This window comes from Balaenoptera musculus, chromosome 10 (assembly GCF_009873245.2).
Source record: "Balaenoptera musculus isolate JJ_BM4_2016_0621 chromosome 10, mBalMus1.pri.v3, whole genome shotgun sequence".
NCBI lineage: Eukaryota > Metazoa > Chordata > Mammalia > Artiodactyla > Balaenopteridae > Balaenoptera > Balaenoptera musculus.
In genome coordinates this window covers 44,141,403-44,213,491 of record NC_045794.1, presented here as the reverse complement: position 1 = coordinate 44,213,491, position 72,089 = coordinate 44,141,403, and the positions used below count along the sequence as shown (strand labels likewise).

Below are 72,089 nucleotides of genomic sequence, written 5' to 3'. Positions count from 1 at the left end.
GTCAAAAAATAATTGTGAAACAGGTTGGAGCAAAGTGATTTGTGACATGACTCTCTACTGAATAAAGACTGGGGTAAAACAGAGGTGTCAGTTGAGTTTCTGAACAGTCTAGAAACTGGGAAATTGAATAACCCTCCCTTACAACTGCAAAGTTCTTCATTCTTTCACACTGTGATGCAGTGGGGTGAAAAAAGCTTGGGAGTAAGGAAACCTGCGTTCTTAAACCTTGTTCTGCCTCTAATTGTGTAGCCATGATGAGTGATCTAAGCTCTCTGGGCCTCATGTCACTAGTCAATAACCAGGTTGGATTATGATCTCTTGGCTTCCGTCCAGCTCTTCCATTCAGCGATGATGACAGTTAAATGTTACAATTCCCCTTCGAGGGTGAATAACACTAGCCCATTCAAAAGTGTGCAGTCTGTGTCCCCAAGTTTTAATAAGGTAACAAATGAAGTTAGTGACAAAAGTGGATCTAGACGACTTCCCTGGTTGTCCAGTGGCTAAGACTCCATGCTCCCAATGTAGGGGGCGTGGGTTTGATCCCTGGTCAGGGAACTAGATCCCACATGCCCCAACTAAGAGTTCACATGCCGCAACTAAAGACCCCGCACACTGCAACTAAAAGATCCTGTATGCCACAATGAAGATCCTGCATGCCACAGCTAAGACCCGGCACAGCCAAATAAATAAATTGTAAAAATTTTAAAAAAAGTGGATCTAGAAACCAAGTAATAGTCTTGGGTGTACCCTATTCTTGGGACTCCCCAGATTCCTTGTCTCTTTTGGGAAGAACACTTGACTCAACCTTCTCCCACACATTCGTTCAAGGCCTGTAGCATCCACAGGGCATACAGAGTGACTCATTCCAACTACAGAAAAGTACTTCCATTCGTTGTAATCTGTTGGGAAATTTCTGCACCTTTGAAAGCTCTGTACCATCTGCCTCCCATATCCTTTTCTCCACATCCTCGCCAACATTTGTTATGTGTAGACCTTTTTGGTAATATCTTATTGTGGTTTTGATTTGCATTTCCTTAATAGTTAGTGATGCTGAACAGCTTTTCATGTACCTATTGGCCATCTGTATGTCTTCTTTGGAAAAATGTCTATTCTGCCCTCCACCCATTTTTAATCTTTTTTTTTTTTTTTTGCTGTTGTTGAGTTGTATAAGTTCTTTATGTATTTTGGATATTAACCCCTTATCAGATATATCATTTGCAAATATCTTCTCCCATTCAGTAGATTGTCTTTTCATTTTGTTGATGGTTTCCTTTGCTGTGCAAAAGTTTTTTTGTTTGACTTAGCCCCATTTGTTTCTTTTTTATTTTGTTTCCCGTGCCTTAGGAGACATATCAGTTATGTTATTGCTAAGACTGATGTCAAAGGGCATACTGCCTATGTTTCCTGGTGTTTTATGGTGTCAGGTCTTACATTCAAGTCTTTAATCCATTTTGAGTTAATTTTTGTGTATGGTGTGAGATAGTGGTCTATTTTCTTTTTCTTTTCTTTTCTTTTTTTTTTTTTGCATGTGGCTGTCTATTTTTCCCAACACCATTTATTGAAGAGACTATCATTTCTCCATTGTATGTTCATTGCTCCTTTATCATAAATTAGTTGTCCATATATGCATGGGTTTATTTCTGGGCTCTCATTTCTGAAATAAAATTTCTCATTCTTAACCAACTTTCAGTATAGTGGCAGAGGTAGAAAATCAAATTATATAAATATATATTTCAAAAACTCTACTTCTCCATGTCTTCCTTTTTTTATATAGTCTACTTTTATTTATTTTGATTTTTTTATTATTTTGGGGGGCCACACTGCGTGGCTTGTGGGATTTTAATTCTCCAACTAGGGATTGAACCCAGGCCCTCAGCAGTGAGAGCACGGAGTCCTAACGACTGGACCACCAGGGAATCCCTCTCCATGTCCAACATAATTACATATGTGCCCAAGGAACCGTGTATGGACTAGAGATGTTCATTGTAGTATTGTTTTGTTGTTTTTTTAAAAATTATTTATTTATTTATTTATGGCTGTGTTGGGTCTTCATTTCTGTGTGAGGGCTTTCTCTAGTTGCGGCAAGTGGGGACCACTCTTCATCGCGGTGCGCGGGCCTCTCACTATCGCGGCCTCTCTTGTTGCGGAGCACAGGCTCCAGACGCGCAGGCTCAGTAATTGTGGTTCACGGGCCCAGTTGCTCCGCGGCATATGGGATCTTCCCAGACCAGGGCTCGAACCCGTGTCCCCTGCATTGGCAGGCAGATTCTCAACCACTGCGCCACCAGGGAAGCCCCTGTAGTATTGTTTTTAATAGCGAAAAAGTACTTTATGAATATGTTACATAACCAATGGTTTAGCCAAATAACGGAATACTATTTAATTTGCATGAGCTGGTGTATATATACTAAAAAGAAATGTACTTTATGTATTAACATGCTGTGGGGGAAAGTGTAAAATGATTTTTAGAAATACAGGTTCAACATGATACACTTAACTTTTTTTTTTATAAACCACTTTATTGAGATAATATATCACACAATTCTCCCATTTAAAGTACACAATTCAATGGTTTTTAGTATATTCACAGACTTGTGCAACCAACACCAGAACCAGTTTTAGAACATTTTCATCAACACAAGAGATAATCCCATCCCCCCATAAGCAGTCATTCCTCATTCCTGTCACCCCAGTCCCTGGTCACCACTGCTCTGCTTTCTGTCTCCATGGATTTACCTCTTTGGGTCATTTCATAGAAATAGAATCATTCAATACGTGGCCTGTCGTGTCTGGCTTCTTTCAGTGAGACCATGCTTTCAAGGTTCAGCCATGCTGTAGTTACACTTAACTTTTAATATGTACACACATACATTAAATAATTGATATACACAAACTGGTAACAGTGAGTCTTCTTTTCAGAATATCTCAGGACTGAGATAAAATAGATTGAGGTCAGGCAGGTATCAAAAAAAGATTTTCTTTTTAGACAAGTATAATGTATTCATATATAACTTGTGAAAGTAAAATTGATGTTAAAACATGCTATCTTTAAAATCCCATTCCCCACTAATAGCCAAACTTATTTTTCTGAAGGATCTTATAGCCGCCCCCCAACCCCAGACTCTGGAGTATATGGTGGTATGACTATTCCATGAAAAGATTGCTTCACTAGTTCCCATCAACTCTGCCCTCATACACTCAGCCCCAGGAACATTTGCCTGGTCTTAGCAGCAAACTTTAAGTTGCATTTAAGAGGCTTCAATCAAGCCCTGAGAAATATCTGGTGGGGGCAGTGGAGGTTTCCTAAGAATCCAACCTTAATTTATACTACTGGAAGAAAACTAGGGTAATGAGATGAATAACACCAAGTCTTCTGGGAGGACCAAGGAAAGCATTGCCCTTGGCAGTCTCAGATCACAGCCAAAGCTCAGTTACTCTAAGTGGACACTGCACCATTACGGAGACAGTCCCCTTGCATCCACAGTAGCTTTCAGTGGTCTGCTCCACTAGGCCAGTGCTCCAATCATGTCACCTCTCCTAAGCATCCATCAATTGAGTGGTGGAAGTCAATGAGAAGAAACTAATTACTAACTGTAGTAATTATAGCTAGTCCCTATGAAACATTTAGCATGTGTTAGAGGCTAAGTGCTTTGCATGTATTATTTTTATCATCACAACAGCTTTATGAGGTATTATTATTATTACTGTTATCTCTGTTTTATAAATAAACTGATCAAATACATAAAGGTTAAATCACTTGCCCAAGGTCACACCGGAAGTGATGGCGTACTAAATGATGGTACTGGGATTTGGATACAAATAGTCCACTACACCATATTGCCTTCCTGAAGCAGATAACTGATAGTTCACTAAGCATCCAGAATCTATCCCCTGGATGCTCCAGGAGGGACACAAAGTAAAATGATTAACAGTGACCTCTCTGCTGTCTCAGACTGAAGCACCTGGCAGAAAGACATTCTCATCTTGTTCCCCATTGTTCAGGACGTGTTCAGAAGAATCATGTTTTGCCCACAATACACTTGCCTGAGATTCAATTTCAGGAGAGACTTTTTAGCGCTACAGCTGATAATGCAATATGAGGAGATGGTTGCATCTTGGTCCCTAGAAGCTCCTACAATAGAAAGGATACTCCTCACTCATCTGGCCTTCTCTGAGCCCCACTCTGTCCCAGATCTCATGCTCTCAGACAGTATTTTATGAATTCAGAGCAGAGAGAATAACCTGTCTTATGAAAATAAAACATAAAACCTTTGAGCCAACCAGAGTGTTGAAAGAAGGCCATTGTGGAAGCTAGCTGTAGAAGCAGGCTGTATACTCACCAGCCGGGAACTCATCTTCCAGGTGGAATTTTCTCTTTCTCCCACTAATTTTAAGGGAAAATACCAAAAGAATACAGGAAACAGACACATAGCCCAGTTCCCAAACTCTGGCATTCTGTTTCTACAATAAATGGTTTGCAACCACAAAAGTCTATCTGAACTTCTCAGACATTTTTCCCTTCCTCCTGCTCTCCTATTCTCTCCTCTAAAATGACCTTTATTTCTTGACACTTCAATTCCTGGTATGAGCTGGGAAGGCAGGGAATCAGGTAACACAGAGAATACATAACTACAGAAGCCCTTTGGGGGTTCAAAGGTGAGTATTTTAAGATACCAGAATTATAGTGTGGGGAAAGGGTAGGAATAAAGGGGGAAACACATTTGCAAAGTGTCTGTACCATACCGTTGTTGCATCAGTAGTCTGCATATATTATCTCCTTTAGAAATACTTACAGCCAGCATTTTCTGAATGTTCACCTTGAATTGAGAGTTTTACCTACATTACTTCATTTAATTGCCACAACTCTTTGGCATGGGAGCTATTGTTATCACTTTTTTTTTAACAGATGAGGAAAATGAGATCCCTTAATTCATGCCTTCAATAAGTATTTGACTGCTTCTTACATGCAATAGACACTGGGGATATAGCAGCAAACAAAACAGAAAGGACAAGTAGCTTGCCCAAGATCACACAGCCAGGAAATGAATGCTGTACTTTGAAAGCCTGCTTATTGCTATGTCCCTTTTGTTTATTTTTATTATTATTTTATCCTTTTAATCCTTAAACACCAGGAGGATGATTTGAATAAAAATGGAATAAGTTAATACTCCACCTCCTCCAAGGAGTCATTTTGGTTAGATAAAGGGAAGTAACAGTCCTAGGTAGTTACCACAAAAGAGGGATTCTCTGTGACAAGTTAAACATCCCACCCTTGCCCTCCCCTCAGACACATACATGTGCACACACACACTCACACAGAGGCAAAACACAACTATAGAGTTACATGCCAATTTATTCCTATCCAGGGTGACCATAAATTCTAGTTTGCTAGTATAGTCGCCATTTGCACCTGATGTAGAACAATTAATACCAGTTAATTATTTTTAGCACTCTTTTCACATTTAAAAATATCCCAGCTTTAATGTACACTGTTTGGTCACCCTACACACACTCTACATTGAAGCTCCAAACTTGCTCATTCCTGGACTTGAGGACCTTAATTCTCCCTGTTCGTTTTAGTTTACTCCACCATCAAAGAGGTAAAGACTCCCACACCTTCCCCAGGCTCAAAAGGATCATGATGAGGGGAGTTGGAGGGGTGTGGAGATATTGGCGGGTGGGGGCTTTATAAATAAAAGATGATGAAAATGAGAATTGAGAAAGGGGAGGTGAGAGAGGAGAGGATAAAAAGCAAAGACAAAGACGAAACCTCTCTCTACCCCATCCAGTGACCCCATGAAAAAATATCCCCAGGCTCAGCCTCTTGATAGCCAGCCCCCACTCCTCCCACCAGATGAATCTAGGAGTTAGAAGCCCAAATCCAGCTTTAAGGGTGGGAGCTGTTTATTCCCCTAGGCTAGAAGGGATTTAACATCTTTAAAGGCTAAATTAAGGCTCTGAATATTTTCCGTGGGTACCAGCTGAGGCCAGGCTAAAACCAACCACTGTGCTTTCCTCTAGGAACCTCCCACAATAATTCATGGGGACAGTTACCACCTATTATTTAGGATGCTGATGGAGTCCTTCTCTAGATATTGCTTCCCCTCTCCCCACCCCAGTTACCCATTGGTGGTCTTGAAAATTTAGTCTTACGTAAATTTGAGAATAATTGAAATGCCCATCCGAGTTCCCTGAGGTCTTGGGATAGTGTGGCTGTATGACCCTCCCTGTCTGTATCTTACCCCTTACCCCCCAACTGTTCCAGATAAACAGTAGCCTCCCAAGACTTGGCTTCCTTTTCCTTTTTCTCTCCCTAACCAGCTCTGCTCCCTCTTCTTCAGGCTCTGAGAGGGTCTCCATTTCACTCTCTCAGCCCCCTCTCTACTGTGTGCCCTCTTCCCCCTCCCATCTTTCCCCTTCTTTAGTGCACATGTTCCTCAATTTGATTTACTTCTGTACATTGTGTAGCTTTGCAACGGTTGGTCCTTAGAGAGCCCTCAAAGGGAGCACTCCATCTGTCAGCCTTTCACCATCCCCTCCCTGGCTTCCAGCCATCACCCCCTCCCCTCCCCCTTCCCCTTCCCAGGGGCAATTTCTAAGGGAGCTGCGGAAGATTTAGGCAAACTTCCCTTACCCCACCTCTTCCCATCTCAGCCCTCACTTGAGGGTTTTCTTTTCCCTGCTTTCCCCCACCCTCACTCAACCTGATTCCCACCATCCCCTCAAGGAAAGCCTTTGAAGTCACAGAAATCAGTGAGAAAGTATGGTCCAGTGAAGTTGCTTTGCCCCCTCTCTCCTACTGGGATGCCTGATGCTGTATAATTAAGACTTGCTGATCTAACACTATCTTGGGTTATCTGTAAATTCAGGATTAGGAACATTGACAGTAGGGAGCAATGGTGTGGAAAATCCCAAACGGCAGATAATCCAAAATTATATCTCATTCAACAAATATCTCTTTGTTCAAATCCTATAAGGTGCTGGAGACACAAATGTGAACGAAATAGGAACACTCCAGGGACTCCAGGGATTCATAGTCTAACGGAGGCTCTTCACACATATGGGTAACTTTAATCAAGGAGAAAGATGTTGAGTGCAAAATGGGCTCTAGGCCTCTAGACGGTGTCTTGTGGCTCAGGGGAATGCTTCCAGTAGGAGGTGGAATTTGAGCTGTGCCTTTAGGCGGACAGACAGACATGGCTTTCATTTGTATTCCCATTAACGCAGCACCAACTGGGAACTGGGCATTTATGTGCATTTTTCTCTGAAGCGCCACATAACCTATTTTATATACTGTGTATAAGTAAACTCACAGGGGTTTATTTTTATTTTTTTAAGTGAAACCCTAAGATGTTTTGTTTTGTTTTGTTTGTGATTGCTGAGGAAAATCAGCAGATTTACTTATTTTACCATTTTTGATGAGGGTTGATAATTCAATAACTTGTTCCTGGTAAATGTGTCGCATGATTGCACTAGCTTTTAAAATTCTGACAGTTTGGAGCCATAGAGAATAAAGAGCAAGCTCATATATACAGAGAGCTCTAAATATCTGCCTCATTTTTTTTCTCCCTTGGCAGAAAATCTAAACTATTTTGTGCATGGGGGAAAAAGAGATAAAATACCCATAGGCAGAGTGAACTTGAATGAGGTTGCCCACTGAGATGGCTTGACCGACGTGATTGGAGCTTATCTGGAAAGAACCACAACAAAACCAAAAAGCCACATTCGTGTTAAGATGCGACTACGATTCTTTGATCTTCCATAATTTCACCTAAAATGATCTATCTAAAGGAAACAATCTCAAATCAGAAATATCTCTGTGTATAAGTAAATTCATCCCTGTGCTATTTATATAAGTTAAAACAGGAAATAACTCAGTTGGGCTCAGCAGAATAACTAATTCAATTTAGGTAAATTTGTGAAATAAAACTAAGCAGCTTTTACCTGGTGTTTACAGCAGATTTTGAAGACATAGAAAAATGGCAGAAAGTAAATAAAAAGAACATAATATACAAAATTTTCTACACAATGTGATCTCAGTTACCTGCAACGTATGCTAAGAACTGAAGACTTTCTACACCCATACGGCTTACTGTAAACATTAACCTGACTTCCCTGTTCAGGAAGCTTTTGCCCAGGAGGGAAATAGTTTCAAATACTTTACTGTTTATTTCAGGAATTCTGCTCAAAAAAAACCCCAAACTTTTAAATGTACATTGAATGATAGTATCAAATGACTGTTTACCATCCAAGACTTCAAAATTCTCACCTCATAATCCTTGCCTTGCTTTCTTTCTCAATCCTAAACTATTATATCATTATCTTTATCTGATCATCTGCACACCTCACATTGAAACTTCCTTCTTTTTTTTTTTCCTTTTTTTTTTTTTTTTTATTTCTGAGATATACATTTTAAAGTAATAACTAGGATTATTACATATAACATTATACCAGAACATATAAGATTTTTAGAAATTTCATGTAATGTCTGAAACATTTATATTAACGTATTTCCATACATATTTCCATACACATACAAATATAAGATTTTTAGAAATTTCATGTAATGTCCGAAACATTTATGAAACTTCCTTCTTAAACTACATCTCCACATTATACGTCGACACCCACCCCCGTCCCTCTATAAAAACAAAACAAAACAAAAAAACTTTCTTAAGACTCTGACAAGATAGTGATCTCCCTTGCCATGGAAAGCAAAAAATTAAGCTTTGCTTTATATAAACAGGCTATTTTGATAGAATTTTGGTGGAATCCAGCATTTTCAAATATTCTAGGAAAAAAAGTCAAGAAAGAAATACAACAGATTTTGGTTATCCCTTAGGCAGTGAGCTGTGTTTGATTTTTATTTTCTTTATTTTTTATAGTAAAAATGTTATGTTTTACCAGTTTAAGATAAGTTATTAGTCAATTGTATAATTTTAATACAGTCCCTTCAGGTTACTTGAGATACATTCCACATCATTAGGGCACAGAGAACATATAATCATTTTGAAAGCAATTCAACATTGTGGTTCAAAACACAGACTTTGAAATCCCAATGCTTTGTAACTTGCATCTATAATTTACTTTTCTGAGTCTATACTAACTCAACTAATACTAATGTCCTGCATCTAACTCTATATGATTATACTCTAAAGCCATCTTTGCAATAAGTGATGATGCCTGAGTATGTATCTTCAGCCCAGACCACCCCCTGGACGCCGGACCCATATACCCGACTGCCAGCTTGATATCACCAAGAGATGACTCAGAGACATCTCAAGCTTAACTTGTCTGAAGCTGAGTGCTTCTCTCTCCCTAAACCTTCTCCTCCAGGCTTCTACATCTCAGTTGCCACTGGCAAAAAATAACCCTCTCTCTGAGGGCTCTGGCCAAAGAACTTAAGGTCATTCCTATGCAGTCTCTTTTTCTTACTTTTCCAATTAATCAACAAAGTTTCGTTGGTCCAACCTTCCAAGTGTATCCAGAATCCCACCAGTTCTTTAAATTGTTAAAAACTCTTTGCAAAACTTTTTGGCAGAATTTACTAAAGCCAAACCCTCTGACTGAGCAATTCCTCTTTTAGGTAAAAACCCAACAGAAATGCCAACATAGTGCGCACTAAAGGACAGGTATACAAATGTTCACAGCAGCATTATTCATAATATCTCCATGGTAAAACAACCCAAATGTCTACCTACGATAGAGTAAAATAAAATGAATAAATGAAGTGCTATACAGTACTGCTACACGTAAAACATGGATGCTTGTCACAAGTATAATGAATGAAAGATTCCAGACACGCAAGCGTGTATACTGTGTGATTCTGTTCATATGAAGTTCACATAGAGTCAAATTAATCTCATGATAGAAGTCAGAGTAGGAGTTACTTTGGGGGAGATAATACTTGGGAAGGGGCACAGAGAGATGCTTCCGAGGTGCTGGTAATGTTTTATATCTTGATCTGGGTGGGTATTACACAAGTAAGTTCACTTTGTTAAAAAAAAAAATCCTTGAGTTCTACATTTACTATGTGTGCATTTTTCTGTATGTATGATACACCACAAATAAAAAGCCTTACAAAAAAAAAAAACAACAAGAATCCCACCAGTTCTGCTGCTACCCTGGTCTGAGTCATCATCATCTCTATCTGGGTTATTGTCATAGTCTCCTGACTGGTCCCCCTGTTCACATCCCTGATCCCTGAGAGTCTGTTCTCAGCATAGCAGTGAAGTGAGAATTATCTCCAGTATTTGCGCAAAAGCGTCTAACAGCTTCACACTTTCCTCATAAAGTCCTTCCAGTGACTTACACATCCTTCCCTCCTCCCTGTCCTATTACCTCTCTGACCTGACCTTGGATCCTCTTTACCTTGCACACGCTCCTCTCCTCCAGGATCCCTGGCTTCTTTGCTTTTCCTCAAATACCCTGATCTTCCCATGCTCCCTCCTTCATCTCCTACAACCCTTATTCATATCCAAATTATATTCAGATTAGATTATTCTACCACCCAACAAATAATTTTCACTCTCTGTTAAAAACCCATTCATTTTTCTAGTGCATGCCACTTCCTTAATGATTTTCCTTCCAAGACTGAATCAGCCTGTCCTTCCAGTAAGTGAAAGAAGCCTTTTTTTTTAAACCTCTATCATAACACTATTGTCATATGCTGCATTATCGCAATCCATGCTGTTTGTTCATTTCTTCTGCACAATGTGTGCTCTCCTCATGTCGACACTTATCTTACTTTCTATGTCTTCTCTGTAGCACAAAACGTAGTACATTTATTACACGTGTTGGGCCGAACTGTGAGCGTTTATCTAAAGAATCCCGCATTATTGGCAGGACGACCTGACATCATTTCATAAACTTTTACTAAGCAGCTAGGATGGTCAGACACTGTTGCAGGCACTAAGGATCTAGTGGAGAATTGGACTGACAAGTTTCTTTCCAATTACATGATATTATTGTTTACATAAAAATGAGAAAATTGTTTAAAAACTAGAAAATTTAATTTCACAAGTGTTCTCAGGAATAATCTCCTGAAGTTTAAAGTCAGGATGTTCTACCTTGGTTGCAACCTGTCCTAGATTCCTCCTGCTATGACAGAAATCCTATTTTTCTCTTCCAGTGAGAGGTTCTTGTTGAAGATTCTTCACTCAAAACAAATATCTTTGTTCCAGGCCTCAAGGAGCTTATGCCTTTAAAATGCTTATAACACTGTACAAGCAATTGAATTAAATATGTTGCAAAGTGTATATGTTCATGGCAAGAGGAAAGAGTGAAGTGAGATGTTAAAGAATGCACCCAGGGAGTTTGTTTAGAATTCAGAAAGGAGAAAGAAGAATGGCTCAAAATAGGGAAAAAGAGGTGGTGAAGTTAGTCCTTCCCTCTCTGTCTTTATCCAGAACCACTCTATCTAGTTCCCCTTGCTTATCTGGGGTGTTTTCCTGTCTTCTGCACCAAATTAGTCTAAGATGTAGGTATCTTTCTGGTGCCCAAGGTGTGTTCCACAGCAGGCGTGTGCGTGTGTGTGTATGTGTAAGAGAGAGACAGGGACAGAGACAGAAAGAGACAGAGAGAGATAGAGAAAGAGCAAATGTGGGTTTACAGAAGGACTTTGGTCTGAAAGAGCTCCTATCCCTGTTCCCTGGGGTTATGGTGACTGGGAACAGAAGCTCCTTGAAGGGCAGGAACACCCTAGAAAAATTTATAAAAGAAAAACAGAACTTCAGTAAAATAAAGCTCATTCACCAGTATGCATCATGCTTAATTATTAGCAATACCTCCTTTTCATTCTCAAAAGTGTCTCAATTTGGACTATACACATATGATTGTCCTACTTTTTGTAGAACATTAGCGGAATAACAGAAAAAGAACAGAGAGAGGCAATATTTGCTTTCAGAGGGGTCCCAAACAAACATAGGCAAAACATGTCAACAAAGTTTAATTAAGAAAAAAAACACTGGCTGGAAGCCAAAGGACTTGGGTTTCAGTTCCGAATTTGTCAATAACTCACCCCGTGGCCTCTAGCAAATCACAGCACCTCTCTGGGCCTCATCTGTGAGTTAAGGGCTATGAACTTTATGATCACTCTTCTCCCATTTCTGATTTAACTTGCTAAGATCACATCAAAAGGACACTGAATAAAGACAAATATCATATGATATCACTTATATGTGGAATCTAAAAATATGATACACATGAACTTATTTACAAAACAGAAATAGACTCACACACATAGAAAACAAACTTATGGTTACCAAAGGGGAAAGGGGGGCAGGGATAAATTAGGAGTTTGGGATTAAAATATACACACTACTATATATAAAATAGATAAACAACAAGGACCTACTGTATAGCACAGGGAACTATGTTCAATATCTTATAATAACCTATGATGGAAAGAAATCTGAAAAAGAATATATATATGTATATATGTATTTCTTCAGTTATATATATATAACTGAATCACTTTGCTGTACACCTGAAACATTGTAAATCAACCGTACTTCAATTAAAAAAAATATGAGCTGCATTATGAAGCCAGGCTTCCTAGAAGAGGTGATGTGGCAGGTTTAATAGCCAGGACTGAGATTAACTTCCTTCTAGACTCTCTCCTCCTCCACACACCTTGCTGTTGGATAACTCATCCTTTGGCTGGGGGATATGTGTGGGGGGGAAGTGGCTGAGAAGATCAGTGGAGGGAGAAGAAGGGCCCTGACAAAGCAGCTGGTCTAGTAAACTGCAGAGGCCTGCAGCATTTTCAGAGTTAGGAAGAAACTAATTATGTGTTCCTCTCCCATATTCTGAAGGCAGTGCCAGTTTATTGAACACTTAACAATTTGTACTGCTTTGCATTTGTTTCTCAGTGTTGTTGTGCTGTAATATTCATTAGCACTTTGTAAGATATTCTCTTGTGGAAATGTATCTGAATTGCTTTTAGTTCATTATAAGCAGACTGTGGGTGTCTGCTCTGATGCCGGTTCTGGGAAAGTGGTTGCAAAGAACTCTTGTGAATCATCTATGCTCTTAAGGAAATGAGAAAGAAAATGATCATGTCCCTAGCCTTTCACGCCATTTTCTAATTTAATGTTTGTGATGATACATTTTATGTGTCAACTTGACTGGGTTAAGGGATGCCCAGATAACCTGTAAAACATTTCTGGGCGTGTCTGTGAGGGTGTTTCTGGGAGATATTAGCATTTGGATCAGTAGACTGAGTAAAGAATATCGTCCTCACCAATGCAGGTGGACATCATCCAGTGTGCTGAGCACCTGAATAGAACAAAAAGGTGCAGGATGGGCCACTTTGCTCTCTCTGCCTGAGCTGGGACATCCATCTTCTCCTGCCCTCAGTTATCGGTGCTCCTGGTTCCTGGGCCTTTAGACTAGGACTCAGATTCATACCATCAGCCTCCTGGTCCTCAGGCCTTTAGACTTGGACTGAATTACACTATCTTCCTTCTTGGTCTCCAGTGTGCAGTCAGTAGATCATGGGACTTCTCGGCCTCCAAAATCAAGTGAGCCAATCGCTGTAATAAATAAATATATATAATTGGTTTTGTTTCTCCAGAGAACCTTGACTGATACAATATTTCCCCAAAAAAGTGGAAAGAAACATGATTTCGTCTTCTGCAGATGAGGACTGAGCAATTAAGAAGAAAGTGAATAACTAAACAATGTACACGTCTGTAAAGTGCCATGGAGGGACTCTTACTCACACTTACCTGACTGCAAGGTTCATAACCTTTTGATCACCCAGTGTGGTTGGGGAGATAGATGAGGCCCATGTGTGAGGAAAAGTATGAAAGGCAGTCTATAAAATATGCATAAGCCCATACAAGGCAATGCTGAAGAAATGGCAGGATCCTCAAGGGCCATGGAATTTCTGACCCAGACCATCTCATTCTGATACAGTCAATTGCTTATTCTGAAGAAGGGTCTTAAAAACAAGTGTCTGGCAGTCCAATCGTTGCCTTGGCCCAAGGTGGACATGCAACTCGCTGACAGCTCAGACTTGTCCTTTGACAAACACTACAAGTACCAGTACGTCACATTACCTAGAGAACTTTCCAAAAAATACCCACTACCCATCTGATGTCTGAAGTAGAGAAGAGTGGAGGAGACTTGGTATCTGAAGAGTTCAGGCTGGGGTCATTACATGATTCATGGGTGAGGACCACCTGTTCTTCTCTTCAGACCACCCCTCCAAAAGATCAACAAAAAAGAAGTATATCTAGGGATCGGCAGTTAAATCTTTCTCAAATTAATGTACATGTATATATAAGATAGTATTCAGTGAATGCTTGAAAGATGTACAAATTATTCATCCATACCTGTGTGTGAGCTATATTCTTCACAGCAACAGGGCTCAGTTAAATGCAAGTAGGTTACTGTAAGGTGTTTAAGATAAATTTTCTTCTAGTCAGTTTTTCTCTTCACATAAGTTTGACTTGATATAAAGCCTGTTTGACTTTACCTGTTACTTTTGTAAAATAAAGTTTGTACATTGCATTTATTTAAGGGTCTGCTTGGCCCACTGTCCCTTTTTGATGATGGTGGTTCATTCCCCCTAAAGTTATAATTAAGGCTTTATCTAAAAACTATAGCTCAACAGTGGAGTTGATTGTGCCAATGGTCAGAGGAGACCTTGTATAGGTTATGTGTGAAGGACATCAGTCCCCTCTAAAGGGCCTGGGACACAACCCCAGTGGGGGACTTCCTTGGTGGCACAGTGGTTAAGAATCTGCCTGCCAATGCAGGGGACACGGGTTCGAGCCCTGGTCTGGGAAGATCCCACATGCTGCGGATCAACTAAGCCCATGCGCCACAACTACTGAGCTTGTGCTCTTGAGCCCTCGAGCCACAACTACCGAGCCCGCGAGCCACAACTACTGAAGCCCTTGCGCCTAGAGCCCATGCTCCTCAACAAGAGAAGCCACCGCAATGAGACGCCCGCGCACCACAACGAAGAGTAGCCCCCGCTCGCCACAACTAGAGAAAGCCTGCATGCAGCAGCAAAGACTCAACGCAGCCAAAAAAAAAAAAAAAAACAAAACCCAGTGGGATGCTTCATTTCAGATGTTGGTGAAGAGACCTAATCAGATCCTTTCTTGGGAAATGCAAACTTAGGGACACGCAGACACTGAGTTAGGAGAGCTCAACTTGTTTCCTTAATTATCCCTTTCTCCCTCTCTGGGCATCACAGTCCTGGCATTCCTGGACTCAGAATAATTGAGCTGCTGCTACCATGTGCTCTCCTGTTACTTTACTTCCCCACATAACCTTATAGTAAACCTGGACTACTAAAGGAGATTTCTGTGAGTCTTCCCTTATTACCTGCCAAGGACCAGTAAATGGCATGAGTCTAGGTATATTACTTGGCCAACAGGGCCTACTCAAAGTCTTCATGCCCTAAACATACCTTACTATCTATCCATTCACTCAGCCCATCTAAGTTCAGCATGCACTGTGTTGCACCAACTGTTGTGCAGAGAACTGGGAACATAGAGATGAATAAGACAGAGTCTGTTTCCTTTGGGATTTGTATCTTATTGGGAAGTCCAGAGATGATGTCCAGGCCCACTCTACTGAAGGAGGGCCATAGGAGTCCATTTCAGCCACAGAGAAAGAGCCATCTGCCACTTGCCTCTTCCTGTATCACACTTACTAACAGCCAAGGGCCCCATTTTTCTGTGGTCAGAGCGGTAAGTCACAAGTCCTTAAGTAAAACACAGCATCTCATTGACACTAGGAAAAAGTCTACACATCTTAGTGCCTGTCACTATCTGATGCAAGCACTTCTCATGTCCATAATTACTACTTTATTTCTGAATATTCTATTCTATAGCTGCAGGAAACTCTTCGCACTTCCCTGGTCTGTTCATGCCCCTTCTATACTTTTATGCCCCTTCTAACGTTATTTCCTCTGGAAGAACATCTTCCCCTAAATCACCATTTTGGCTCACTCTTACTTGATTTTCTGGAATCAAAACTTAGTTCAATCGCACCTCTAGGAAACTTCATGATATACCTAGGAATAGTTAGGTACCTGATGCAAGATGAATTGTGTTCCCTCCAAAAAGGATGTGTTGACATCTTAACCCCTAGTACCTTAGAATGCTACCTTATTAGGAAATTAGGGTCACTGAAGATGTAATTAGTTAAGTTAAAATGAGGTCTTACTGGAGGAGGGTGGGACCCCATCCTGTATGACTGGTGTCCTTATAAGAAGACGGTCGTGTGAAGACAGAGATACACAGGGAGTATGCCATGTGAACACAGAGCATTGGAGTGATGCATATACTGGCTAAGGAATGCCAAAGATTGCTAGCAAAGCACCAGAAGGTAGGAGGAGAAAAAGAAGGATTTTCCCCCACTGGCTTCAAGGGAGCATGGCTTGGCTAACACCTTGATTCTGGACCTCTAGCCTCCAGAACTGTGAGACAATAAATTTCTGCTGTGTTAAGCGGCCCAGCTTTCAGTACTTGGCTGCAGCAGCCTTAGGAAATGAATACAGTGTTCTTCTTCTGTGCTCTCACCACACTCTCCTTTTAAGTATCTGTGTGTCAGTCTATCTTCCTCTAGACTAAATTTCTCAAGGGGAAGGGCTGTCTTATTCACCGATGCTGGATCATTTCTAGAATAGTGCTTGATATAGAAAAGAGCCTGGGAAAATGTGTGCTAAATGAACAAATGAAGGAAGGACGAGGTACAGGAGATTGGTGACTATATGGGAAAGCATCCACGAGCCAGTCAGAGGTTTTTGTTTTGTTTTTTTCTGGTTTTATTTTATTTTTAACAATTCTACCGCCAGAATGTTTGCCTTCAGTTCTTTGGAAATCATAGCTTCCTTCTTAAATGTGCCTCCAAAGGAAATAGTCCCGTATAAGAATAGGACATTCTTTTGTAGGCGGGATTATTACAAGCAAACTTGAAGAGGAAAGTTGATAACAAAGGAAGGGACCCTAACTGAGGGAGCTCAGGTCTTGGAGAGGCAGAGTTGTTCTCCCTGAGCTAAGAAGACATGAATTAGGGGCCCCCAAAGATCTAGAAATAAAACATTATTATACTTCTCAAGACTCATCCTTCTGGCTAATTTTCTTGTCTTACTCCTTATGCTTCCAGGTCCTGAATGTCTGTGCCGTTCTTGCCTCTATATCTCTGATCTCTTCTCTCAGAATTCCTGTCCTAACTGTAATGGTTTTCTTTTATTTTTTTAATAGATTTATTTATTTATCTTTGGCTGCGTTGGGTCTTCGTTGCTGTGCGCGGGCTTTCTCTAGTTGCAGCGAGCGTGGGCTACTCTTCGTTGCGGTGTGCATACTTCTCATTGTGGTGGCTTCTCTTGTTGCAGAGCACAGGCTCTAGGCGTGCGGGCTTCAGTAGTTGTGGTACGCGGGCTTCAGTAGCTGTGGCTCGCGGGCTCTTGAGCGCAGGCTCAGTAGTTGTGGCGCACAGGCTTAGTTGCTCCAGGGCATGTGGGATCTTCCCGGACCAGGGCTCAAACCTGTGTCCCCTGCATTGGCAGGCAGATTCTTAACCACTGCGCCACCAGAGAAGTCCTTTAATGGTTTTCTGAACAACTTTTCAAAACTTCACACAAGGGTCACCTCTTCAATAATGCCTTTGCTGATCCCTATCCCAAGCCTCTGTGCCAGCACTGCATGAGGCACAGATTTCTCAAAGGATCTATCTACCTGCACATGTATACATAGTTAGACCAATCATGAGCCCCTGCTCTTCTTCAAAGCAGGAGTTACGCCTTTCCATACTTTCACATCCATCTCATTATGGGGCGTATGGTAAGTGCACAACAAATGTTAATGGAATGAAGAAATGAAGGACTGGCAAATCTTGTCTCCAGGCAATTTGAAATACTTATTATGTTCCAGCCACGAAGACAAAAGTTGGCGGATAAGCTGTAAAACAGTATTCTGTTAAGGAAAGTAACCTTCTTTTCCACTTGAGACAGAGGTAGAAGAACTCAGCAACAATCATTGCAGGATAAGTGGCAATGAATATTTGGAGAAGAGACTTCGGAGTTGGGAAGAGGGGAAGGACTCATAAAGGTAGGAGTAGAATCTCATTCTTGAGAAGTAGTTCCGTGCCATTCTTTCGTCGTTGGCCTGATGTTGGTGGCCAGGCACAGCTGAGCTAGCCGGCAGGAGGATGGATGGGATTTAGGAAGGTCCTTTGAGTAAAACTCTGTTCTCTCTTTCTGATCTAATCTAATTCCAGGGGCCCAGATTGGATGGGGAAGACAAAACCACCCAGGCAAGAAGAGTCAAATATCCTCAGCAAATATTGGCAGCGCTCATTTACTCCTCATTGGCCCCATACCCCAAAGGTGGGGGAAGAGAATTCCAGGCTGAAAATATAATTAGTCAGCCTGCTGGTTTGGGCTCTAATTTAATCTGGGCAGCTGTGCCAGGAGCCTGTATTAGCATGACACTGGGAGGCGGAGAATATAATTACTGAGCAATAGAGTAGGGGAGGAGAAGTGAGATGGTGTCCAGTTTGTGCCTGTGTTAGAGGATGGGGGGTGCAGGGTGATGTCAGTGGAAAGTGAGGATTCCCCTGGGAGAAGGGACGAGGAAAGAGACTTCTGTCCGTGGATGGACAGTGACTTTAATTTGGCTTTTGAGAAATTATGTGTGTGGAGCACAGAATGTGTGCACGTGTGTTGGTGTGTTTTTTTTTGTGGGGGGGGTGGTGAGCTTGGTAGCTAGCAGCTCGTCCACTCTGCATGACAAAGGTGAGCTTGAGAGTTGATGGATGGGCCTTGTTAGCTAGTGTGGAGGAGAAGGGGACAGGGGACGGGAGTGTTGGAGCAGGTTGTGGTTGAATTCTGGACTGATATTCTCAGATACCTTTTCAGTGGGTCTGTCTAAAAGGGGAAAGCAGAAGGATTTTAAATTTGTACACTGATTATCTCCTCCTTGTCTTAGGCAAAAGAAATGTGATTGAAAAAAATACTTCGTAGGCAATTTCATTTAGACCAAAAATCTACCAGCTACTCATTTTACTTTGAGGATGCCTACTTTGTGCAGAGCTCTGGGTTAAGCAGCTTATACTTTAATGTCTTAAATTGTCCTTTGAAAGCTCAACAAGTTATTTGGTATTATAATTCCCACTTAACAATGGAGGAAACTGAGGCTCAGAGATGTTAATTGCAATACTCACAGTCAGACAGCTAGTAAGTGTTAAAGGTATAATTTAAATCCAGGCCTGTCTGACTCAAAACACTATGCTATTAACCAGCAACCCAAAATAGGTGTTATCCTCTCCATATATATTTGGGGAAACTGAGGCTCGGAGTAGTGACGTAATTTGCATTAGCTCAAAACGTGAGTTAGTATCACAACTGGAAACAGATCTTGGATCTCACACTATGCAGCCTTTTTTGCATAAAGGACATATAAAGGAAAGAAGATATTATTTACCAGGAAAAGAACTGGATGTCTTGAAAAATGTAGAAATAAAAGAACGGTTTTCCTCACCCTCAGCCCAACGTTCTTTTCATCATAAGTAAAAAGTGTGAGAACAAACAGCTAAATTCTTTGCTCACTTACTATGTACTGGGTGATATACTAAGCTTTATATACCCTCTCATTTCACTCCCACTACACCAGAGATGTGCACTATTATTGTCCCACGTTACATGAGAAGACTGAGGCTTCAGGGCTGTGCAGCTCGTCCAAACTCACATCGCTGGTTAATGATGGCAGGGCAGGGATTCAAATCCTGACAGCCCCCCACTCGCTTCATCACTGTCTTCCTGTGAAACACACTTTTCCTTCAAGCATCATCCCGCCCTTCCCTCGGTGTCCAAGCTGGACCTGCCAGGTTTATCTACCCCCATACGGTGACATAAAACTTCAAAACTCCACAGAAATCTTCCTTTATTTCAGTCCTAAGCCAGTTCCCACTCACATTTCAGCTTGTTATTTGGGGGAGTGGGAAGACATATAGATATTTTGGGGGGATCTTTTTCTTTACTCTCAGAGTTAACTTTCCCTGTGGCTTTTAACTTTTCCCCTCCCCTGCAACGTCCTGCAAATTTGTCCTCTGTTCTATATCCTAGGGGCCTCTTGTCTTTTAAGCAAAAATCAGAGGAGAAACCTGGTTCTTCCTTTGCTTTTGTACTTTGAGGTTCTATCACTCCTTCGGCTCTCTTGTTCCCAGGCAAAGATCTCCCCTGGGGGCCTTGAGAGCCACTGGGAGTAAGAAGGGAGAGAAGTCAGCTCTTGCCTCCCGAGGGACGGAAAGAGGGAGGGAGGGAGGGAGGAAGGACAGAGGGAAGCTATGCTCCAGGGACTCTGGACAACCGATTAGCTGGAGGAGATGGCCCTGCCTGCCTGCCCAGTCCTGCTTGCTCAGCTGCTCAGCGTCGGCCCTGCCCCCGAGAGAAGAGTGGTTCTTCTCTAGGGTCCCTGCCAATCTCGTGGGCTCTGGCAAAGGAGCCAAGAAGGACTCAGATGTGTCCTGCATCCCAAAGCCCACAGGCACCACTGGGCAGCTCCACAGCCCACGTCCAGGAAGCCAGAAGAGGCATCTTGATTTCACAGGTCTCCCTACCCCTGAAATCCTCCATCCCGACAGCTTTTACGCCCTATGTTTTCCCCCCTCAGCCCCCCATATCCTCTCCTCCCTCCTCAGAAGAAGGAGGGATGAGCTATAATTAGAAAAATCTTCTGACTGAAAGTCAAAAAGGTTAGTTTTGTCACTAGCTGTGTGAGCAATATCTTCCTCTATAAAATAAGACAAATGGCGTCTGCTCCTTATTGCCCACCATGCTGGGAGGAAAATGCATGTTAAGAATCTGGTTATATCAGTTACTGAGACAATGACAAGTGTTGCTCTTAGTATGGCCATCACAATGAGTGGAGCAGAAGTGACACAGGTTTCATAATCAGACAGACTAGGGATGAAATCCTGGCCTTCTACTGAGACTGCTGGAACTCATTTTCTTCATCTGTACATTAGGAATAATAATGCCTGCCTTGAAGGGTGGCTGTGAGATTTAAGTGAGTAGATGCATAGTGAAACATCTAGAAGAGAGGTAGGTGGATAGTGAGAGCTTAAGAAATGTTTGTCCTCTCCCAGATTCTAATGGCCCCCAAATCCAGCCCAGAGCTGTAGGCTCCTGCAGTTACCACTGTGCTGGTTGTGCCTTGCACAGGGCTGTCTGCCCAAGCGAGCAAATACAACCAAGGTGGGTGCTCTGAGATCAGGCAGCATTGACCTGGAAGAAGGGTATTTTTTCCCCCTGTAATCTGTCAAGGTTGTCATATGCTAGACTCAAGGTTAAAAGGTTTCTTGAAGCAGGTTAGGACTCCAATACCAGAGTTCTAGGCAGAAGAAGGACAACGTACAGGAGTTAAAGATAGTAAAATCACTCTCTCTCTCTCACACACACACATACGCACACACCACACACAACGCGTAATGCACAGACACAGCTCCCAGATTATTTCTAAACATGGTTCTAATTATATCCTACCCTACTCCATATATTTGATATATTTTTGACTCTCCACCTTAAGAAAATATAATACTAAAACTAGTAAGTGAAAGTTGAAAGTTTGATAAGGAATAGGATGTTTACATACTTTCAAAATATTTAAAAGCACTTATTAATTAAATAGGAAAATTATAACTTTACAATAAAAGACAAAACAAAAGGAGAATACTGCCTCGTGTTACCAATAATGGGAAAATTTATGCCACGTGCTTCCTGATGTGATGCACTGAGAAGGATGTTACGTCACTTACGTCATCCTGACCCATGAAAGTTGTCTAACCCAAAGTTAATCACATGCAACTGCAAAAAAACCAACTTGGGGGACACTCTACAGGATAGAAGGACTATACTCTTCCCAAACGTCAAGGTCATGAGAGAGAAATGGAAGTTGAAGAGCAGTTCCAGACAAAAGGAGATGAAAGAGACGTGAAATCTATGTGCCGTGTGTGATTCTGCACATTATGGGGGAAGAAATGAAATTTGAATAAGATCTGTATTAGATAATAGTATTGTATCACTGTCAGATTTCCTGATTTTGATCATTGTACTAGACGTGTAAAAATCAGTAGCTTTGTTTTTAGGTAAAGGGTAAAGGGGCATAACATCTGCAAATTATTCTCACATGGTTCAGAAAAAAAAAGAAACTGTGTGATAAAGAAAAATATTAACCGTTGTCAGTCAGGGTGACAGATGTCCTGGAGTTCTCTTTATTCTTCTTACTCTTCCATAAGTTCGAAATTATTACAAAAGAAAAATTTACGAAATAAAACAAAGTTCAAACCCTGAACCATGACATCCAAGGATTTCTTAGATCTAGCCTCAAACTGTCTTAACAATCTTATGTTCCTCTCGTTCTTCGTCATACAACTCACCTTGCGCTACTTGAGTTTTCCCAAACATAACCTGTATTTTCCACCTTGGTACTTAATGCTCACTCAGATCTGCCAGCATAACCTTCATTTTTTTTCCTCAACCTTTTGAAATCCTATTGAACTTTGACCCAAATAAAAATTTACCCAATCTGAAGAAGAAACCCGCATTTACCCACTTTAGCCCCTAATTCCAGCCAATCTCCTGGGTTAATTCATCATTTTGGGTTAGGTCAACCTTCTGAGCTGTGGGCTAGCTGCTGATGCCACCTAGTAAGTAACCACAACCGGAACTCAGAGAATTGGTATAGGCTGCCACCTGGTGGTCTTTAGGGAAAAAAATTATTTGAAGAATTCATCTGTGAGTACAGAGGTTTGCGGGATGGGAAACGTCAGGACACACAGATTCTGCTTCAAGTCTCATTTAATTCATCTGTGGGTTATCAAATCCACTCTACAGAAGTGGATTTTGAAGACTAGAGTTAATATACATTCATTGTTTTTCCCAGAGTATTTACTCAACAAATGGTAACTAGTATTATTAGAAACAGAAGCTATTATACTGGAAAGAACCTTAAAGACCATTTATTTCTATCTGATCATGTTGTAGTGAAGAATCCTGAAATCCAGGAGAGATGCAGAGCAAAGCCTAAAGGACAGGCTTTTGGACTCCTCATTCTTTTACCAAATGTAGGTCAAAAGAAACAAGTTCAACCTGAGTGCAGCAAAAATGATAGTATGTGATTGTAGAACACTTTGGTTTAAATCTCATTCACACCCACCCTCTCATTTACTCCTACCTTCTAAGCTGGGCCCGGCCAGCTGCTAGGTCCGGGCTTCTAAGGGCAGGAGGGGCTCCAGAGGAGGGAACTGCTTCTCCAGGGAAGGAGGAGGGCAGTTGTGACAGGAGCAGGTGCCTGCGAAAGATGAGATGTTTCCTCCAAGAGGTCTGTTCGAGCAACTCGCCTTTCAAAACTGGGGTGGTTACGCTCCAGTTTTACTTTCTCTTGTGTGTGAATCACTTCCTTTCAGATTTTCTCTCTGTGCTTCTCCCTGGTTCGGCTTCTCTTCTTTCTTCTCCTCACTTCTTCCTCTTTGTTTCTCTCTAACCCTAACAAAGAGAACTCTCCTTGGAGCCGAGACTCCTGCCCAGACCAAGGGCTGGGGTGGATGCTATACGATCTCCCTCTCTGCAGCTCTCCCTCTGATCAGAGGCTGACAGTTGTCCCACTTCCTCTTATCAACTGACACAACGCAGATGAAGCATTTTGACATCTTTCCAGCAATCCTGGTGTGTTGTTCTACCCCCGTCACTGGTGCTGCCCCACCCCCTCCCGTGCCTGCCTGCCCACTCCACCCACCGGGTCTCTGGTCCACTGTGTCTGGGGAGAGCAGTCTCGCTTTGGGGGAATGGACTCAGGGCTTCAGAGCTTCCCTTCCGTAGAGATGAGCGAAGGACGTAGGCTTAGAAAAGAGCCCCCCGCTTCCTCCAATCTGTTTAACTCCTGCCCCGTCCTCACCGGAACCCAAGTTCTTGTGTTCTGCCTCTAAACCCTAACCCCACACTCAAACCCTACATTTTTTCCCCTTATACTAAATCTACAGCAGCCTCCAAATTCTACCTGCTGTTGTGATTTTTCATGCCTATCCTTTTAAGGTTTTAGAGTGCTGGACCTAAAGACCCCAGCTTAAAATGTTTCCCGAATCTGTGAGGTCACTAGCCTGCTGGCATTTGCTCCATCGTTTCTCGAAGGTTCAACCCACCTTAAATGCTCTTTCACCCAAACATTTTGATTGCATTTCAGTCATCCCCCTCGTTCGTTTCCTACCACCAGTTTTACCATTGCTATGAGTGTTGACTTTGTACCAGGTTCCTGGTAGAGAGAGGAACCCTCCTAGAAGCCCTCTTTTCTTCTAGGTAGGGAGACCAAGCTGAAAATTATTCCACATTTCTCATTCCTTAAGTCCACAGGGCTGTCCTAGCCCCCAAAGTCCTCTGACTCCCATCCTGTGAAATCCCCAGATCCCTCGTCCTCCACTGCACTTACACTCACATCCTGTGGACCCCAGGCTCTGTCCTCCTCAAAGAGGTTGTAAAACACTGAGCTTACTACGTGAATCACACTTGAGACCCCAGTGAAATTAAACAACGTGCTTCTAAATTAAACAGCCTTGATCAGATGAAAGCTAGGACATAGGCTTACCAGATAGTCAAACAATCTGTGTTCAGATCATCTGAGTATGATAAAGACAGGAACATCATTATTTAATCTAGAGAAGGCAGAACTGAAATGGCTGTAGTGGAGGACAACTTCCCCATAAGTAATTTTCTTGGGATGCTCCTCCAAAAAAAACCAAAACAAAACAGACTAAGACATTTGGGAAATAGAAACTCCTAAGAGAGTCACAATTCATATCAGCTTGTTAAAAGCTTCGAGAAGTTGTGCCTTAAAGAATCAGGTTTTTCTTTTGTTAACCATGTATTTTCCCAAATAATTTGATCACACAAGAGAGTAAGCCCTCTAGGAGATAGCATTTCATATTGTCTCTCTTTGTATCCCCCTGGATCTAGCTTATCTCTGGAACTTAGAAGGTACCCAATTAAATACAATTTAAATAGAATTGTCATTTCAGATCTCTACAGGAATACCTTCTGCAGAGGCCTGTGACATATCTTTAGTTCTGCTGGACTTGCAACTAGGGAAGAGATAGCAAAACAGAATTAAGAACTTTCCTGCAATTAAGTTGAGTGATTCAGGGGAACGGGTGCGATAGAAAAGTTAGCAAATCGCATTTCTTGGAATCCTGTACTCACAGAGCACAGAAGCAGAGAAAAGGACAAGATGATCTCAGAGGACATTTTCTGGTGTGGAGAAAGTTCAGAAAACTTTCAACTCCTTGACGAGTTGAACCCTCACCTTCTCCCCTAGGGTTCCATCCACGCCCTCTCCCCACTTTTGAGCCTTTGGCACAGGAAGGAGACAAACTCACTCAAACTCCCACGTTGGTAATTTGAAGAGACAGACTCAGTAGAAAACGACTGTTTGCAAACCCGAGGGTGTGGAAAAGAGAAAGCTGAGAACTGAAATGGAAGCATGTCGCTTGCATCTGGGCCTGGGCAGGGGGGCCCAGCTGCTCGGCCCAGAGCAGCGGCTGTGAGCAGCAGCTTCTCCATCCTGGGACAGCCTCGCTGGGCAGCTGTCCTGGCTCTGCCCCAGGTCTGGCTGGGCAGCCTGCCAACTAGCTCTCAATTCTATAGCTTCAGAACTCATGCCCAGCCCCAGCTCATCTGTTTGATGACACCTCAGTGCTCAGAAACTGTTCTAACTTATCAGTGTTATCAGGTTACATGTCTGGAGGATAACATCATTCAAAAGCAATTTTTACTTAGCTTTGCAAAGGCCAACAGGTTGTTTTTCTTTTTCCCTAACGCATTCTCTCTTATCTTCCTAGTGATTTCTTACCAAAGATCTGTCACTTAATATTTTCGTTTCCCGTAATAAACCACACGTGGGTACATGAAAGAAGAGAAAAACAGTGTATGTACATATTATAGGTTTCTAGAACCAAGAGAATCTTAGAAAATATTCCTCTGTTTGTCAGAAGAGGAAACTGATAGCCAGGGAAATTAAGTAATTGTCATATAGCTAGTGTTAAAGCCAGATGGCTTTTTTACTCCCAGTTCAGTGTTTTTACTAAATTTCATAAAGCACTGAGGGAGGCCACCCTAAAATGACAAGCTGGCCATGTGATAAAGTGTTGAACTGAAGAATTGCATGGACAGCAGAGAGCTAACTCAACATCTCAGATGGTTTAAGGGTTTTTATTTTTAACCAGGGAAAAAAAATGAACAAAATCTCCTAAAAACCTCCTGAAATCCTGAACTGCATCTAGCAGAAAAAGGACAATTGGTCAAGGTTTCAGGAAGCCTGTGGAATATACGATCAGAGAACTTGACAGTGTCAACTGAGGCTCTTAACGTTATTAAGGGACAGGGGAAGAGTAGCTGAGGGAGAAATACTCTACAACTGAGGAAGAAGACAGACATAGAAGAATATTCTGGCCTTCTTTGTCCTCCTGGAAATCATATAGCCTTCATCCTAATCTTTCAGCAACAGCTTATAAAGAAGCAAACATTTCTTTAACAAACAAAATCTCTAGAAATTTCCTTGTGAAATGGCTTCTTTAACCAGTAAGGTCACTTTGATGGATACAGGGATATAGCATTTCAATTTATAGATAAATTGAAAACGTTGTATTAAAGAGCCTTAAGAAAATAGCCGCAATTTGTTGAGCATTTGCCGTGAGTTAAGCCCTGGACTAAATACTCTACATTCCTTTTTTCCTAGAGCTTTGCAACCAGTCCTTTAAGAAGATTATGGCCAGGACAGTCATTCCTGTTGCTGACCAGTCCTGTGCCTTCAGAGACGTTCAGCATCTTTGGTCCTTAGGCACTAAATACCAGGAGCAGCTTCCTATCACTCTAAAAATTAAAATGCGCTATAGAGGTGGTATTTCCCTGTCCCCAGCATGTTGAAAATAACTGTTAAGGAAATTAATGAATTTCAGAAACTTAAGGTTAAAAATAATTTTAAGAGTTCCATTAGTTAGTTTTTGTAGTTAATTTGTACAGAAAAAAATAATGTTAAAGAGACCAAGGGAGTGCTAGCACTGGCTTTTTTACTTGTTGATTTTGAGTTAATTCTCAGAAAAGCATATGTTTAGCACCTACTATGTACTGGGAAAATATGTTAGACATTTTTATCCCTACATATAAATGAATGTATTGTGTGTGTCTCTGTGTATTAGAGAGAGACATCAAGAATTATTATTTTAATACTAATCTTTGAAGAAAATAACGTTTAGAGAACCTAATTTGCTGAGCAGAAATTTTATTTAGGCTTCTTTCCACGATACTATAACTATATTGTGAATATCCAATGAAGTTGTCCTACTGGCAATTGGAAATGGAATTTGGGAACATGGTAAAAAGAGATCCAGCTGTAGTTATAGCCATAAATTTGGGGGGGAAAAAGAATGAATATGCGAAAGTCAGTCACAGTTAGCACATCAGAGCTGTGTCTTGTACAATAAATATTATGATAAATATTTATAAGTAAATGACACAGGGAAGGAACCATAATTAGGACCAGGAAAGAAAGATAGGAAATAACTTGAATGGTGCAACATCAAAGAAGAAAAAGTATTAGGAAATATTGGAGAGATAAGGAGAGGTATCGTCAAGGATGCTGAATGCTGGTCAGAGGTGAAAGTGATAGAGGAATGGGAAAAAATTCTAGAGTCTAGTAAGTCTTCTTGGAACTGAAAGCCAATAAATTGAAGACATCTCCAGGGTGTGACAGATTTTGGAAAATCTTTGGAAAGCAATCATTTATTTAAAAAAAGAAATACTTTGAACTGGTTTGAGCATGAAAACAAAACATTAAGAAGTCAACACAGAGAAACAGTTGCTTACAATGGTGCAGTATTTGAAAACAAGCTTCTGGGGAATTTACCAGAGTGTGAAAGAGTTACCAAAACAGATCCACTCTGGCTTAGAGCCCTTTCAAGTGTGTGATGGGGCTGTAAGCATCTTCTCTGAGATAAATGTGAGATAATTTTTGGGAGAGAGCCTTACCATTTTTAGACACCTCTCCTCCTGGAGACAGAAGCTTTATGTGAGGCAGTGGGGTTATCTGAGGCAGTTATATGGTTAGAAGACTTTCCTATACACACATCCTTAAATGAGCTGTACCTTCCCCTTAACAGGAAAAGATCTCCTGTTGTCTTGCATAGACCACGGCAGCTCTGTGATGGGATGGGCTCCCTAGTGGTGAGCTCCGGGGACCGCAGATATTTTGTTCTACAGTCAGTCTGCCGAGCTAAAGAGCAGAGGATGTGGCCAGGGTAGGAGGAGGGGCATTTGTACATATGTGAGCGTATGTGTGTGTGTGTTTTCTCATTTCCGCTTCCCCTTTCAAGCTGGCAACAGCATTTTAATGAAGACAAAGATACAATATGCAATATGATACCTTCTCCCTGTCCTCACCTCCATCCCACCCGGGAAGGGCTGTGCCCATCTCTGAGAACTGCTTTGCCTCAAACTCAGCTCTTTACCAGCGAACAGGTGAGTACAACTTCCACCTCAATTTTAAGACTGTACTGATTTAGGATGGTGCCGGGAGATAGGAGGAAACAAGTCAAAGAAAAATCAGGCTGCGAAGAAAATGGAAATGTCAGGAGAAAAGCTCCCACATCCCTGACTTCAACCTTAAAAAATACATCACTGCGCCTCTTGGAACACGGTCTCTTTATTTTTTTTTTCCTTCCTATTATCAGAGAGGTACTCTTGCTAGGGTCACAGAACATGGGTTCCTTTGACGGCCTGAATTAATATTTAGGAATTTTTCATCCTTCTCACCTGAGAAGTTCCTCTCTGTGTCTTGCTGTCCTCACTTTTGCTTCATTTCAGTCTGATTCTAACTTGGAAAAGTTCTCAAGGAGAAAAGTTTCTTAGCTTCATCTGGGTCCCATTCTAGCATCCATAACTCTGACTCTCGGGAATACCTAGCCAGAATTAATTTTGCTTTTTGTGGGTATGACCACTTTCTTCAAAAGCTGTAGAAGAAAGTTGCTGAGGAGATAACTATAGCAACATATACTAGGGTGAAAGGGGAGGGAGAATTTATACAACTGGACGACACCGGGCCAAATTTACTGGAAGGCTCAAGATCAATAACCACCTGTCAGGTTTGGTGTTCAAGCCGTACATCTCAGAGATGGATCGATGAATATATTGACCACTTAATGACCTGTGTAATCCTGAGGAGGGATGGGGTCTGCTCCTCCAACACACCTGGTCTCAGTGGTAGCCAGGCTGAGCATGTCACCACCTGCATGAGTTTGGGGGAAGGTAGAGGAGTGGAAAGATCCTCTACGCTGGGGTTTTCCCATGCCCTGCTTGATACTGAACCCACCATTGGGTGGAGGAGCAGAGGTGCGTCCCCAGTGTAGAACAAGGACAAGATGAAAGAGCCCCCCAGAACTGATAAGACCCCAAGTGTTTGGAAGAGATCCCCAGTGACTCTGTCTACCACAAATAGCCCTAAATAGAGAGGCAAGGGAACTTTCTAGACAGTACACAGCAGTGCCCAGGATAGGAGGTTGGAGGTTGCAGACTTTCGACTTGTGTGTCCAATCTTCAGTTATTAGGCTTGAGTGATGAGAGCTAAAGATCTGGTCTAATTTTCCTGTAACTTGAAACATTATTAGGAATAAGGTAAGACAGGTTTATTATCTATCTCTACTGAGAATATCAGAGATAACAAGCTAAAGCTATCACAAGAGAGATAGAAAGAGATCTTACAAATGATTTTTTCTTCACGTGCACCCCAAGGAGTTTAGAAACTCTTTACACCCATGCTAAAGACACTTTCTCATAACTCCTTTGCTCTACTGAAACTTAGATGGAGTCCTGTGATTAAGCATAATGTAGTAGCCGTGGAGACCCAATACCATCATTTGGTTAATGATTCATATTCTGTTAGAAAATGGAGAGGAAGTTTGGTCCCAGCCCAGGTGATGATTCACATAGTAAGAGGAAATGATCAGACATCTATCTCCACTTGATAACTGCCAACTGTTCTGTTTACAGCCTAAAGGACAAGACAAAGGTGGGTATTCCAGTACCCACAGTACTGTGTGCCCGGCCCACACATGGGCCTACTGCAAAAAGGCTTAAACACAGATTTTGAGAAGAAGAAAAGAGGGTGTAGATATTGTGAAAGAAAAAGAGGGAAGAATAAACATGAGTATCTGAGGGACAGAGCTTCATTACCAAGGAAATGAGACTGAAGAATTAAAGATAGGAATTCACAGAACTAACTCAGTGATCGAGAAGTCTGCTTATTCTCACTCCTGTTTCTAGACTGAACTACCTGTAAACCAGTCCAGGCAAACTGATATCTCTTATTCTTGATGCCTTGATGATAGCCCATCCAGATGAAAGGATCTAGTGTCTCCCAAAACGGACAGCACGTGATCCCTTTTTTCCAAATGTACAACTTTAATATTTCCTGTAGGAGTTTACAAGGCTCCCATAAAACTCATCCACATCGTGGAGGTAGAAGTAAGTAAGAAAGAGGAGAGAAAAAGTGGCTGTAGATGGTCTTTTTTCGGGATTTATTCAGCTAAACTTATTTGTGGGAGGGAGGGGATGAAAAGAGAGAGGAAACGAGTTACAAAAGTGAATGGGCATTTTTCTTGGTATTATTTATCAAATAGCATCCCTCTTTTCTCCTCAAATCAATTGAACTGCTGCCTTAGACCACAAGAAGTCTCAAAAATGCTGCACTCAGGGTAATTTTTGTTCTGATGATTTCCAAATGGCAGTGACATGGGAGAGGGTTAGAGATGAGCAAGACATTGCCTATCTGTGAAGGAGTGTGAGAGCCTGTTGCAGGGGTTGGGGGTATAGAGAATGGGGGTTAGTCAACCTGGCTTGAGGTGGACTTTGTCCTCGTTGAAAACCGAGAAACTGGCTGTCCTGGGATTTCCCACAACCCCTTGCAAGAGTGGTGATGTCTATCTTGGCTGTGACTGCAGAAAAGATGCATAAGTTGCGGAAGGTCTTACAGGCCTCATCATGGAAACTCCGTTTCCTTTTTCTCTCCTCCCACGCTTGTTTTCACTCTCAGCCCCAATTCACAGGCAGTGCTGGGGTATAGGCACAGTACAGCCAGAAGAGAAGAGAAGTCTGTCTGATACACGTCCCGGGAGGAGGCCCAGCGTGCTCAAGAGAAACCTAAGGTTGGGTCTTGGAAACCAAGAGTGAGGAGGAAGGCTGTGTGATATAAAGGAAGAAAGCACACACCTGGGACTCAGAACTTGTGTGTGTCCTGTTGATAACAGTTAATATTCTATGTGACTTCAGATAAGCCTCTCTCTCTCTTTCTGCCTCTGTCTCTCTCTCTGTGTCAGTTTCCTTCACTGCAAAATGAGCGATCAGGATTAGATGATCTCTCTGATCGCTTTGGGCGTTAAGTAAGAACAGAGGACCCATTTACTGCTTATTTTTTATCTCTTCTTAACAGCGTCATCCTTCTTTCACCATGTGGATTTGATGCACACTTCTGTACCCTGCTGCCCACTCCTTCTCCTTCCTTCTTTCCTTATTCCTGAAAATGTTCCAACTTTAGTGAATGGCTTAGACTGAGGGGAAATTAATAACAATAATAACTATATTTATTAAGCACCTCCTTTATACATCAGGGACTTAGTATGCATTATCTGATTTTTGATTTTTAAACCCCAATAACCCAACAAGTTTGGTACACTATGTTTTATGTTATGTACACTATGTTTATTTGAAGAAACTCAGGTTTAGAGGGGATAAGGAATTTCACTGAGGACACATATGCAGTAAGTAGACAGAACTGTGATTTCAGACAAGCTTTACTCCGATTGCACAGCCCCACACTCTTTCTCCAGTTTTCCTCCTCAAGAGTTGGCCATCCTTCCTAGACCCCTTCAAAATATCCCCACGGTAAGACATCTGTAACTAGAGCTGATATTTGGCAGGTACAGATTGGTAGGCCCATATGGTTGCTAAGATATTAAAATATGTTCATATCAGATTATGATAAATATTCATCATTCCAAGACCGCTGAGTGCCCATCACTAACCCTGCTACCCCAGCTCTTCCCACAAGACTCCCCAGATGGCACCAAAAACTCAGTGCCAAGCTAGCCACGCACTTGTAGGACCCAGTCGCAGCACCGTGACTGGTGTCACCTCTGAGTTGCCTGTGCTATTCCATAACCATTGCTAAATGTTCTGAATGCCACAGCAGTCTAAAAGTAACGTGAAATTCCAGGCAGACTCTCTCCTCTTACCTAGAACCTAGCTGGGCCCTGGCTGCTAAAGCACTCTAAGCCTGAGGAAGGCAAAACTGCTTCATAACCATCTAGTTGGAGTCAAGAAGGAAAACTACACTAATAACCAAACAAAGCAACTCTTCCTTTACTAAGATTGTCACAAAGTCAAGCATAAATTACTTTTGGTTTACCTGCCTCTTCTATACTAGACTATAAAATGGAGAGTTCATCTAGCATGTGAAATAGAGAATCTGCTAACATAGTTTCTCCTTCTTTTATCCTAAATTACATTTATCACTGACACCTGCATGGTGATCTTAGCTTATTCTTTTACTCTATTATTAGTGGAAAGATGATACAACTAGGGTCAGACTAATGTGAGTTTAAATCTCAGCACCACAAGATCCTAAATATATGACCTTGGACTAGTCACATATCTCTCCGAGCTTCAGATAACAATAATTAGCTCCAAGGAGATTGTTGGGATTAAGTGAAGTAGTTTGTGGGACAGTTTTATGGATAAATATAAGGAACTCTATACATCTCAGTTATTATGAGTACCTATTGCTTTGACTTGCCCATGTTTATATAAAGTGAATCTCTGACTACATTCCTTAGAAAAGAGACTGGAAGTAAGTTATGTTCTCGGTGTAGTAATAATCACATACCCATAAAGGTTTTCTCTGCTACTAAAGTTACTGCTTCTGCTGATGATTTTAGTTGGAAGATATTCCTTTCAAAGCTCTGAAACAACTCCCTAGTCTTTTTTTTTTAAATAAATTTATTTTATTTACTTATTTTTGCCTGCATTGGGTCTTCGTTGCTGTGTGCGGGCTTTCTCTAGTTGCGGCGAGCGGGGGCTACTCTTCTTTACGGTGTGAGGGCTTCTCATTGCGGTGGCTTCTCTTGTTGCGGAGCGCGGGCTCTAGGCGCTCGGGCTTCAGTAGTTGTGGCTCGCAGGCTCAGTAGTTGTGGCGCACGGGTTTAGTTGCTCCGCGGCATGTGGGATCTTCCCTGACCAGGGATCAAACGCGTGTACCTTGCATTGGCAGGCGGATTCTTAACCACCACACCACCAGGGAAGCCCGCAGCTCCCTAGTCTTAAACCATTAATGGTGATTCCTCTTGTCTAACTTCAATCATGGCTGCTGCAATTTCTGCTTTGAACTATAACATCCTCAGAAAAAGAATTCTCTCCTACTGTACTTGGTTGTAGTCAGATTCCAGAACACTCAACAGATTGTGGAGAAATATTTTGGGAGTAAATCCCTAGAAAAATGTAGGAAAGAAGAAAAGACAAAGGGCTGAAAATGATAGCAGAGGGGGAAAGGAGGCTTTGGGGTGGTTCAGGCAAGTAGAAACAGAACCAGCGTGGCATTCGTGTTGTTGTTTTTTTGGGGGTAGGGGGGTGGTTAGTGGGAATGTCAGAGAAAATATATCAGCAGGCATCAGACTTTCATCCCCACAGAAGATAGACTAAATGTAATATTATAATCTAAACCAGCATCAAGAAAAATGGTACTCAAGATTCCAGAAGGAACTTTTGACCAGGGAATAAAAACTTACAATGAAAAATTCTGGAAAATATTTTTTTTAGGATAAGAGAAGTTGATAGTTTCAGCTTATAAGTTCAGTCAGATTTGTGTGGCCCTATGTTCTATCAACAAAGGGGTGTCGTGACTCTGCCCCAAGCCTTTTTCCTTTTCATTAGAAGGCATCCAAAATATATACATTAGGATTTGAGACCATGTGGAAAGTCGGGAGCCCCTGGCCTATGATACACACTAGAGGGGGATAATATTTCAGCAGCAGTGTGACTCTTGGTCCTCTGCAGGTACAGTATCTACTGAGACCCTTCTGTTGCAATGTACCATGCACTGGCTTGAGGTAGGATTTAGGGGACGGGTTACAAGCAATGGTGGATAACGGCCAGAAAGGTAGCCACTTACGTCTTGTTGACTGTGGTCTAGGCGCATGTGCTGGGTGCTAGTGGTGGGCAAGAGAAAGGAGATGACTTGAGGAGCCCTTCAAAGTGTAGATAGAATGTGTTTGGGTAGAGAGGAAGGTGGCTGAAACTGGGTAAGCTAAAACAAAGAAGCAGAAAAGTCCAAGAAGTGCTGGGGGTCCTTGAGCTCTCCTGACTGAATCACACTCCTTTGGGCTCCTTCTCAGCCTCCCTCATCCAGGCTCACCACTTTCCTGGGTCACTGAAGGTTTTAAGTCCAAGAACCTCGTAAGTCAGTGTTAATTTGAAAGGGAATTTGTTAAATGGCAAGTAACTCCAGAGGCCACTGGACCGTTTCCTAATTCTTACAGCATCTTTTGTACAGGTATTATTCCTACAAATATTTCAGACTCAATTGGAATAAATTCATAAACATTGGTATTAGAGGCGAACTTTTACAACATTGAGTCCCACCAATTCATTTTTTAGAGGATGAAGTCAATGCCCAAATAGAAAACCTAATTGACTTGCCAGAAGTCAGTTAATTGGACAGAAAGTCTAGAAGAACGCCCAAGACTCCTGACTCCCATTAGCGCTCTTTTCACTGCACCAAACTCCATTGTACATCCAGGTGTGTGTGTGTGTGTTTTTTTTTAATTAATTAATTAATTTATTTATTTTTGGCTGTGTTGGGTCTTTGTTTCTGTGCGAGGGCTTTCTCTAGTTGCGGCGAGCGGGGGCCACTCTTCATCGCGGTGCGCGGGCCTCTCACCATCGCGGCCTCTCTTGTTGCGGAGCACAGGCTCCAGACGCGCAGGCTCAGCAGTTGTGGCTCACGGGCCCAGTAGCTCCGTGGCATGTGGGATCTTCCCAGACCAGGGCTCGAACCCGTGTCCCCTGCATTGGCAGGCAGATTCTCAACCACTGCACCACCAGGGAAGCCCCCAGGTGTGTGTTTTTGTATGACCTGTTTGGAGGAAATATCTCCATGCCCTCTCTCTATCACCAGGGCCCCCCATGCTTTCAAAGGTGCCATCTTGACAGCTGTGTGCGTCCATCCTTCAGTTCTTTCTAACACTCTCACTGCCGATGTGCTCGTCTGATAATCATGTGCCACTTCCTCCAGATTTCCACAAAGAATACCCAGTTTCTCATCCCCAAGCAGCACAGCTTCCCTCTGTTACCACTAACCAGACAATTCTATTTCTCCCGGCCTCCAAATACTGCTGTACTTATAGTGTTCCCACATAATGCCCTGTGAACAGCTCTCTATAACCCACGTGTGGCAGAGATTGGGGAAAATCAGTTAGGTTCTGTTTTAGGCATCAGGGACATAGCAGTGAACAACCCAGACAAAAATCTCTGTCCTTGTGGAGCTTCTATTTTAATCAGAAGAATAAACAATAAATTGGATTAACAAATAAAACATAAAGTATGTTAGTGATAAGAACAATGAAGAAGAAAATCAAGCAGGGAAGGAGGTCAGTGGAAGTGACCAGCATCTGGAGGCTGTGAAAGCCAGGCCTGGCTTCACGGAGAAATTGGTTAAGAGTTGGACTTTCAGGTTAAGTGTGCCAAAGGCTGAGAGGGAAGAAGAGGGAGGGGAAAAACATGGGGAAAGCCTAGGGTTGAACGGGGGATAAGCATTTTCAGGGGGCAGAGGGGAAATGAGCCTGTATGAGTCTGACGTATTTTCAAAGATGTAGGAGGAGTGTGGGATAGATTCGCATCACAGAGGATGCTGAAACCAAAGTAGAGGCCTCCATCACTCATCTCAGTTAGTGAGATTCTGACACTGTGCTAGGCTATAACATCCTCATTGAGAAACTGAGCCCAGAGAAAGGGATTGAATTTGCCAAGGCTATACCATTAGTAAGTGGCAGAATAAATTGTAGGAGTTAAAGGTTCCTTCCTCCCCTCCTTCCTTTCTTCCTTCCTTCCCTTCTTTCTGCCTTCTTCCCTCCCTCCCTTCTTCCCTCCTTCCCTTCCTTCCTTCCTTCCTTCCTTCCTGAATTCCTTTTAAATTCCCCTGATCACCAAATTAGTTCTTCTTATGACCTGAAGATTTCTTGTGATTTAGGTGAGATTCATTTGCTCTGGAAATTAAAGACAATAGGCAAGTCAGCCTTTGATATTTTCTTCCCCGGACTGACTGACACCAACCTATTAAATATTTTGGATGGAGGTGCAGGACTAGGTAAATGCACACTAACAAGGCTTTTTAGACTCTTTCCCTAAATTCTTTATAGTGGCAGTTTCGTCCTCATTTTATCACCTCATAACAGCTCTGGCCAAAGGACAACAAGTTCTCTCTTCTACCCCTCTTTGTGGCTTCACTATACACCACAGACTTCATTCAGTTTAATTTCCCCTCAAAGGCACAGGCAGTGGAGAAAGGGCCGGGTGTCCAGGGTTAATAAAGTTTCATAGTGCCAACTGCTGTCTCTCTTTGGGGGAGAGACATGCCTTAGGCTGGACCTGAAGTAAAAGAATTTAGATCAGACAGCAGTAATTACGTACTATTTTTCTCTGGATGTGTTTTGTCTGTAATAAGCAGAAACATCCAAAACAATTTTATTGCCCTAGGAATGCATTTTATGTTCAGGACTTTCTTTTCAAAAATAGGTATTTTAGTGCCTAAATCGTTGAATGCTTCACTGATGATTTTGTTTTTAAGTGTTTGAGAAGCAGAAGTCTCCGGAAACTGGCACTCTTCTTATTCATTTCCCCCTTTTATTTTTCCTAACTCCAGCAGTTAAAGGTGTAGCCATGAGGATGAAGCGTTTATGGCAGCTCCAGTGACAAGGGCTGGTCCCATCTCCACCTGTTCACTGTGGGGATTGTGAGTGCAGCTGGTGGGGAAGAGGCAGGAGGACAGAGCATAAGCCTGTACAATGACTGTACATTAGCCTCAAGTCTTTTTAAGCTCTATTTGGACAATCGAATGATTCATCCTCTCTGTCTTCCTCTTTGAATAAGTGGCTCGTGCCATCAGAATGTATCTCTTGGAAGAATACAGAGGTGTTGATTAGGCAGTGTTAAATGAAATATTAGCACACTGATGAACTGGATAATTAACTCAGAGCCATGGAGAAACCCAAGCTGACAAATTAGAAAGTGATGATCCTGAAAGTGGTAACTGCTAATTGCTTCAGGCAATGTCTCCTTGTTTTCATTATGGGATTCTCCCCACCCTCATCCCTACCGCTCCCAGAGAAATCCTATGCTAAATAGGAAACAAAACAAAACAAGCCCAGAATGTCTGTAGTTCGACTGACATCCCGGTTGTGAGACCTTAGAAAATCTGTTTAACCTTTGAGATCTGAGACTTAATATATCTTTATGAGGATCAAATAAAGTGAAATTTGCACATTGCAAATTTAAAGATATTTAAATTACAATGGAAGATTCTGGGAGACAAATTTCTTAAGAACTAAAGAAAATGTTTTCTAATACAGCATTTCACCTATCATGAGAAGTAGCAGCTCTTCAAGTCAGAAGCGCTTTCTCAGTGTCCCTTAAATCATATGATATTTCGAGTTTCCAAACTTGGAAGAAGGGATTGCTCAGAGCATCCCTTTTGTTGGAAGATGGAGGAAGAACCAGACATCTCCTCCCTCCTCCGGAACGGGCAGAGGGTTACGCTCCTTTCTGCAGAGCTGGGAAGATGTGGGGACAGCCCTGGGGGTGGTGATTACTGACCAGAGGATGACAGAGCATCACTGTGTTCCAACTCTCAGGACAGCACCCCTGTGGCGGGAGGCCCTGAAGTCTGAACCAGCGCCATGGAGGGCTCTGTGCTGAGCCCCACGTCCTGGGAGAGGCGACGGGCCTGGCTCCGACAGAGCCGCCACTGGCAGACCCAGGTCCTGGAAGAGGAGGCCGCCGCAGCCCTGCAGGATGTCCCAGATCCCGAGCCTTCTGGCCTGGATGATGTTTTCCAGGAAGGTAAGAGGCCATTAGACATCAAACAGACTTGCACGTTGTCTTGTGATATGGAAAATGTGCCACATGCCCAGGTCTGCAGTGTGGGCAGCGGGTTCTGGGTTTAGGTTAGGCCCCCCGCCATGAGGCTTATTTTGACTGGGTTAAATGAGTTTAAGGGAAGATGAGTAACGTAATATGAAGCATGAATTATGTGAGAAGGAAACAGTGTACGATTGGGAAAAAGGAAGAGGCGCACTTTTGCCTTGTCCTGAGCAGCTATCTGTGAGGATCCGAGGCCAGGGTTCTCTATGAATGTTTGGAGTGTTTCTGTGTTGTCTGTGTAACAAGGTTACACACAATCTGGGTGCCTGGACTCTGGCTGCAACTCAGCTGTGTGACGTGACCTTTGGCAAGTCACTCACCGCTCTATGACATGCTTGTCTAATTGAAGTATTAGTACCTGAAATAGTAATAGTACCTTTTCCACATGCCTCTCAGAGCTTCTTTTAGGTTCCAGTGACACTACAGACATAAGAATAAAAAGTAAAAAATAAATTAAAAAATAAATCTTAAGTAAGTGAACCTACCCTCGCTTATTTGGTAGGAAACAAAAAGCGCAAACGCAAAATTGTGCTTTTTTTTTTTCTTTCTGTTTTTTTCTTTTCCTTTTTTTTTTTAAAGAGAAGGATCTATTCCTGTTCCCAAACCTTGGGGTATTTTCCAAGTTTCTGGGAGAAAGGGGGCACAGAGGCAGAGAGAGAAGAAATATCCACTATTTTTATACACCGGTATATTCCTCTTTTATCTTAAAAGTTTTATGGGAAGAAAAAGGAGTCATGAGGTGGCTTATATAATGATAAGTTTGTGGAATGGGATGCATTTCAGGGGGAAGTCTGATTTCCTTCAGTTTCCACAGTGATCTGATGTCTGGCTTTTCTAGGGAATCCAATCAACAAGATTGAAGACTGGCTGCAGGATTGTGGGTAAGTGCTGGCGAGGCAGCTGGACTGAGCGTGGTTGGTGGTCGGATGTGCTAACAGGCTCCGGCTCTTGAGAACTCAGAGAGCAGGGACATGAATTTTAATTGGGCATAATGATTAGAAGTGAGGTTGAAATAAGGGAGAGGGGATTGTAAAAATTTGGGGTGAGTGTGGGGATTGAGGCTATGAATCAAGTGCGTCTCTGGGCTGAGACTAAGTTAGGGTGAGGATCTGGAAGTACAGGCTGGACCTGGTCTAAAACTAAGAAGGATGGAAATGGGTAGCCATAGGGAAGAGCTGGGCTAAATTCCAGATTCCTGCTCCATTGCTTTTCCCTTCAGACTGGAGTTTTACACCGTGTAACAAAAGAGGAGTTAGAAACCTAATTGTTCTTATGGTCAGAGTACTTCTTCATTATGAATCATTATGTTGTTTATTTCTACTGCAGAACACAGGAAGAGGGGCTAAGGGTTTACCCCAGTCATTCAAAGCAGTGACGAATTGGAGCAGGTACTTCAAGGCAAAATGTAGTATCTCTTTCCTGAGAAACACATTAAAATTGGAAACCCTACACCCCCTCTGCCTGTACCATTTTAGGTTCAGTCTACCCAGACACAGAGGGAAAGCTTCTGTGACCTATTTAAGTGTGATCATTTGTGTGATAATGAATTCTCAGAACTTATCACTCCCGCCTACTCTTTATTTCCTCTTCAGAAATGTTTCAAGCTTTATATAGCCTTTCATCTAAACTTGTTTATTAACATATGAATAAACCCATCCTGGCTTATTTGGTAGGAAATAAATAGCACTGCAGAATCCAAGGTTGTTTATTTTAACTCTGCCCTGGGAGGTAAGGCCAGGAAGAATTTATTTTGTGTTTTTGTTGTTTACAAAACATGTTGTCTTTATTGTCATAATCTGGTTCGGAATTTCAAAGTCAATTAAGGGTAATCAAAATATAGGGAAGTAAATGGATGGTGGTAATGTTTGCAGATTTGGGTGTGTGAGAACTGTCCCAGGATTTAAAATGCTTCTCCAGATACGTACAGGAGAACCAGTGGGCTCAGTTACTGTCTTTATCCCATTAACTATTCTTCAGTCTTATCAATTCAAGTCAATAATTATTATTAACTGTGCGTTTATTGACTGTCTGATTGTCTAAATGGCCTAGAGGGGTGCCAAGTAGTTTAAAATATGCTCCTTGACCGCAAACATACTACATTCTAGTTGAAAAGAATAAATTCCCAGAAATACAAGATTGTAAATTCCAGAAATCACCTTTCCCTACCTATATTCTACCAAGATAAACCCTGAACCAAAATTTGTGATGAAAAAGTAGTCTGGTGAGTGAAAAGGCTCCAAGATTTGAGCCTAATTCTTGTGCTAACCATCTGTGTAACCAGCTGTAAGCAAACAGCTGAAATTCTATCTCAGACTCGTCTTCTGTAAAGTGGAGAGCTAGAATAATAAAGTTGCAAAAGATTCTTGTGAGATTTAAATGATATATGTGTACAAGTGCTTTATACTCTGTAGTAATATGTGAGTGGTGTCAGGGAGGAAAGAATATTCCTCTACCCTTCTTTCTAGGTTCTTCTTTAATTCTTTAATCTGAGAATTAAATTGACATGAGACAGATTAACAGGAGAAAATCAAACAAAAGTTTAATAACATGTATACATGGGAGACATCCCGGAGAACTGAGTAACTCACGAAAATGGTGAAACTCTCACCTTAAATACCATCCTCAGCTAAAGACAAAAGATGATAGTGAGGATAGTGGTTTGGGACTTCAAAGGGGGGGAAGGCAATTCACATGGAGATGAAAAGGCAAATGTTTGGTAAACAAATACTTACTGGACTATGTAAAGACAACGGGATACCGAGCAGACTCTGATTTCCAACACACCTAGTTCATATTCTCTAGTGAGATCTCTTTTCCTGTTACCGTCCCTCTATCCAAATTCTTTAGGCAGCTAAGGGAGAAGGTCAAAGTTTCTTCCTGAGTCTTTTGAGCCTTGGTTGTTTTCAGCTTGAAATAATCCACATGCCAAAGAGACATTTCAGGGTGGCAAATTTTGCTCCCCTACATGAAGTTTATAAAGGTGAACTTTATGCTACTTTAAAATTTCACAAAATAAGTCCATCTATCTATTTACCTGGCATCTATCTGTATCCTTTTATTTATCAGAAAAGTGTGTCCAGATATGATACATATCAACTTTAAGACAGTGATTACCTCTAGGAAGGAAGAAAGTTAGGAAGGAAGGGGAGTAAAACTTCTCCTGAAAATATCTAACTATCTGAGGGCCAGTTCTGTCAGTTTTCCCAGAGCACAAAAGTGCCTTCTCCTGATCTTTGCCCTGAAATTCCTTCAAGGTGTATTGTAGGTCAGCGATTGCAGTGGCTAATGACTTGATTCTTGTAGAACTGGATGGTGGGCAACATTCTTCATTTTGCAATCCCTTCCCTTTCAGTCTTAATTTCGACCAAGCTTTGAGAGGCACTTCATGACCAGTTTGTCCCATGGCACTAGGAATGCTTATTCCCAGGTCAGGTGAGGATTTCTTTGATAGGCCACTTAATATGCTATTACTGGACTAGGCCTTGTTAACAGTAGCCAAAAGCCTCTGGACCACCTGTCTTACTGGTCTGTTATGGTCCAGGAAATTGTTTCCTCTTGCTGTTTCTTCCTATATCTAGACTTACACTATCACTATCATTGATCTTATAGAACTACATATTTGATCAATCATTTCAAGTCGCCTAATCATCATTAATTTGATCTGAGGCTCAGTCACACATACGGTAATGCAAGAAAAAATAATCTTGTAAAATAAAATTACAAGTAATATAGCTAGTAACATTAATAGGTCATAAGTAAGTATTGAAGCTAAGAACTTCTATTAGGTGCTGCCCTGTATCTCCCCAGGTCATCTGACCAGTCTGTTCTGCACCAGTCACTATCTTTAAGGGAAATGACATATTGGAATTGTACATAAAGTTCACCAAAGATGTCTGCACGTACAAGGCGAGAGGTGGGTCATCACGACCTCATACATAGGATTGAGAAAGAAATATTATCATCTAGGGCATTACATGGCTGGTGCCAGAAGAAGAAAAATTGATCTCTACGGTTGAGCAGATATTTCTGCCATTGCAGAGGTCTGGTTAATGCACAATGCAGGTGTACAATGCACACCAGAGGGGAGGAAGGAGGCCAAAATGGGCAGGAAAAAAAATTTGTTTAAATTTCTGTCTTGCCTGAAAATGAATTTTTATTTCATCAGTCTCTGCAGGCAGAATCTATGGAAATTGCTGGAAGAAGCTAAAAATAGCCACATGCTTCTTCTCACAGTCCAATCCTCCTCCCTACTCTTTGTTTATGAATTGGGTATACAGGAAGAGCAGTAGCTTGGCTCTTCTATGTCAGACTTGAAATGATGCTAAGGAACCTTTCAGTGCAAATGTGGAGAGAAGCAGCTATGGATCTAGTCTCTAGTTATTGATTTTATGTTCTAAGCAATAACTCATGAAAGGCCTGGGACTTGGATGAGGGACATGAAATTTCAGACCATCATGCTCAGAGGAGCTGAGCATGGATCAACAGATCCAGGCCTATGTCCATACTTGTGTGGTGTATTCCACATACACATAGAAAAGCATACCATCACAAGGGTCAGCCTGAGCTGGTCCTCATATAGAGACTATGGACATGCCTGCTAGGGCACAGCTAGAAAATAGAAATGAAGGATGCACACCCAACAAATATTGTGTTACTAAATTTTGCTTTGGGCAAATAAGGAATTTTATCAGTGGTATTTTTTAATGTAAATTTTATTGAAGTATAACATACATATCAGTAGCATTTTTCTTTTTAATATAAATTGTAGTGCAACTCAATGGATGTAAATTTCAGCTATGCTAGATGAATAAATTCTAGCGACCTGCTGTACAACATAGTGCCTATAGCTAACAATATGGTATTGTGCACTTCAAAATTTGTTAAGAGGGTAAATCTCATATTAAGTGTTCTTACCTCAAAAAAAAAAAAAAATCAAAGGGAAACAAGGATACTCTGGGAGTTGTTGGATGTGTCTGTTAGTTCGATTGGTGATGGATGGTATCACAAGTGTTTACATATGTCCAAGCTCATCAAGTTGCACACATTAAATATGTGCAGTTCCTTGTTTATCAATTATACCTAAATAAAGCTGTATATAAATATACATATAAATGTATACATATAAATATCCATATAAATATAAATATAAAATAATAGCAATATAAATTGTGTTGAAGTATAAAGTATTTACTGAAAAATAAACGAGTCTTAAATATATGGTTCAATGAATTTTCTCAAAGGGAATATAGTGATGAAATCTGAAATAGAACATCACTAGCACTCCAGAAGCTCCTTCTGTCCCCTTCTGTTCACTGCCCTGCTTCCAAGGGTAACCAATACCCTGACTTGTAGCATCAAAGATAAATTTTGTACTTTTTAAACTTTATATAAATAGAATCATACAATATGCACTGTTTTATGTGTCTTTTTTTTGTTCGGCATTATGTTTGTGATGTTCATCCATGTGTTTGCATCCAGCAGTAGCTCATTCTTTTCCATTGTTGTGTAGCATTGTCTATTGATGATGCAATTTATCCATTTTACAATAACTAGAGATTTGGGGGCCTGCCGATTCTGAGTTATTGTAAACATTATTTCTTTTGGTGAACGTATACAGGCATTTCCATTGATTGCATACCTAGAAGTGTAACAGTAGTGTGTTTTATTGTAGTTATAGTAATTGTAGGCTTTAGTAGTTGCATTACTGTGTAGCTACAGCACAAGCATTAAATGCAACAGTAGATCTCAGCATTCTAGTCGTTGACTATATTGTTATCATAGTGTTTTTTAATAGTAATAGGAAATATTAATTTATACTAATATTTGTAATGTTATATATACTAACATGCTTGTAGTATTATAATATATATCTTTATGTAATTATATATTAGGAAGAGAAGTATGTATTTGTAGTTCTAGTTGTGTTTGTTAGAGTTACCCATTCTTAATTACCTTGAGTATCATTCCACATTTTATAGCATATATTGATGTACAGTTTTTCTCATGAGGACATGTAAAAATCCAGATTTTAGACAATATTGTTGACTTTTTCACTATTGAAAGGAAAGTACCAGCAAAAGATGTCTATATGTGTAGGGATTTATTTTGTAAAATTAAACACAGCTCGTTCTACAGGTGTTGAGTCTGTAAGCCCATTTTCATTATTAAACATTTCATGAACTGATACTCCAATAGCCTGAGAGGTGCCTGGATCTCTGGAGACTGATAAAGGAGAAGGCTCGTTTAAGACCAGCTCCAATGGATGCTCTCCAGTCAGTTTCCCTGTTAACTCACTTGAACAACTCTTCTCTATTCCAGCCTCCATTTGAGATTACATTCAAAGCATCATGCGCAACTTCCATTTTTAAAACTTTCAGGAAAGCCAACTATAAAACTCACAACACGTCAGTGTTTGAAGTGAACTAGATAATGATAATATCTAGGCATCTAAATCCCCTTACTTAATATTTGGGAACATAGCAGCAGCCAGGAGCCAGGACTGGAATCCAGGTGCTCTGGTCCCTGTTCAAAGCTTTTTCACAGACAACTTCTGTGAAAGTTGTGAGGGACATGAAATTTTAGAAAGCGAATTTCTTCCTCATTTAAGTTGTTTCTCACTATCATGTATGCTGAATTCCAATTGTTCTTCCTGTGGAGACAGTAAATGTTTGATAAGCTCATATCTCAAAATGTAGAAATGTAATCTCTAATCAAGATGCGGTTCCTGCTGCTTCCTGAAAGACGTGATATTCAGCAGGAACGGGGCTCAGAGAAAAGGAAGGAGGTGTAGGTAGATAAGATGACCTCCTAAAAGTTTTTTCTTGGTTTCAATATTTGTATTTGTGATGGAAAGTTTATGGCACCCAGACCCCTGCTTCTGTAAATATATTTCTCCAGTTTTGCTTCCGTATCTTTCCTATTTCCTAGCTACTGAAGAATCATTGCTAAACTGACTTGGGACACTGTTATCAGCACAATGGCAGCACAGTCTAAAATACAGCACCATGGCAGTTCATGAAGTTTTATGTATATACATATATATGTGTGTGTATCATACTAATAATTTCCTTGGGATGTAAAATTATTTTATGTAAGAAATTGTGGTGTGTGTCTCTGTGTTGGCAAGATCTCTAACAACTCTCAAATCCATTATCTAACAAATCTCAAATCCATTATTCCTGCTTTAACTAATTCTATTTATTATTAATTAGGATGAAAATGAATAAATGTGATGAACAAAAAATAAATAAATAAAATAAAATACAGCACCTTCTGTCTACCTCTATGAATTTGTCAGTCAAATCATCACTCTCCATTTTCTTCAACATAAAAGCAATTTAAATACTACTGACTCTCATTGGAAAATTACGTGAACTTGTGGGAAATATTTGAAGAAAAGCCCTTTCGAAAATGTAGTGATTTAAACCTATGAGATTCTTTTTGGTTTTTAGATACTTTGAAGAAGGGTTTTTTGAGGAAGCCGGACAGCCGATCCACAACGGTAAGTAGAGGCTCTGTTCTTTCTCCTCTTGTTCCTCTACCTTAGACAGAGACACGGCTGTGTGTGTGTGTGTGTGTGTGTGTGTACATGCACATGTGTATGCGTGCGTAAGATGCTATCTTTTCATTGCCTACAGAACGCCTATTAGTGGTCATAAGACAGTCCAGGAGGCCCAGAAGATAGAGTAAGTGTTGGGTCAGAGCCCGCAGGCTGACTAGTCCTCAAAGGTTATCTCCTGTTAGTGGCTGTTCAGCTAACAACCACTGCTATGGAAAACGAGCTTTATAAAATATGTGTGTCGATGTAGAGAACAAACGTATGGACACCAAGGGGGAAAAGTGATGGGGGGGTGGTGGTGGGATGAACTGGGAGATTGGGATTTACATATATACACTAATATATATAAAATGGATAACTAATAAGAACCTGCTGTATAAAAAATAAAATAAAATTCAAAATAAAATAAAATATGTGTGTCTATGTATGTATGTCTATGTGTGAGTGCATACCCCCATGTGCCAATTCTTTGGCAGAGGATTGTGTACATGACTATGTGATATAGGGGACAGGTTAATTATAGGTGAGTTTTTACGCGATTTTTTAAATCAAAATATGAATGTGATTTCTGAGGTAGTATATGTATGGCTGGGGTAGTTTTTCAAACATGTGGATGTATGATGTAATTGTGTGGTTGTAGATGTGTACACAAATGTGTGATTGTGTGTGTGAGTCCAAGCCTGATTTTCTGCAGCCTTTGCCTTATTATTTGACAGGGTGCCCCAGCCATGGAACCAGCTTTGAAGATGACTTGACCCTCGGAGCAGAAGGTAAGTGGCACAGCTCTCTGAGGTTGGGATTGAGGAAGAGGCTATCCACTGGATGAATTAAGGATAGAATGGAAGGGGAGAACTGCAGAAAGAAGCAGCCCATCCCTGGGGTCTTATCTGCAGGGAAAGAGCAATCTCATATGATCTAATGGAAAACTCAGAAAGTGTCACATGCCCAGAAGTACTTCCTCACCAGCCTATCAAGACATCTACTGGTCCATCATTGGAGCTTTCCTTCGGCCCCTGAATATATAAAATCACCATAAAAGTGGCTGCCCAGACATCTTTGAGATGGTTTCCTGTATAGGAAGCCCCAGGCAGCCTGAGTACTGGGTGTAAGAGAGAGACTCCATTGGAGGAAAATAAGGGCTGGGATAAAGGATGGAGGTACCACAACCTACCAGTGTCTTCTGGCACCCGTAGAGACTCAAGTGGTGAGGCAGGAACACTAGCCTGGGGGCCTGAATGACTCTGTCCTCCTCAGGACAGCGAAACTCTTGTCTGGGCACCAGGCATGGTTCAGAAGTTCAGAGGCTTGGGGCCAGTTTTTCTCTGCTGTATTTGTCCAGGTCTGTGTTTGATAATCTTCAGATACTTATATAAAGAACAGAGTTCATGGGATTCAGGGGCCTATAGTAGTGGCAGAGGGGAACAGAGGGGGTTGAGTTTTAAGCTCAGAGGGGCAGCTTAGGTGATTTGCAGTCTCCCTTCTAACTTTTTCTTTGCCTTTCTGTTCCTTGTCCAGCCACACTGTTGGCCGCCAACAGCAAACTCTTCTCCAGGTAAGTGTTCGGTTGAGCCAGGCTGAACGATGTCTCCTTCAGGACCTACTGAACTGGGGTGAGTGTCAGAGTCCAAGAAATTAAAAACAAAGAGCTGAAGATTCACAATAGAGTGTGAGATTTCCAACTAGGAATGAGACCATAGATTGAGTTTTTACAGTAGATGGTTCAAAGGTACCCAGCAGGGAGTGACAATGCCCAGTAGGGCATGTCTAGGAACCAGGGTGCAGACTGCTTACAAGATTAGTATGACTTCAACGTTGATCCCTGCAGGAGTTTCCTGGAGACAGCCCGGCCTGGGCAGCTACTGGATCTTGGCTGCAGTTTGGCTTCCAGCAGCATGACTGGTGGGACCAACAAGACTAGTTCAAGGTAGGTGCCAAGTTTGGCAGGGGGTGTAAGGGTGGGGAAGATGAGAGGTAGAAGAGAATGGAACTAAGAACCATTGCCAGTTTTTTTCTGGGATATACTACTAGAGCTTTTATGTAGTCACATACTTGACAAGCATAACAATATTTGCTTCAAGAATAGTAGGGATGCAGAGGAATCTACTGCTCAGAGCTGGATGCTGTGTGTAAAATACAGGTGTCTCCTCCCCTGCACCTTGTACCCCAGGAGGTGTAGTATTGGTACCATCACAGTTCCTGGACTTATAAGTACTCAGTAAACAATCAATAAATGTATTAATTGATTGATTGGTTGATTGAGGCAATAAAATATTGATTCATAAAGATAATTTTGTACCCCCAAATGCAGGCCAGGCAATGACTGTCTGGAATTTGAAGATGAAGCAGACAAAGAGTTTGCCCCCAGGAGCCCACCAAGCCTATAGGGTGAACAAAATACACACACAAATAACTTTAAAACAAGATGGAAAGTGATGAAAACTAGTGTGCTATAATAAAAATTGTTTGGAATTTGGAGTCAAAGTTTGAATTTGAGACCTTATTAGCTATTAACTATCTTTAGTGATTTGTCTTTACTGAACCTTAGCCCTGGCAACACCCAGTTCAGTTAACACAGAATCTCTGGAGATGAGACTCAAATATCTGCATTAAAAATTTTTTTCGAAGTATATTTGATTTACAGTGCTTCAGGTGTACAGCAAAGTGATTCAGATATATATATAGATATATATATATATATATTCTTTTTCAGATTCTTTCCCATTATAGGTTATTGCAAGATATTGAGTATAGTTCCCTGTGCTGTATAGTAGGTCCTTATTGTTTACTGTTTTATATATAGTAGTGTATATGTGTTAATCGCAAACTCCTAATTTATCTTTCCCCATCCTCTGCTATCGCCTTTGGTAACCTTAAGTTTGTTTTCTATGTCTGTGAGTCTATTTCTGTTTTGTAAATAAGTTCATTGGAATCATTTTTTTAGATTCCACATATAAGTGATATCATATGTTATCTGTCTCTGTCTGACTTACTTCACTTAGTATGATAATTTCTAGATTTATCCATGTTGCTGCAAATGGCATTAGTTCATTCTTTTTTATGGCTGAGTAATCCATTGTATATATATACCACATCTTCTTTATCCATTCATCTGTTGATGGACATTTAAGTTGCTTCCGTGTCTTGGCTGTTGTAAATAGTGCTGCTATGAACAATGGGGTGAATGTATCTTTCGAATTAGAGTTTTCATCTTTTCTGGATATGTGTCCAGGAGTAGGATTGCTGGATCATATGGTAACTCTCTTTTTAGTTTTTTTGAGGAATCTCCATACTGTTCTGCATAGTGACTGCCCAATTTACATTCCCACCAACAGTGTAGGAGGGTTCCCTTTTTTCCACACCCTCTCCAGCATTTATTATTTGTAGGCTTTTTTTTTTTAATTTATTTTTGGCTGTGTTGGGTCTTCATTGCTGCACGTGGGCTTTCTCTGGTTGCGGTGAGTGGGGCTACTCTTCATTGCAGTGTGCAGGCTTCTCATTGCAGTGGCTTCTCTTGTTGTGGAGCACAGGCTCTAGGTGCATGGGCTTCAGTAGTTGCAGCATGCGGGCTCAGTAGTTGTGGCTTATGGGCTCTAGAGTGCAGGCTCGGTAGTTTTGGCGCACGGGCTTAGTTGCTCCACGGCATGTGGGATCTTCCCCTATCAGGGATCAAACGCATGTACCCTGCATTGGCAGGCGGATTCTTAACCACTGCGCCACCAGGGAAGCCCTGTAGACTTTTTGATGATGGCCATTCTGACTGGTGTGAGGTGATACCTCATTGTAGTTTTGATTTTCAATTCTCTAATAATTAGCAATGTTGAGCATCTTTTCATGTGCCTACTGGCCATCTGTATGTTTTCTTTGGGAAAATGTCTATTGAGGTCTTCTGCCCATTTTCTAATTACGTTCTTTGTTTTTTGATATTGAGATGTATGAGCTATTTATACATTTTGGATATCAACCCATTATCAGTCATATCATTTGAAAATATTTTCTCCCATTTAGTAAGTTGTCTTTTCATTCTATCAGTGATTTCCTTTGCTGTGCAAAAGGCTTTAAGTTTAATTAAGTGCCATTTGTCCATTTTAGCTTTTGTTTCCTTTGCCTTACGAGAGAGATCAAAAAAATGTTGCTACAATTTATGTCAAAGAGTATTCTGCTTGTGTTTTCTTCTAGGAGTTTTATGACTTCTGTTCTTATGGAACAGTGTTTACCCATTTTGAGTTTATTTTTTTATACAGGGTGAGAAAATTTTCTAATTCTTTTACATGTAGCTATCCAATTTCCCAGCACCACTTATTAAAGAGACAGTCTTTTCCCCATTGTATACTCTTGCTTCCTTTATCATGCACTATAAGTGCATAGTTTTTTCCTGGGCTCTCTATTCTGTTCCATTGATCTATATATCTGTTTTTGTGCCAGTACCAAACTGTTCTGATGACTATAGCTTTATAACCGGGTCTGAAGTGGACACAAGTCACCTCTTCCCCCCGGGGTGTGCTGGCAGCTATCACCTTAGTGGAAGCTGTGGCTGGAGATGGAGGGGCTAGAGCCAGAGCCTGGTGTGAGCCAGGGCTTATCCTGTGCTCAGTGGCTCACAGCACCCTATCCGGGGCAAGATTGTGTCCTAAGTTGTTGGAGCAGAATTCCTGAGGGTCAGGTCTGAGCTGGTTCCATTCCCTCTGAGTGTGTGCTCTCCTGCATCCCAGCATTGATACCTTCGCCCCAGAGGGGAGCAGGGCTGGAGCAAGAAGGGCCGGGGCAGGTGCCCATTGCAAGCAAGGGCCCATCGGGGAGCGGTCCTGGCACACGAGTCAGAGTTCCAGATCGCTCTCCATCTGCCTCTGCTGGGAGCACCAGTAATGGCTGCCATCGCCCCATTCAGATGTAGCGCCAGGTCCAAGCCAGCTCCATCGCCCACAACTACACACTCTTCTCAGTAATGGCAGCCTTCACCCTAGTGGAGAGCTGCACCATGGAGCAAGAGGGACTAGAGTGGGTGCCCCGTGTGGGTCGCAGGAAGCTGGCCAGAGACAAGGCACTTTCAATCTGCTTCCTCCTCCTTGTCTCAGGGAGTCACGAACAAGTGTGCTGTCTTCACGAGCAGAGTCTAGGGTTCCTGCAGCCCTCCTGTTAGTCCCACTGGTTGTCAAGCCAGCTAATGGGACTCCTCTGCCCAGCATCAGACCCTAGGGCTGGGGTGCCCAATTTGTGGTTTGAACTGCCCACTCCCCAGGGAGGATCGCAGAGCCCATGTAATCCCCCTCTTCCTCTGTGTCCCCTTGCAGGGATGCAGGTCCTGCTGACTGTTTCTCTTCTCTTCCTACCCAATTCCATGTAGATCTTGCTTTACAGCCTTGGCTGTGTAAGAGTGTATCAATCTCCAATGTGTTTTCAGCGAGAATTGCTCCTCATGGAGATGTATTTTTGATCTGTTTGTTGGGGTGGGTGAACTCAGCATCTTCCTTCTCTGCCACCTTGATCTCCCCCCTCCTCGGTGATCTAGTCTTATGCCCACAATTCAGATAAGGAAACTTAGGATCATGAAGATAAAATTGGCAGTTAGGAGGAATGCATGAAAATAGATCCAGGGATTCCAATTATCCAGCTATTACTTGAATAAGATGGTCTCGATTTGGATCAAAAAGCCCAGCATCCTTTCTGAAGAGAGGAACAGTGATTAGTCAAAGCCTCAAATAATTCACAGCTCCCCTACCCACATTGTTGTTTGGAACACATAGTTGGTGAGCTCTAGTGTCACCCAGCTTGGTGCTACCAAGCTTTGGATGTAGACATATGTTGGTGCCATACCGAGAGAGAGACAGAGACAGAGACAGAGAGACAGACAGAGACAGAGAGAAAGTGTTTGGTCTGTAATGCAGGACTTCTGTCCTGAAATTGTGCTGTAAAGGGGCCTACTTCTCAAAAGCAGGTTTGAGCATACCTGTATAGATAAAATTTTATTCTCAGGGTGAGAATAAAATGAGTTTTATGTTCCTTACACACTCATTGCCTGGTTGTTCCACACAGCCACTGGCACAAGCTGGGTAGCAAGTTACAAAGCGCTTGGCAAAAGCCAGCTGTATCATAGTATGTGCAAGTGGGAACTGACAGGTTAATAACACAACCGCAAGGTTTCTTTGCATCTAGACTGCTTTTGATTTTTCAGATCCCTCTCATAGCAAATTTTCATTCGTCTGTTATCACTGTAGTCATGACAGAATCTCGTTCAATTTTTAAACCAGGGAGAGATTGTAATTCCCATGTTTCAGACAGAGAGTTTAGATTCAGAGAAGTGAGAGCTTTTCTCAGTCACAGTGGTAGATGGAGAAATGGCCAGAAAGGTATCTCAGTCTCCTGACACTTTTATTAGATACTCTGGATTACCCTGTGTCTCAAAGCTTTGCTTGTTTACCCAAACCCCCTCTTTGCAGCATCTCAGAGATTCTGGACAAGGTGCAAGAAGATGCAGAAGATGTCCTTTTCAGTCTGGGCTTTGGCCAGGAGGACCACAAAGACACTTCTCGAATTCCTGCCCGATTTTTCACCACCCCCTCTCAGGCCAAAGGCATTGATTTCCAGCTCTTCCTGAAGTCCCAGATGCGGAGGATTGAGATGGAAGACCCGTGCCTCATGCTGGCCAGTGAGTGTTACCACAGATATATGCTCAACTTCTCTCCCAGCCTCCAGTCATTCACAACAGGGATCAGTGGTTCTAAATCCTACTTTCTCTTGGTCAGCTTCACTCGACCCTTTGTCTCTTGTGTCTCTTTCTTCCTATGCTGTCTTCAGTGAAGATAGAGAACTTTGACTTCTGCTTCTCTCTCTTGAAGAAATTGTCTTCAAGAGACCTCATATCACTATTACTTTCTTTAGATCTTCTCTCTTTTAGCTGAATCAAATAGGAACAATGTCTTTAAATCTTGTCCCCATTTTCTATTTCTCAGTTGGAATTATTGAATGTTCCCCATTTATAGCCACTACATTAAAATCATTTCCATTTAGGGCAGTGGTTCTGTTAATTATGTTAAATTGTGCAGGAGTTAATAAAACATTCATATTCATAGGCTTTTCTTCCAGAGAAGGAAGGGCTCAGGAATATTTATTTTAAATAAGCACGCCAATGATTCTTATGTACAATCCTCAGACCACATCTAGAGAAACAATGATTTAAGTTGTCCCAATTCCATACTAAGGAAAGATATGAGAGGGCTTCTCTACCTGGATGAGGGATAAAAGACTCTATTTTTTTCTATATGTTAGAATATATTTCAAATTATATTCTTTTACAGCCCCCCAACATAGTGTTTCTGATAGTGCTGTTTCAGATTCTTTGTAACAGATTCAACTTAAAAACTTGGTAAAACTACGCTTCTGAGCTCCACCTGCTGGAACAAGGATTTTGAGTTGGAGTATTTGCGCAAGCACTTTAGATGATTCTTATGCACACTAAAGATTGAGGATGATTTATTGAATTTATTTTATGTGCCAAGTACATAATTAGTTGTTAAATTCTGGAAGAACAGCAGCTAGGCAAGAGAAACATGATTCTTGCCTTTAGGACACTTACAGCTTAATGAATATATGGTTTATCACAGTGCTTTTTCAACATGGGTGTATGTATGAATTACTGAAGGATATTGTTAAAATGTGTGGGATACAGTCTGAGAGTCTGTATTTACAATAAATTCCCAAGTAATGCCAATGCTACTGGACTACTGGCCACACTTTGAGAAGCAAAGTCTAGCAGAAATGATATAGTCCATCTAAATTTCTCTACCCCTGTCCATTGCCTAGTAATTGCTATCCCTCAAATTTGCTGCTATCAAAGAAGACTTCTATAACCCTAAAGCTTTCTTACTAAGAAAATAATGTTAGTTTTGCCCTTTTTAAGTCATGTTTGTCATCTAAGGCAAACACAGTGATAGAGACCATTGTATACTGACAGCAGAAAGGATATGCTAAATCAAGACACAGAAAAGTTTTTCATCCCATATAGAATTAATTTTTGGACTATTTGGGATAGGGAGTCAAAAAGTCAAGAAGGTCAAGAAAGAGAATCCTGGGTGTCAGAAATCTAAATGGGAGAAACGCTGGTAGAGAAAATGGCACCTTCTTTCTGAATTTTGAGTTTTAGGAAGGCTATTGAAGGGAAAGATTCAAGAAGTAATTTGCTGATGACCCCTAGACTCACCATCTTCAACCCTTGCACTCAGGCAGGTTTAAGCAAGTGCAAACACTGGCCGTCACCGCCGATGCCTTCTTCTGTCTCTACTCCTACGTATCTAAGACCCCTGTCCAAAAGTTCACACCATCCCACATGTTCTGGAATTGCAACCCAACTGATGTGCCATCCGTCAAGATTCTGGCCCCAGAACCTGAACCTCACTCACCCAGAGAGCGCCTCCGGAAAGCCATCTCCAAAATGTGCCTGTACACATGCCCACGAGATAGGCTATCACCACCCGACCACACCCCCAAAAGGAACAGTTTAGACCAGGTGGTGTGGGAAGTGATGGACAGAGTGCGAGGAGAGAAGCTGGTCCTCCAGCAAGACCCTGGGTTTGGGCCAGTCCCACAGGGAGATCCTGTGCCCCCCATCAGGGGTACAAAGCTGCCCATTTCTTCCTGTCCATGTGCCCTCTGCTTTAAAGAGGAAACACAGCAGGGGATGTCCACGTTGCAAGAACCATCAGAAACTCTGGATTCTAACCCCTGTTGCACACATTCTCTGCCCAGGGCAGATCTACAGTGGAGCACAGACCCTGCACAGGTAAAGAGACAGCTGTGGGGTCTGCAAGCCACCAGTAAGGAAGCCCATTTAGCCAAGGATGAGACCTTCTGCAAAAGAAAGAGCAGAGCAAGAAAGAGTCTGTTTCAGAAGAATCCCATGGGCAGGAAGGTGAAATCACTGGACCTGTCCATCATCCAACAGCAATGGAAACAGGGCCAAGAGAGAACAGAACTGCACCGATCTCTAACCCAGCAGCTGCAGGACACTTTGGACTTGGAGGTGAGTGGGTTGAAAGTGAGGGAGAGGCTGGCAGAGAAAGGCTCTGGATTCCTGCCCTTGGGTAAAGGAAATCCAGGCTCCTTTTCCTCGCCAGATATATCAATTCTTGAATTACATTCAGAAACCTTTGGGAATGGGTTAATATACAAGGAGGGAGAAGAAGAAATGAGCCTGGTTTCTTAAGAGTGCCCAGGTTTCTAGCACTATTTTTCTAATTCCTTATCTAATCTGATCTTCATTGAAGTTTCTCATCAAGCACATCTGCCCCTGTCATTTGTGGGATCCACACAAGAGTACAGATAGATGTTACACACTAGGCTAAACACGATTAAATAAAATCTTCTCTTCTACCTTGACAAGTATGTAACCACAAAGTCCTAGAAGTTCAGGTTCAAATCTAGAATTCTCACTCTTAGGACTTCAGTGCTAGAACATGGCAGGGTTCTGCCATGTGGGCAGAGCCCCTCCCTATCCTGTCCCCTTCTCTTCCCATGGCCAGATCTGCCCTGCACCATAAGGGATTTTGCACATACATATGTGAACACCCCAGCCTGCATATACAAATGCCACAAACCCCCTACCCACACATATAACCACCATTAGTCATCACTCAGGCCTGGGAGTGCGTACATTAGGAGAAAGGCTGGTCTTTGAGAGAACAGACACCAGGGAAAGCCAATGCGTTTCCCTGAAACAGGCTTGGGGCCATTTGAATAGCATTTGGGGGGATTCTGGGTATCCAGAGCATGGTCTAGAAGGGGCAGTACAAGATCAAAGTGGACACATCCTCTAGGTCCACCAACTCTTCATCCCATGAGCTCTCTAAAACTCAGAATTCTTCTTGCCTGGGTCTATAGGCAGTACTGCCATCAAGTGCTAGAGTCTCAAGGAAAAGCCCTCAAATCCTTGCCACAAAGAGAAGCCATGGTGATTTGTAGTGTCATTTGCATGTATGTCACCTCTCATTGAATGTAGAGATGTTCCTGCCTTCCTCACTACCAGGCTCCTACCACAAGAGAAGAGGCCAAGGCTCTCAAGTACATTCAGCCTCTTTCCCTTACAGCTATCTGCCATTCTGCACTTTTCTCCAACACTGGCACTGACTGAGTTCTGCCGGGATCTTGGTTACAGGTGCAAAGCAACAGTGAGGAGGAGGAGAGCCGCTGGCCCAGCAGATCCAGAAACCACCACCTCTACCAGACTTTTGCTGGCAAAGACTCAGGAAGTAAGTGAAGTGGATCTCTCTCTCTCTCTCTCTCTCTCTCTCACTCTCTCTCTCTCTCTCTCTCTCGTGTGTGTGTGTGTGTGTGTGTGTGTGTGTGTGTGTGGTTCTCAAACCTCGCTGCACATTGTAAGCACATGGGAAGATTTTTAAAAATACTCACAGTGAAGTGTCCCACATCCTGCCTTCTGATTTAATTGGTATGGCGTGGAGCCCAGGGACTGATTTTTCTGCTTTTAAGCTCCTAGGGTAATTCTATTATGGCTGGATAAATACTTTGCTAGATCAGTGGTTCTCAAACTTTAGCATCAAAATCACCTGGAGAGCTTGTGACACTACGGATGGCTGGGTCCCAACTCCCAGAGTTTCTGATTGAATAGATCTGGACAGGGCCTAGGAATTTGCATTTCTAACAAATTCTCAAGTGATGTCAATGCTGTTGGTCTGGTGATCACAGTCTGAGAACTGTTGTTCGGGGGGAAAATTCTGTATAACCTTAATATTCAAAATGTAGTCTGCAGATCAGTAGTATTAGCATCATTTGGGATTTTGTTAGAAATGTGGAATCCCAGCCCTTCCCCACCCCCGACCTAATGGATCAAATTTTATTAAGATCCTTAGGTGATTTACTTGCACATTGAAGTTTGAGAAGCATTGTAGTTTGCAACAGGTGAAGACCAACCGGATGAAGACCAACCATGGAGATTTATACCCCAGCACCTGCATTTAGCTACTTTCTAATCAGCCCAAATCATGGGACTTAGGCAAGAGTCCTCAATGTATCTTACATCTATGTTCATTTAGGCTCTGAGTTCCATTCTGCAGCTAGGATCTGATGTATATAGCTCTCCTTCCCTCCTCAAAGAAGGACAGTGAATCTCATGTAGGTAGTTATTGCAGCTAAAATGTCTTTCCTCTAGATATGAGTTTCGAGTATTAACTCTTTCAGAGCTTTCCTTTATTTTTTGAAAATTTTGGCTAAAGATTTATTATTTAAACTAAGCAGAAATTAATATCCTGCTATTTCAACTGCCTATCCGCTAGGACCACAGAGAATATGGCATCAGAGGTAATGATTTTTCCAAGATAGGAAGAATTGAAATATTTCTTGAACTAAGTAAATGAATCATCTTGCTTAGGGTTCCCTCCATTTTGAACGTCTCAGTACTATTTACTGCACTTCCTAGTCCAATAGCTTTTTGTTTAACACCAAAATTTCATTGTTACTGGTCCAGAATCACAAAGGTCTTTATGATTCTAACTCCTTTAATTCTAATTATCTGTGGTTTTAGGGTCCTAATCACTCTACTTTCTCTCTTACCCATAACTTTCATCTCCGGATATATAGCTTGTATGTATCAGTCACTCACAAAACAGGTAAATATCAGAAGACAGCAATCTACTATATGTAGTTGAAAAAATTTAAGGTATGGAGTCAAATGACCTACCTCCCACTAGCTCAATAATCTTGCCAAAATCACTTAACTTTGTTTGTTCCTATGAAACCTCACAGAGAGTTTGTGAAGGTAATGTACCACACTGGAATAACTGTTATGATGTTGCTGTTACTGCTGCTGCTGATTTTAGAAAAGGTAATCATGGGCAAAATATTTAGATCAGTGAATCCCAATCTTACAAGCTTTTTAAAAAATTGCTATTTCCTGGACTCCACCTAATAGAATTAAATACAAATCTCTTAGGTTTGGACTTGGGCATTATTGTTTATTCTTCTTCAAAAGTTTCCTAGTGTTAGCAGTTACCTATTTTTGCATAATAAACCACCCAAAATGTAGTGACTTAAAGGAAAACTTAGTTATTATTTCTTGCTATTTCGTGGGTTTACTGGGGGGATTCTTCTGCTTGGTTCATCTGGGTTCACTTATGCAACTGCTTTTGGCTAGTTGACTGGGCTGGCTTAGAAGGTCTAAATGGGCTCACCCTATTGGTGCTAGCCTTGGTGCTGAATCTCGCTGCTGACTGTCAGCCAGGCAGGCACTCTCTCCATGTGGTGAGTCATTCTTCAGTAGTCTAACTTGTCTTTCTTACGTGGATGTTCAGCAAAAACTGAAGTTGCAATGGCTCTTTTTAAGGATATGTTTTAAGTTGTACAATGCCCCCTCTACCGCATGTTATTGCTCAAATCAAAGCACAAAGCCAACCTAGATTCAAAAGGAAGGAAAACAGACTTTACTTTTTTAATAGGAGTGGCAAAGTCACACTGTGAAAAGGCAATGTGGAATGGGAGGGTTGCTGTGGGCATCTTTATAAACAGTCTATCACAGACAGTGATTCTGGCACCCCATGAGGGTTAAGAAAGACTAGTTTAATTAAAGGGCTTTATCCTCACATATTAAAGATGCCCTGAGGCTAAGCTCTCATTCTAAAGCTCATTGAAACTCAGCCACAGCATATGAAATTTGAAAAGGAAATTAACTGCTAAACTTATCAAATTCAAATAGAAAATGTGGAGTATATGCACCACAGCTAGGTTTCCCTGCCAAAAATTTTAATTTATTCTAAAATAGCAAAACAAAGCTTTGCTCAAGTGTTAGTTGTCCAGCAGATGTCAGCCTCGCACAAGAAAATGCCAAGATGTCCAGCAAAGCAGGCTGTGCAGGATCTATATGATTATACCTTTCTAGACAATTCATGCAATACCCAAAACATCAGTTCCTCTCACAAAAGTCCCATCTTTGACTAAAGGTCAGTATACAGAAAGATTGGAATTGAGTTGCCAGGGAGGAAGTTTCTAGGAGTTAAACATTTCAGATAAGCAACTAGATGTAACTAGACTCCATTTTCTGCTAGGGTGATGGGATTTCATTACAGCAGGAGTTACTGTGGTTAGAGATGCTGTATTTCACTTATTCTAAGATGTACATTTTTCTGCACTTGAATATGTCTGAAATAGAATGGGTCTAACAATTGGCAGTGTCAACCAATATACTTGTGTGTGTGTGGGAGTATGTATATATATAAAATACATATACTTGTCTTCTTAATGGAATACAAAAATAATTATGTCTTACAAACAATGATTTATCAGATTCAATGAAACACAGTAACTTTAGAAATTCAATGCACTTAGCCTCTCAGGTAAATGAGGAGGTGATTTTATAGATTTTCCTTTTATGATTCCCCTAGAAAAATGAGAGATCTCTTCTTCTCTGACACAGACTTCAGCTGAGGCAGGGGGTCACAGTGGTTCCCAAATCATTCCAATGTTCTATGAGTTTCTTTAATAATCTTCTCACAAAGCTATAAGCTATCTCTCTCAATCCACTCCTCTATCATCCTTTAAGAGATCACAAGGAGTGGGAAGTAGCTATGAAAACAGCTCAGTACTGCCAAGATTAAAGACTGCATAAGAAACATGGTTAGGGAAATTCACTCACCACTATGAAAGGCAGAACTAGGTGGGACAGTTCCTCAGATCTACTGCCCCTTCCAGGATCTGTAATTATCTCCCAGGATCTCTGTATCTAGTCCCAGGTGTTAATCTACTACTTGTTATCAGGCATAGGAGAGGTGCAAGCATGGATAGGAAGTGGTAGCAGCACCCAGCCAGCAGCTGTGTCTAGTTGTGTGGTCCTCATATTTCACAAAGACACTCACTTGAAGAGGCAAATAGGGGTTGGAACCCAGCTCCACTGAGCTTACTTTCCATAATCTCAAGGGTCTTCTTCTTCTAAGAGGGAGTTTCTTTTTTTCCCCTAATTTATCTATATAAGATGAGCGCCTTTCTGTAATTAGCACAAGGGCACATTTTCTGTTAAAAGAGGATCTTGTTCCCAGCTATCAGCTTTCATCCCTCCCACTCCATCTTTTAGTCTCTTCCAGAGAAGTCTTAATCTTCCTCCAAGTTCCTGGCAAAGAATGACACTCATCCCTCATAATTTGCACCTTGCTCAAGAATTTCAACTTCACGGCCCTTTTATTGGTGCCCTGTTGCTGAAATTTAAATCGTTTGACCTTTACCACATTTATGAGAAGCAGGGCTAAGGAGAACATTTTTATTTTTATTTTGTTGTTGTTGTTGTTTCTTTTACCAGATCTGAGGTAGCACAGCATAATATATATCCTGTTTGTGAAGTGATCATATCTAGAGGTGAGAGGTTTCATTTTATTGTCAACACTGCTAGCAGCAAGTGGGAGAAGAGTCAGGAAGGATTAGGTGGGGAGGCTGGTGCAGAACATAGGATAAAGAAGAAAACTAGTCTGAGATAATCCCAAATGGTGGGTAACTCAACACACTATCTGTTTGTACTTGGTGGAAACTCTGTGAGCCAGGTAGCTACAGACTTGCTCTTTGATGAAAGATTTTGCCATATGATAATATTAACAATAACAAATATATATAGTGCTTATTACATGTCACACACTATCCTTAGCACTTTGTGGGAATTAAATCATTTAATCCTGTGATATAAGTTGTTTTATTGTTCCCCATTTTATAGGTGATGACCCTGGGCACAGTTATTTTTATACCAAAATAAATTCTCAAGAGGAACTATCAGATAGGAAGTGTAGGGAGAGACAAGAACAGGGAGAGGAAAGAGAGAGAGGACTATGAGAATGTGATAATTATTTTTCTGCCTCATTTACAATTCTTACCAAGGTTGTTTTGTGTCTGTGGGGGAAATATAATTAAAAACAAAATCTTCTGCCACCCCAGAATCCCTCTCCAGAAAGGTATAAGAGAAAGAAAAAAGTTTTGTTTTTGAATTAAACCAGAATATGATGTGCATCGCAGGCAAAAGATGTGCTAAAGAGACTGCAGAGACAGAAAGGGATCTTACCCTCTTATATATCCAAGAAGATACAACCCATTACATACATGTTGTCAAAATAAACAATAACTAGTCCTCAAGTAAGAGGACTTGACAGCACCATTTTTCACACATAGTTCATCCTAGATTCACCTGGTAACTGAGGTGGCCAACCATATTAGCTAATTGCCTTTAGCCAAAGGAATAATAAATACCTCTCATGTTTTTATGGCAATTCGTGGTTTTGCAGTTGGAGCCAGGCATCTAAGTTAGACTGGAGACTGGGAGATGGGGGCTCTATGATCCTTGATACATTTCAAAGCAATGGCTTCCATATCCTTGAGAGAGACATTTCTGGTTTGTAAAGGTGTCAAGGGGCTTATTTAGCCTTTAAAAAAGATTTACATACATTTCAAAGAAACAAAGAATTTACAAGTTTCCTAAAGAAACATGTTTTAACCTGCCAGGTGAGTGACCTGCCCCTGTGCACTACTCCCCCATGGCCCTACCAAAGTGGCCAGGTGAGCACAGCCCACACAGGGAATGCTCCTTGAGTCAACCTAGTTCTGATGGCCAATAGGATTGCCTTTCTGGGCTCCACAGGTCTGAAACAATTAGAGAGATAGTTCTTGGCTGGCTACCACCCCCAGGGCACTGCACAGACAGCAGACTGAAACAACCCCCAGTCTTCCCGTGCAAAAGGCCTATTTACTTGTCCTGGAGCATCAGCCTGAGAAGTAGGGTTCAAGTTAACCACACATCTAGATGCTACAGAAGTGTTCTCAGGGAACATTAGCCAGTACTCTCACTTGACTTCACTACAACTCACCAGTACCTCCCAGAAAGGTGCTTATACACTCAACTGGAGCCCAGAATTTTGCAACATTCTCAAAGGGACACCTCCGGGTTCTTGGTCTTGATGCCAGCAGAGTCTACAATTTCAGTCCCACAGGACCGTATATATATTTGCATATCTTAAAAGCTGCTGCCTGAAGGTCTAACTTTCAATCAGCCCAAAACTGAGATCCCTCCTCTAGGACACTCACAGATCATGGCACATTCTCAACAACTGGGACCTACCAAGAATAAATCAGGCTGCTTAGACAAACACAAATGTTTGAGAGGCAACAAGCTAGGGAAAGGTTAAATGATAAGGTTCATCTCCTACACAAGGCCATTCCATCAAGACTGGGAGACCTAGCTATTTCACATAGAAACAAAACAGAGAGTCAAGCAAAAATGAGGAGTCAAAGGAATATGTTTCAAATGAAAGAACAAGATAAAAACCCAGGGAAAAGAAACAAAGAAACCTCAATGAAACGGAGACAAGTAATTTACCTGATAAAGCGTTCAAAGTAATGGTCATTAAAGTGCTCACCAAACACAGGAGAAGAATGGATAAACACAGTGAGAACTTTAAACAAAGTTATAGATAATAAAAGAAAGTAGAAAACAAACCTCACAGGTTTGAAGAATACAATAACTGAACTGAAATGTACACTAGCAGTGTTCAACAGCACTCTAGATGAAGCAGAAGAAAGAATCAGTGATCTGGAAGACATGGCAGTGGAACTCACCCAACAGAGCAGCAAAAAGAAAAAAGAAATTTAAAAAGTGAAGATAGCTTAAAGGACCTATGAGGCAACATCAAGAGGAATAACATTTGAATTGTAGGGGTACCAGAAGGAGAAGAGAGAAAGAAAGGGGCAGAAAACATATTTGAAGAAATAATGGCTGAAAATTTCCCTAACTTGGTGACGGAAACAGACATCTAGATCCAAGAAGCCCGGAGTATTCCACACAAGATGAGCCCAAAGAGAGCCACACCAAGATTATAATTAAAATGTCAAACGTTAAAGATAAAGAGAGAATCTTAAAAATAGCAAGAGAAAAACAACTTGTTATGCAGAAGCTAACCCCCATAAGACTATCAGCCAATTTCTCGCAAAAACTGCGGGCTGGGAGTGGCATGATATATTCAAAGTGCTGAAAGAAATAAACTTCCAACCAACTGATACTCTACCCAGCAAGGTAATCATTTAGAATTGAAAAAAAGATAAAGAACTTTCCAGACAAACAAAAGCTAAAGGAGTTCATCACCACTAAACCAGTCTTGCAGTAAATGTTAAAGAACCTTCATTAAGCTGAAAAAAGGGGGCACTAATTACTAACAAGAGAACATATAAAAGTGAAAGTCTCACTGGTAAAGGTAAATATATATTAAAGGTAGTGGATTAATAACTTATAAATCCAGTACGAAGGTTAAAATACAAAAGCAGTAAAAATAACTAGAACTAAAATAATTAGGTAAGAGGTACACAAAATAAAAAGATGTAAAATGTGACATCAAAAACACAAAATGTGAAACAACAAGGTCCTACTATATAGCAGAGGGAACTATATCCAATCTCCTGGGACAAACCATAATGGAAAAGAATATTTTAAAAGAATGTATAATGTGAAAAACTGAGTCACTTTGCTGTACAGCAGAGATTTGTACAACATTGCAAATCCACTATACTTCAATTAAAAAGCAAAAATAAATTAAAATAAAAAACACAAAATTTGGATGGGGGGGTTAAAATATAGAGTTTTAGAATGCATTCAAACTTAACTTGCTATCAACTTAAATATATCAAAACTCTCAACAAAGTGGGCATAGAGGGAACATGACTCAGCATAATAAAGGCCATATATGACAAGCCCACAGCCAGCATCATACTCAATGGCAAAAAGCTGCAAGCTTTTCCTTTAAGATGAGGAGCAAGGAAAGGATGATCACACTCACCACTTTTATTCAACATAGTACTGAAAGTCCTAGCCAGAGCAATTAGTCAAGAAAAAGAAATAAAAGGCATCCAAATTGGAAAGAAAGAAGTAAAATTGTCACTATTTGCAGATGACATGATTTTATATATGGAAAACCCTAAAGCCTCCTCCAAAAAACTGTGAGAACTAATATATAAATTCAGTAAAGGTGCAGGATACAAATTTTTTTTTAAATTTTTTTTTTAATTAATTAATTTATTTATTTTTTATTTTATGGCTGTGTTGGGTCTTCGTTTCTGTGCGAGGGCTTTCTCTAGTTGTGGCAAGCGGGGGCCACTCTTCATCACGGTGCGCGGGCCTCTCACTATCGCGGCCTCTCTTGTTGAGGAGCACAGGCTCCAGACGCGCAGGCTCAGTAATTGTGGCTCACGGGCCCAGTTGCTCCGCGGCATGTGGGATCTTCCCAGACCAGGGCTCGAACCCGTGTCCCCTGCATTGGCAGGCAGATTCTCAACCACTGCGCCACCAGGGAAGCCCCAGGATACAAAATTGATAAACAAAAATCTGTTGCATTTTTAAACACTAACAATGAGCTATCAGAAAGAGAAATTAAGAAAACAATCCCATTTATAATTGCATCATAAAGTAAATTAAAATACCTAGAATAAATTTAACCTAGGAGGTGAAAGACCTCTACACTGAAAACTATAAGACATTAATGAAAGAATTGAAGAAGACACAAATAAATGGAAAGATATCTTGCACTCATGGAGTAGAAGAATTAATATTATTAAAACTTCCCTACTACCCAAAGCAATGTACAGATTCAGTACAATCGCTTTCAAAATACCAAGGGTATTTTTCACATAAATCAAATACACAATCATAAAATTTATATGGAATCACAAAAGATCCTGAACAGCCAAAGCAATCTTGAGAAAGAAAAACAAAGCTGGAGGCATCACACTCCCCGATTTCAAACTATACTACAAGACTATAGTAATAAAAACAATTTGGCATTGGCATAAAAACAGACACATAGATTGATGCAACAGGTAAGAGAGCCCAGAAATAAACCCACCCGTATATGGTTAACCAATTTACAACAAAGGAGGCAAAAAGATACAGTGAAGAAAGGAGAGTCTCTTCAATAAATGATGTTGAGAAAACTAGACAACCACATGCAAAAGTATGAAACTGGACCACTATCTTACACCATACATAAAAATTAACTCAAAATGGATTAAAGACTTGAATGTAAAACCAGAAACCATAAAAATCCTAGAAAAAAAAAGCGTAGGCAGTAAGCTCCTTAACACTGATCTTAGCAATATTTTTTTTTTGGCTCTGACTCCAGAAACAATGGAAACAAAGCAAAAATAAACACATAGGACTATATCAAACTAAAAAGCTTCTGCACAGTGAAGGAAACCATCAACAAAATAAAAAGGCAACCAACTGAATGGGAGAAGATATTTTCAAATCATATACCCAGTAAGTGGTTAATATCCAAAGTATGTAGGAACTCATATAACTCAATTAATAAGAAAAACAAACAATCTATTTAAAAAATAGGCAGGATCTGAATAGAAGTTTTTCCAAGGAAGACATACAGATCAGGTCAATAGGTACATGAAAAGATGCTCAACATCACTAATGCAAGTCAAAACCACAATGTGATCTCACCTCACACCTGTCAAAATGGTAAAAAAGACAACAAATATCAAGTGTTGGCAAGGATGTGGAAAAAAGAGAACCCTCATGAACTGCTGATGGGAGTGTAAATTGGTGCAGCTGCTATGGAACACAGTATGGCGGTTCCTCAAAACATTAAGATTAGAACTACCAATAATTGCTTTTCTGAGCGTTTATCCAAATAAAATGAAAACACTAATTTGAAAAGATATATGCACCCTTGTGTTCATTGCAGCACTATTTACAATAGCCAAGGTATGGAAACAACCTGTGTCCATCAATGGATAAATGGATAAAGAAGAGGTGGTATATGTATACAATGGAATACTACTCAGCCATTAAAAAAAAAGAAATCTTACCATTTTCAACAACATACATGGACCTCAAGAGTATAAAGACGCAGACCTACTAGAGAATGGACTTAAGGACACGGGGAGGGGGAAGGGTAAGTTGGGACAAAGTGAGAGAGTGGTAGTGTATATATGGACATATAAACACTACCAAATGTAAAATAGATAGCTAGTGGGAAGCAGTTGCATAGCACAGGGAGATCAGCTCGGTGCTTTGTGACCAGCTAGAAGGGTGGGATAGGGAGGGTGGGAGGAAGGGAGATGCAAGAGGGAAGAGATATGGGGATATATGTATATGTATAACTGATTCACTTTGTTATAAAGCAGAAACTAACATACCATTGTAAAGCAATTATACTCCAATAAAAATAAAAAGAGTATTATGCTAAAGGAAATCAGTGTGACAGAGAAGACAAATACCATATGATTGCACTTCTATGTGGAATCTAAAACCAAAACAAACAAACAAAACAAAACTCATACAGAGAACAGATGGGGGTTGCCAGAGGGGTAAAGTGTTGGAGGGTAAGTGAAATGGGTTACGGGGATCAAGAGGTACAAACTTTCAGTTATAAAATAAATAAGCTATGGGGACATAGTATACAGCCTGGATACAGTAGTCAATAATATTGTATTGCAAATTTGAAAGTTGCTAAGAAAGTAAATCTTAAGAGTTCTTATCACCCCCCCACACACACACAAAAGAACCATGCTTTAAGAAAAGGGGGGGTGGAGGCAAAGCCTATTTCTCAACAAGGAAATTTAACTTCTTATTTTGAATCTGTATTTGCCATTACACTTCTTTGCGTCTTTGTTTCTCTTCCTTTGCTTTCCCTTTGTCTGTACTGCCTCATTCTTCTTTGGAACTGTGGAAGGCAGAAGAGTAATTTCTATATGCATAAATAACATAATGTTCATTTTCTGAGTTACACATTTCACATATTCCAATGGATTACCGAGGCTGTATCCAAGGCAGTCACGCCACATGGCTTCATGTGTCAACATTCACATAGACTGTGGTGTAAGCATTGCTCCTGGGGATGTGCAGAGCAGAGGCCCTGGCTCCATCCACACCACCTCACCTAGCCCTTCATGTGAATGGCCTTTAGTGATTATATAACCTTTTTGGAGATATTATCTCACATAAACCTTATAATCACATAGAGAGCAAAAACCGTTTTATGCTTGACAAGGCTCAGAGCAGGAAAATTACTTAGGAAGATTATGTAATTAGTTAGTTAATATCAGAATCAGAGCTGGAACTTAGGTCTCCTGACTCCAAACCAGTGCTGTTTTCATCAGTGCACACTGCCCAGAGTGTGCAGGAGCTCAGACTGTAGCCGTGAATCAGAGCAAGTCTCACTACCTGTACTTGAATCTGACCTTCATTAACTTGTGCCCTAACCCTTTGAGCTAAGCACCAATAACCTCACTACCTTTGTCAACACTGAATTTTGCTTGCCTTCTTATAAACTCACTGGCAAGATGAGTGTTATGCACGTTAAGCAGGAACACTCACAGGCCGCTTGGAGCTCATAGTTTAGTGAAAGACATGATAGGAAAATCCACAATTACTTTGATTTAATTTCATCAAATACCATAGGGACATAGAAAAATGAACTTCCCAGAGGATGACATGTCCAGGTGAATCTGGACAGATGAGTAAAGGTTGAACAGGGGAAAGTTATGGGGGGAGGTAGAAGAAGAAACAAGACATTGATATCCTAGGCAGAGAGAAAACATGTTCAAAGGCAAAGAGGAATGGAATGTCATAATACTGTATCTTCAGAAGCTACACCTGCCTAGTGGTCGAAAGGGAATATGTGGGAGAAGATCAAAATTAAGAATAGGAAAGATAAATAGAAATCAGATTATGAAACAAAGTCTTCTGTGTTATTTTCAGTGTTTTGATTTAGTCTAGGAAGATAGGAAACTACTTAAAATTTTATGAAGGAAGTGACATGATTAGATTTATCTTTTAGAAAGATCATTCTAGCAGAGGTATGGGAGATGGATTAAATAGGGAGCCAGTGGAGTAGGGAAAATCATCTAAGGGTCTACCACAAAAGATAGAGGAGAAATGTAATGACCAGAAGTAAGACAAGAGTGCTGGGAATAGAGAGGAAGGAGAGTGAGATTTTGAGATATTTAATATGTACAATGGCTAAGCCTAAGACCAACCATATTTGTGTTTGTGGGAGAGGGAAGGGATGAGAAAAATAAAGGAACACAGAGAAATTTGCAGGTTTCATCTTAGGTAACTAAGTGAATATTAATGCCCTTTTACTAAGAACAAAATACAGTAGAAGCAACAAGTTGGAAGGCAAATATTTTAAAGTATAAGTTTAAAAAGGCAAAATACTGCTTCAAGAAGGAAGGTGTAGTGTTCAGTAACATATGTCATAAAATATCCACTAGGAAAGACAATGCAACTATACCTTTGGATTTTCCACTAGAAAATGATTAGGAAACTTGATAACAGTATTTTTATTTGTGTGACAGGGCTTTACAATATTAATGTGAAAAATGAATAGGAAATTATGCAAACAAAGTAGGTAAAGGGGTCAAGAGACTCTAAGGAGTGTTTTGTTTTGTTTTGTTTTCTAGGATGTGGAAGTTTTAAGCATGTATATTTGCTGAAGGAAAAGAATCAATAGGGTGGAGAAGGCCATGGTTCAGGAGGGAAGGGAAATGAGGATGTGAGGTCAGCGGAGAGCTGGAATGAGTTGAGATCCAAAGCACTTTTGGAGGGTTTAGCCAGGAACTGAGGTACAGATCTTTGAGTTTAGAGGAAAGGAAAAAGGACAGATGTGAATACAGTTACATTGGTTGTCTGGAGAAGAGGTCAAGAAATATATGCTTACTGGTTTCTCTCTTTTTCCTGTTGGGTCATCATTAAAAGCATGAGGCAGGAAATCTGAGGAGGATCATAAAGATTTGAGATCACCACTATGGAGAAAGGACAAGAATAATATTTATTAATAGAAATATGTATTAATAGTCAAATTGGTGAATAACATCAAGGCTCAGCTCAAGGTGCAGAACATGGATTGGGAATAGTTTTGTCATTTCCTCCAGCAGTGCTCAGCAGTCTATACACTGCTAAAAGCATAGGTATACTTTTATAAGTCTAAACATTAAGAAGTGAACTTTTTCAGGAATCTCATTTCATGGTGAGAAGAGCAGAAAGCCTAAGTCACATGACTCTTTGATGCCATTGCTGCTGCTGCTAATAACTTTAAATATTACTTATAGTAGTGAGAAACATTTCCCCAGGTAGGGTATAAAAGTTTCTACCAATCCAGTACACAAAGTTGTCTCAAAGATGCATGATGTGACAAACAACCCAATCAAAAAATGAGCTGAAGACCTAAATAGACATTTCTCCAAAGAAGACATACAAGTGGCCAACAGGTGCATGAAAAGATGCTCAACATCACTAATTATCAGAGAAATGCAAATCAAAACTACAATGAGGTATCACCTCACACCAGTCGGAATGACCATCATTAAAAAATCCACAAACAATAAATGCTGGAGAGGGTGTGGAGAAAAGGGAACCCTCCTACACTGTTGGTGGGAATGTAAATTGGTGCCGGCACTATGGAGAACAGTATGGAGGTTCTTTTAAAAACTAAAAATAGTGTTACCATATGATCCAGCAATCCCACTCCTGGGCATATATACAGAGAAAACTCTAATTCAAAAAGATACATGCACACCAATGTTCATAGCAGCACTATTTACAATTGCCAAGACATGAAAGCAACCTAAATGTCCACAGACAGATGAATGGATAAAGAAGATATGGTATATATACACAATGAAATATTACTCAGCCATAAAAAGAATGAAATAATGCAATTTGCAGCAACATGGATGGACCTAGAGATTATCGTACTAAGTGAAGTAAGTCAGACAGAGAAAGACAAATATCATATGATATCACTTATATGTGGAATCTAAAAAATGATACAAATGAAATTATTTACAAAATAGAAACAAACTCACAGACATAGAAAAGCGAACTTAATGGTTACCAAAGGGGATAGTGGGCGAGGGGGAGAGATAAATTAGGAGTTTGGGATTAACAGATACACACTACTATATATAAAACAGATAAACAACAAGGTCTTATTGTATGGCACAGGGAATTGTATTCAATATCTTGTAATAACCTATAATGAAAAAGAATATTTGTATGTGTAACTGAATCACTTTGCTGTACACCTGAAACTAACACAACATTGTAAATCAACTATACTTCAATTTTTTAAAAAATGCATGATGTGTTTCTTTTAAATTCCCATTGCAGCCTTTCACCACCACCACAGCACATGCTCTGACAGCAGCGGCTTCATAGAAGAGCCTAACTCCCACCTCCTCTTGCAGGAGGCTGTATGGCCTCCAATACCCAGCTCCTGCTCCCTGGCCCTACAAACTCCTGATCTCAGTAGGAGAAAAGCAGCATGGTACACCGGACAGAAGACCAGAGTAAGAGACTTGGAATCTCCATCCTGATGCTATCATGAACAGCATGCATAGAGACAGACCTTAGGCAGTCACTTCATTTCTCTTTGGTTTTTCTACTCTGTGGGTATTAGAATACATGATCTACATGATAGGGACAGTGGTAACCTGGACAAATACTTAATTTTCTCTCAAGCTTTGACACTGCCTAGGACAGTTAGAAGATTTAAGGATGATCAAATTTCAGGAACAAGGGTTGCTACTGGAATACCCTCAAAGGGCTCAAGCTAAATGAGGAAGCACAAATCCCACTTTCAGACCCTGAAACCTTGGTGCAGCCTACAGTAGGAATCCCCCTGACCCTCTATTCATCCCCCTGTGCTCCCAATTAAATTCCAGGAAGTCTCCCACCATACCGGTGTCTTGTTTTTCTTCTTGAGGCCTCATCCAAGGAGATCCACTTGGAGCCTCCCCACTAAAACCATTTTCTCCCTGTATCCTAAATTTTGGATCTTTATAGGAAAAGAGATGAGCGGGATTCAGAGTCCCTCCTCTTGGCCATTGCAAAAAATTCACAGTATTTTCTGCTGGCAGAAAACAATACAAATAAAAATATGTTTTTAAACCTTGGCATTTTTTAAAAAGAATAAGCAGTTGTGGTTTGTGTCAGAAGGAAAATGTTTTGTCAATAAACAGAGCTTGAACACTGACAGGACTCTACCAGGCCATATGTGGTATAGAGCATTTTAGATACATTCCTTCTCGAAGAAAATTTTAGTAGGGTGGGAGAGGTCACATGCGCGTGCACACTTACAGTAATGTATTACTTGGTTGCCTAATACACTGCAAGATAGTGTATGGTAGACAATTAGAATATTGCCTACCATACCAGTAAACAAAGGATGTCACAGTCATCAGTGACTGCAGCCCTTCAACGTGAGTCGGTGAGCCCTGAGGAAACTCAGGATATGAAAACACAGGATACTGGCCCCAGATAGCCGAGGTGCATATCAAAGGAATGATTTCAGTGAGCCCGTACTCCTGCATCTTCTCATACATAGAAAAACGCTAAATTCCTTAACTTGACATATCTGATTTTCTTTAATTAACAGTAATCTTTTGATGTTCCCGACTACCTGCCCTTTGTTACAAAACTCCTGTGTATCCTAGCTCCCCTCCCTTGCCTCCTCAGAGCGGTACTCTCAGGGTTATTGAGATTCTGCCTCCCAGGCTTGAAGTCCTAAAAATTCCCACCAAATAAAACATAACTCTCAGGGCTTCCCTGGTGGCGCAGTGGTTAAGAATCTGCCTGCCAATGCAGGAGACATGGGTTCGAGCCCTGGTCCCGGAAGATTCCCACATGCCGCAGAGCAACTAAGCCCATGCGCCACAACTACTGAGGCTGTGTGCCACATCTACTGAAGCCCACATGCCTAGAGCCCGTGCTCCACCACAAGAGAAGCCACCGCAATGAGAAGCCCGTGCACTGCAACGAAGAGTAGGCCCCACTCACTGCAACTAAAGAAAAGCCCAGGCACAGCAACGAAGACCCAATGCAGCCAAAAGTAAATAAATAAATTTATTAAAAAAATAATAATAACTCTCAACTTTTAGGTTGTGAATAATTTTTCAGTCGACAATAGCAAAGATCAGGAGAGAGGGATGAGAGAGAAAGGATAACCATGAGTGTTAGAGAAAAAAAAAATCATACCAGATATTATGAGCAAACAGAACTCTATTTTATTTTGATACTATTGCCAGTCATAGAGCATAGGCCAGTCTGGTTGCCTAGCTAGGTGGAAACAAAGGGCTGGAGAGTTTTTAAGAGCTGTAGTGGCAGGCATCTTAGACCATCTCTGTTTGCTAATTGTCCTTACCCAAAGGAAAAGTAAACTTTCTCGTATCTTCTTGACAGGAGATGGTTTTGCAACTTGGAATTAGCCCTCCTCCCCCCACCCCTAAGTTAGGCTCCTACCCTCCCACAGAAACTGGGGA

The 72,089-nt window shown here is 41.1% G+C and overlaps 1 protein-coding gene across 2 annotated transcripts; it reads left to right on the top strand.

The window, feature by feature from the left end:
• The first annotated feature begins 28,393 nt into the window (after positions 1–28,393).
• TESPA1 (thymocyte expressed, positive selection associated 1) lies at positions 28,394–70,674 on the top strand. 2 transcript variants are annotated; one of them, XM_036866482.1, is made up of 10 exons: positions 37,983–38,167; positions 39,087–39,129; positions 45,700–45,749; positions 46,523–46,576; positions 47,322–47,358; positions 47,632–47,730; positions 52,241–52,449; positions 54,023–54,819; positions 55,951–56,044; positions 69,940–70,674. In XM_036866482.1, the coding sequence occupies exons 1-10, from the start codon at positions 38,005–38,007 to the stop codon at positions 70,143–70,145; spliced, it is 1,752 nt and encodes a 583-aa protein (XP_036722377.1). In that variant the 5' UTR covers positions 37,983–38,004; the 3' UTR covers positions 70,146–70,674. The 2 variants fall into 2 exon arrangements, with proteins under 2 accessions (XP_036722378.1, XP_036722377.1); XM_036866483.1 differs by adding an exon at positions 28,394–28,525 and having other exon boundaries at positions 37,960–38,167; positions 46,523–47,730; positions 69,940–70,506.
• Positions 70,675–72,089: the final 1,415 nt, after the last annotated feature.

What these genes read in the sequence shown, in the direction of transcription:
- TESPA1 (XM_036866482.1), top strand. Translation starts at nt 38,005, where the DNA reads ATGGAGGGCTCTGTGCTGAGCCCCACGTCCTGGGAGAGGCGACGGGCC. An exon ending in ACCAACAAGACTAGTTCAAG is followed by an intron (nt 47,731 to 52,240) that starts GTAGGTGCCAAG and finishes CCCTCTTTGCAG; the next exon opens with CATCTCAGAGATTCTGGACA. An exon ending in AGGACACTTTGGACTTGGAG is followed by an intron (nt 54,820 to 55,950) that starts GTGAGTGGGTTG and finishes TCTTGGTTACAG; the next exon opens with GTGCAAAGCAACAGTGAGGA.